This window comes from Cajanus cajan, chromosome 5 (genome assembly GCF_000230855.2).
Source record: "Cajanus cajan strain Asha chromosome 5, NIPB_CcT2T_4, whole genome shotgun sequence".
NCBI lineage: Eukaryota > Viridiplantae > Streptophyta > Magnoliopsida > Fabales > Fabaceae > Cajanus > Cajanus cajan.
Genome location: NC_138521.1, coordinates 8,081,127 through 8,153,215, shown reverse-complemented (window position 1 = coordinate 8,153,215; position 72,089 = coordinate 8,081,127). Strand labels below are relative to the sequence as shown.

General features: G+C 33.0%; 4 protein-coding genes and 1 non-coding gene across 7 annotated transcripts; 3 read left to right on the top strand and 2 right to left on the bottom strand.

Annotated features, from left to right (window-relative positions):
• Positions 1 to 18,477: 18,477 nt before the first annotated feature.
• LOC109809348 (putative RNA-binding protein ARP1) lies at positions 18,478 to 21,772 on the top strand. Of its 2 annotated transcripts, none has more exons than XM_020372627.3 (7): positions 18,478 to 18,847; positions 19,352 to 19,546; positions 19,679 to 19,811; positions 20,088 to 20,199; positions 20,321 to 20,360; positions 20,774 to 21,020; positions 21,109 to 21,772. In XM_020372627.3, the coding sequence occupies exons 1-7, from the start codon at positions 18,815 to 18,817 to the stop codon at positions 21,222 to 21,224; spliced, it is 876 nt and encodes a 291-aa protein (XP_020228216.1). In that variant the 5' UTR covers positions 18,478 to 18,814; the 3' UTR covers positions 21,225 to 21,772. The 2 variants fall into 2 exon arrangements, with proteins under 2 accessions (XP_020228216.1, XP_020228217.1); XM_020372628.3 differs by having other exon boundaries at positions 18,480 to 18,847; positions 19,361 to 19,546.
• Positions 21,773 to 21,939: 167 nt separating this feature from the next.
• Positions 21,940 to 26,678, bottom strand: LOC109808324 (granule-bound starch synthase 1, chloroplastic/amyloplastic). 2 transcript variants are annotated; one of them, XM_020371265.3, is made up of 14 exons: positions 26,523 to 26,678; positions 25,772 to 26,139; positions 25,609 to 25,689; positions 25,407 to 25,505; positions 25,241 to 25,330; positions 24,585 to 24,648; positions 24,399 to 24,499; positions 24,162 to 24,271; positions 23,826 to 24,075; positions 23,558 to 23,734; positions 23,262 to 23,453; positions 23,065 to 23,151; positions 22,828 to 22,956; positions 21,940 to 22,475 (listed from the first exon to the last, which is right to left on the bottom strand). In XM_020371265.3, the coding sequence occupies exons 2-14, from the start codon at positions 26,123 to 26,125 to the stop codon at positions 22,359 to 22,361; spliced, it is 1,851 nt and encodes a 616-aa protein (XP_020226854.2). In that variant the 5' UTR covers positions 26,126 to 26,139; positions 26,523 to 26,678; the 3' UTR covers positions 21,940 to 22,358. The 2 variants fall into 2 exon arrangements, with proteins under 2 accessions (XP_020226854.2, XP_020226855.2); XM_020371266.3 differs by having other exon boundaries at positions 25,772 to 26,134; positions 26,523 to 26,669.
• Positions 26,679 to 47,514: 20,836 nt separating this feature from the next.
• Positions 47,515 to 59,668, top strand: SETH5 (transducin family protein / WD-40 repeat family protein). The gene is made up of 19 exons (XM_020373198.3): positions 47,515 to 48,918; positions 50,437 to 50,748; positions 50,878 to 51,117; positions 51,228 to 51,345; positions 51,414 to 51,571; positions 51,704 to 52,337; positions 53,429 to 53,493; positions 53,632 to 53,733; positions 53,823 to 53,965; positions 54,469 to 54,524; positions 54,630 to 55,294; positions 55,406 to 55,596; positions 55,731 to 56,037; positions 56,387 to 56,674; positions 56,807 to 56,916; positions 57,678 to 58,008; positions 58,542 to 58,949; positions 59,030 to 59,270; positions 59,347 to 59,668. Exons 1-19 carry the CDS (start codon positions 47,566 to 47,568, stop codon positions 59,370 to 59,372), a joined length of 5,748 nt encoding a protein of 1,915 aa, XP_020228787.1. The 5' UTR covers positions 47,515 to 47,565; the 3' UTR covers positions 59,373 to 59,668.
• A 690-nt stretch (positions 59,669 to 60,358) lies between these two features.
• Positions 60,359 to 60,430, bottom strand: TRNAC-GCA (transfer RNA cysteine (anticodon GCA)). Its single transcript has one exon. It is a non-coding gene; the product is annotated as a tRNA-Cys (tRNA).
• A 4,832-nt stretch (positions 60,431 to 65,262) lies between these two features.
• LOC109809069 (pyruvate dehydrogenase E1 component subunit alpha-3, chloroplastic) lies at positions 65,263 to 68,600 on the top strand. Its single transcript, XM_020372293.3, has 3 exons — positions 65,263 to 65,688; positions 66,635 to 67,415; positions 67,957 to 68,600. Exons 1-3 carry the CDS (start codon positions 65,449 to 65,451, stop codon positions 68,232 to 68,234), a joined length of 1,299 nt encoding a protein of 432 aa, XP_020227882.1. The 5' UTR covers positions 65,263 to 65,448; the 3' UTR covers positions 68,235 to 68,600.
• The last annotated feature ends 3,489 nt before the right edge of the window (positions 68,601 to 72,089 follow it).

The following is a 72,089-nucleotide window of genomic DNA, read 5'->3' as shown; positions in this document are numbered from 1 at the left end:
TCATCTTAACTTGAAATAAAAATTGTCTATTTAATCAGTGCCGATCAAAATGGCTACTTACAAAAAATTAAATCAGCCTACACCCCCGACACCTAAGGCCGAGCTAACAAAAGGCGCTACCGGCCAAATTACAAGTAATCCCTAACCCTAGCAGGCCATACAAGCCGATCCTATTCAACCGCCGGCTCCACCGGGTTCCCGTCTCCGACAACATCAATTATTTGGTCATCCTCCCCAGTTGATTGCACTGGGGCCCGACTGGACATATTTTGGCGCGGTGCCTCGGCATCTGGCTCGGCCCCTTGGGGGAACTCGGCGTAGCTCATAAACTTGCCACCCAAGAAGTCCCGACTAACATCAAACTGAAAGTCAGCCGGGACGTCGCAAAAGTGGTAAGCCTGCCGAACAGCATGATTGAAGCCGGCGTCACGTTGGGAGAGAATTTGCTCGGTGGCCTCGGCCTCGAACTGCGCAGCCGACTCCTTAAGCCGGGTGATCTCGTTTGCAGCAGCGGCAGCGTCCGCCTTCATCTTTTGCACGGTCAGCTTCAAGTCATCGGCCTCTCTGCGATACGCATCGGCGGCCTTCTTCAATTCCTCAACCGATTCAGTGGCCTTGGCATTAGCACTCAAGGCATCTTTCACCGTCGCCTCAGCATCTTTCAAACGGCTTTGGAGCCTCTTGGCCGAGACCGCCGACCTCATCATCACATGCTTGGCCACGAGGGAAGTCCGAGCATCAAGCTCACAGAATAGCTTGTACTCGGCCTCCGTTGACATCCCCTCCAAGTATTGAAGTCCTCCCCCGGTAGTAACGTCGAGACTGACCAAGTTCTCGACCTGCACGTCCGAAGCCAGGAAGTTGGACCCCGCAACAACAGCAGGAATGGCGAAGGCCCCACACCATGTTTGATCCAGTGATAGCTGCTTCGGCCGCTTGGAGGAAGAGCTCGGTCGTTCCGACTCAAGGTTTTGTTCGGCCGCCCGAACCCTAGACGACCCCCCTTTCTTTTTGGGATCGGACATCGGAATTAGGACGTGAGGAGGCTTGTCTCGTTGTGCCTTGAGGGCCGATCTCGCCGGCGGCACCTTTCCGCTCTCCTTTGCTTCCTTCGCCCTCTTGGCGAGCATCGCGACCACGTCAAGTTTGCCTCCGGCCATCAATCCTACAACAAAGCAAATTTTAACATCAATTAAAAATGGTGCTACATTACCGAAGCCTAAGGTACATACCTAGCAAGACCATCTCGAAATGAGACGTCTCGAAAATATCCAGGAGGCTTCGGACGGGTAGTTCCTTCGGCAATTGGTCGAGGAGTTCTACAATCTCTATGTCCTCGGCAGGGAGTTTTGATTTTGATATAGCCTCGTAACGAGTCGGACGCCTCGTCCAGTAGAAGGGGAATAGGGGTGTGTTTTCGCGATCATAGAAACAATCTCTCATGTCCAACCCCCAACGAACCTTAAAAAACCCACTCTTAAACCCTTTGTAGGACGAGGTAAAGGCTTGAAGAAACCCACGCTTCGGCACCCGAGACAACGATACCCACTTCACCGGTTTACTCGGCTGACACGTATAAAAATATAGAAACGCCAACGGCCGAGGCGTGAGTCCTAAGCATAGACAGAGGTTTCGGAATGCCTGCATTGCCGCCCAGACATTCGGATGTAATTGGGTCGGCGCAACATTTAGCACTCGGAGCACACCCATCTGGAAATCATCAAACGGCAATTGGACCCCGAGATCTTCGAACCAGCACATGTAGGCGTAGAAGTAGTCGGCCTCGTCGTCACTTGGTTCCAGAAAGACGAAATCAGTGTTCGGCCCATCGTCCTCGCACGCCTCGGCAAACAAAGGAAATTCTCCGTCTCCGCTGCCAAAACACTTCTCCAAAGAAACAAAGGTGTCTAGCATGGCTTGGTCAGACCACTTGGAGAAATATATGCCGACCTCTCCGTCTACCCATTCATACCCCGACATCTCCAGAGAGCCATATTCAATCCTCGCTCTCGGCTTAGGTCTCGAAGTGACCTTACGTTTACCTCGACCGCCACCGATCACTTCCATTACACCCCCCTGAATCTCCACGTCGGCAGGCTCTACCCCGACCGAACTCACCCCCCTCTTGTCAACTTCGACAGCTTGCGCCAGAGCCACACCCAGATTCGGCGGTGGCGAGATCTCAACCACCTCATCCCCACTATCTTCTGGCTCGGGGCGGTCGGAAGGAAACACTACCTCGCACTGCAGAGGCGACAACCTAGATATCTCACTTGACCCCGACCCCTCTCTACTTGAATTAGTGTCCGAACTCTCCGAGGACGTCCAACTCCTTGCCGAGGAATATCCCCTATCCATTTATTGCTAAAAAATAACGAATACAAAATTTACCTTACTCGGTTAGCTCGGTCGAATCTGATTACGAGAGAGCTCGGAGAATTTACAGCAAGTAAATTCTCACCCCCCCTATTTATAGGTGAGGTAAACGGGGAAGGTGAAAAGCCTCAGCAAGACCGGGACCGTTCGATCTAGAACATCCAACGGTCCAGATTAAATAACCATTGGGCCTGTAACCGCCAAGGCCAACGTGGCAAGTCACACTCGTTTCAACCTCGGCACGACCTTCAACACACAATGAGGTCTCGGCACAACAATTAATTCCAACATTTGAGGCCCACTCATCTCGGCGGTCTCGGTATCGGCTCCCAACATCTAAAAAGGCCACGGCACGACCTCAAATTTGGGCATTTTCAGGCCACTTCTATCAGAAATCTCGGCATGATTTCCAGGCCACCTTGTCAACTCTAGGAACCCTCCATCGGAGTCCACGCGCCGATTTCACAACGCGTAATCCAAGGAGGGTTCGGCTCATCGACGCCGAGAGCTCGGTGCAGCGTTACTTCAGGAGATTAAACCCCCCCCCCCCGAATTCATGCCTCGCGAGAAATAAGGCCGAGACCGAACACCAGGCATTCAATGGCTAAGTTTTCTTTATCGTCTTCATCTTTTCTATCCTCGACGCTGAGGGGGTTGTATACCGTATGGTGCCGACTAGGCCGAGCAATCCGAACGCTTTGCGTACCCGAACACGCCGAGTACCCGACACCACCGACCCCACACGAATGTACGGAACTTATCGGTACGGTCGGCCAAGGTCAACGTCATTACCGGCTTAATTACGGATAAATTAATTAGCATAAACTTCGGATCAGTCCCCTAATTTCCCGGGGCCCAACCCATAATCACGGCCCAACACGAACACCTATAAATAGAACTCCTGAGAGGTACGTAACTACTTTTGACCTACCGCATTTATTACGCCGAGTACTTACTTGAGCGTTGGAGTGTCTTTGCAGGCACCCCCCCCTCTCGCTTCGGACCGCCCGGATTGAACGAGAAGACCGAGACCCAAGACCAGACCTACTACAACAAGGATAATTGGAGTGTGTATCCTAACACAGGAACACGATAAGAGTTTAAGATTTTTTTTTCATACATTTAAATTTAAGAAGAGTCAAAGACAAAAAAAAATAATGTATGGAAAAATAATAATAATAATTATCTGTAGTATTATGTTCTTCTAAATAACATTCACTCACATATTCATAGTTATACTAGTCCTCCAAATATTAGCATCTTTTCGCTTTTGCTCTTGGGTTTTAATAATAGGCTCAAAATTATGATTTTCATTAATCGATAATGTTGAAGATGAAGATTCATCCACCACTCCAATTGAAAATTCATCAAAATGTCATTCTTTACCAAAAAAGTTATGTAGTGTTGCACATGCTAAAAATTATTCTAAACAACATTTCAAATTTTTTTATAATTTTTGATTTAAAATATTTTATTTATAAATTTATAAATGATTAAAAAAAATAGTGGGACAGCTAACCTACTCTCTTATAACTAATTATGTCCCTGCATTTTATATTGGTATTTGAGTGAAAGTTTGCCTTTCATACACTTTTATTCATTTAAAATATCTTAGAAATTTACTAACATCAACCAAGAGAAGAAAAAAAATATGAAATTTGTTACATGTACAAAATAGTTTTTAAATTTTTTTAATTACTTGCCATTATTCATCCGTAAAGAAATATTTTTAGTATTAAATTCTAAGATACTGCAATGTCTTATTTTAATTTTCTTTTTTAAAATATAAAAAATCTTAATTTCAAAATATAAAAATTAAATAAATAAAATTCATAAAAGAAAGAAATAAAATAATTGTTGAGTCATAAAAAGGGAAGGATAATAGTAACAAATTCAAGGGAGGGAGAGAGATCGCGGTTTTTGTGGTAAGAGGGTTTTTCCCCCAACTAAGATTCATTTTTATCTCATTCTACTCACAAAAAACCCAACTCAAATTCATCTTTTATATATATATGTGTGTGTGTGTGTGTGTGTATGTGTGTGTATATATATTTTAATATATAAATCTAAATTGATTACAAAGTCTTGAAGATCTACAGTTAATTATAGAGATCATTTATCAATTTTAACTTTCACCTTTTTCTTTTCTTGACACATGATATAAAAAAAATTACTACTTAAAAGTTGAAATTTCAAGCATTTTTTGTGTTATATATCTGAGAAATAAACTCAACTAAATAGAGCAAAATAGAGCAAGTCAACTAAAGATAACAGAGAGAAAAATAGAGCAAGTTAATGACACTATTATTTACGTACAAGAGTTTTATCAAATAGGAGAATGGAATGAGAACACTAGTACAAGATTATATATGAGCAGTAGTACAGTATTATTAGCAGAGAAAAAAATGGAGAAAACATGAGCATAGAAAAAAAAAATGAAAAAATCACTTGGAAATTCTTGAAGCACTTAAAAAGTCACTTCAAACAATCCTCCAAAATCTGATGGGTTTGGATGGGATAAATTTGGTATTTATAGATACCACTAAAAAGTCCTTCAAAATCTCTCTAATACAACAATCCTTTAAAATCCCTATATGTTTGAATACCAATGAATTGTTTTTAAGTTGTAAAAAGTCTCAAATGAATAGTAATGAATTTTTATGGACTCTTTAAAAAATCTTGAAAATCTAGATTCAATACCATTAGATTGTTTTTAAGTGACATAAAATCTTGATTGAATACCAACAAATTTTTTTACTCAAAAAAAGTCTTTTAAAATCCTATGAAATCTTAAACCAATACACCTCCCTAAGTGTTATTATAGGATATAGTTAGACAAACACCTATATTAAACAAATGTTGTCTTAAGATTCATTTACACACAACTTGTTTTAAAAAAGATGTTGTTTGAAGAGATTCTATAATAACACTTATTTATTGTAAGTGTTGTCTAATTATATCTTATAACAATACTTTTTAGTATTTTAGGCAAGTGTTGTCTATGTAATTTTTTTTTATATATCTTTTTTTTAGATCCTTTTCCAACTTCTTATTTAATGTTTGAAACATTTCAATTAATTACACACAACATTTAATTTGAAGAGTGAATCAAATTAAATTATTCTTATTCAATAACGTTACATGGATCATATGCACATTACATACAATTTTACAACTAATCTAGAAATTATTTTTCTATATCAAAATTACAACTCAAAAAGTCTTTTTTTTTTTTACTTTTTACTCTTTTTTTTTTTTTTTTTTACATTTTTACCATATAGTTCAAAACAATGATCCATGAACATATAATCATCTTCATAGTCTCATGCAATTTAATTAAAAACATCACTCAACCATATGATTTTATGATCAATGAAATCTCTATTAAAATTGAGACAAAGTTTACCTTGTAATATGGACAATCTAAAATTTCAATGAATCTATAATATTAACATATATAATTGTAACTAATCAAATCAAACTTTCACACTCTCTATATATATATAATTCGTAATCAAATTCAAATCCCAAAATATTTAATTTTATTGATAATATATAATTAAATCATAAAGAACAATAAAAGCAATTTGTATTATTCATCAACATTTAAGTTAAAAAATTAAAAAAAAAACTAACTACATATTAGTCTTATAATAATTCCTAATACAAAACATACTAAACCATAATTTTGGAAATATAACGACACCAATCTTCCTTGATTTCAACTAATTGATCATGAGAGTAAGTAACACACTTGTAGTCAGTTAAATGCTTCAAAATAGAAAGCAATATAAAGATAAGTTAGAATTAAATAACATTGAATGATGCCAAAATTAAAAATTAATAAATATAAATTAAAACTAAAATTGCATATTGCATTTGGGATGATATTTGCATTTTGTGAAAGAATTTCTTTCATGAACCTTTATAACATAATAATTGCAATCAATTGTATTGGTTTGATAGGGATACTGTATAAGTCAAAATGAAAGATTAAATGAGTGATACATTATCTTTATTTTCGGTAATGAGTTTTGTTTGATCAAGATTTGTGCAAGAGATTTAAGTTAAAAAACTTATTACAAACCTTTATAGAAATCCAATTGGTATTGTTTGGTCTAGATTTTTGCAACCTAGTTCCATTACAAGTACGATAAATGTATAATGCTCTATAAAAACAAAATATATTAATTCAATTATTCAACATATATCTCATGTTCATTATAATGAAAATAAATACAATTTATCCTTTATATATCGTTCACAATTTAAATCACCATGCAAGACATCTAAATAACATTGTCTTTAATGTAACATTGATGGCGATCAACACCTAGTGATTCCTAAAAAAAGTTGTTAGTTAGCAAATTCTTTGTAGCTTACATTCATAAAAGTTCATAAAAACAAATGAAGTTTATTAATAAAGTTATTTACCTTGTATTGTAAGGTGTCAAGAATAACTTTTCTTGCTCATTATATTTAAGTAAAACATTAGCTATATACTTCATTGACACCTTTTTTGATGGAAATGTACTATGTGGATATAAGAATGTGAACTTCATTTTGTTTTGTCTAGTGAGAACTAATTGATAGTACAAATACCTTAAATGAAGATAAGAAAAGCAAGCTAGTTACTGTCGCGACCGTGATCGCAACGAGACGATAAAAATAAAGTAAAAAATATGAAGTCCCCACCAATGTTTATTTTTATGGAAAAAAATTATAAAAATCACAAAGTAGAAAATGATCTACAAAAATCAGATTTTTTGAGTTCGGGAGTCGATTACATGTAAGGAAGGTATTAACACGTCACAACGTTTGTCCTAAGACGATTACCTTTAATTAATTAAACAAATTATTTATAATTTATAAAATATTTATCTCACCCTAGATTAATCGAAATTAACTATAACAATTAAATGTATTTTATTTAACTAGTGCATTTATTTTATAAAAATCAAAATTATTATATAAAAAGATAATATTATTTTTTGGGCTTGACAAGATTTATTTCTCGCTCCTACGTATCTCCATATGCAACGGAGAATCAGAGTCACGTAATTCTTTGTAGAAAATATTTGTCTGTTGATATTTTTAAATTTATATTTTTTTTACTAAATTTAAGATTTTTAAACTGTCTCATCTCATTCATCCTAAAATATAAAATTAACTAAGGCATACACCAAAGTCAATTCAATAAAATATTTGATTTTGATTATTATTATTGATTTTATTATTATTATGGTATATGCTTAAAATGATTTTTTGGTTGGATATTTTTATTTTGGAGAAAAATTTAAAGATATCAAATTATCACAACTTGTATCTTAAATTCAAATGTTAAAAAGATGTCACATCTAATTAACCATTCCTCCAATAAAATCTTTGATATAATAACTTTGAATATTTATATCGAGTATCATGATAATATTTTTTGATATTTAATGATATAACAAATTGTCACAACTTGTACCCTTAAGCTCTAGAATCAAGAGAATGTTAAATTCAAATAATTCTTTTTTTTTAAATGATAGATATTATTAATGTAAATATTGATAAAGAAATCGCAGTTATTAATATTATTATTATAACTACTATTATTATTACTATTATTATTACTGCTATTATTATTAGTATAGGATCTTTGAACTATCACAATTCACGTGTCCTAGAGGATGGAACCAACTAAGGTGTACTTCTTAGCTAATTCTTTTTATAAAATGGTTTGATATGTTTTAATGTTCTAAAGAGAAGTTTTAGAACTATCAAACTATCACTATTTGCTTTCAAACCTTTAGGATTAAATAAATGTTTCATCTAATTAATCCACTCTCTTTAAAACAAAATGTTAGAAAAGTCCTTCCTTTTTATAGTGAATAAAATTATTAGGTTTTTATTGTATATAACACTATTGTTATTATAATGACTTAGTCTAGATAAACAATTATGAAATATTTCGTTTTTTAGAAGAGAACTTAGCAATGCAAAGTTATCACAACTCGTGCTCTAAGATTTCAAGATTAAGAAGATGTCATGTGCAATTAATCTATAAAAGTAAATTTGATCTATGATTAAATATACATGTCTAGTTAATTTGTTTAATAAAGTAAATTTAATCGATTATTAAACATACTATAAAAAAAGATATTTTAAAAAGATGATCAAATCAATATCAAGTAAGAATATACAGATTTCCTAAAACTTAATATTACTTACCTTTCTTTCTTTATTTAATTCTTTATATTGTCTTGTCATCTAGCATATTTTACCAATTCATTTTCAATGACTTGTGTGCAGGCTTTATATCTAAGTTTTAGAATAGAAAAGTTAGTTTGAACATGCAATAGTGAAATAAGAAATAATAAAATATTCGAAAAAAAACGTGATGAATACTTAAATCGTACCTTTGTGGTTGAGAATCCAAAGCTGTAATTTTACAACTATTACTCTCGGCTTTTGTTATTGCTCACGGCTTGGTCTCATCCGTGCTCTACTTGCATTTTATATCCCTTGATGATGAATGGAAGGAAACTACTTGTGGAGAAAAAAACCAATAGCAAAAGCCAGTGGAACCTTCCCCCTCTTGGCTACTACACTCTCTATTTTTCCCGTTCCTCTCCCAAAAAAAACCTCCTTTCCATCTCCTCTTCACCCCATTTATAAGCACTGGACTTTTTTTTAAGTTAACGTAAAGCCTCCAGCTACATGAATGCTCTCTACATTTCTTCTTGGGAGCTGTCATTTGCCTTTGTTGTGTTTCAAATGTGAAAGACTTTCTATATGTTTCCTTTGCGCAACCTTTTTCTCTTAGTTTTCAAAATTAGCTTTGTTTTGCCACATTCATCTAAATAGTCTTGCTTTGGTGTGGAAAAAGCAATCTGCAAGATGGCAGTATATAGGCCAACTTTTTATGAGCTCTCATTTTCACTATCTGTTCATTTGTTTTACTCTCCTCTCAATATCTCTATAGGTATGAGCATCATGAAGCATTGCTGTATTGTTGCTGACCATTGTCTTGGGGAAACAAACATTCACAAAAATATCTCAAAACCTCTGTTTGCACGTTGCTATAAGCCATTTTTTCTACCATTTTTGTATTTTTTATATTATTACCCTTTTTATGAATTTTTTTTTGGGTCACTCATGATATTTACAATTTCATTTTCATTTGCTATAGACTGTTGGTTCTATCATTTGACAATAGTGAATTTTTAGTACACAAGACAATATAAATTACAATAATAGTAATAATAATAATAATAACAATAATAATAATAATAATCATAGAAATAATAATAACTAAAATTGGATGTTCACAGTTACCAATAATATTAGTATTTAATTGAAAAGCAATAACAAAGTGGCTTTTACTTAAAATACTTGATATATATATATATATATATATATATATATATATATATATATATATATATATATATATATATATATATATACGTGCACGCATAAAATAGGACAATCTAACCATTTGTGATTAAAAAAATTTCATTAATAATGTTTTGACCAATTGTACTAAGAAAACCTTTGAATAAATGATGTTTGAAAACATCAAATGTCTTTATGCCTACTTGACCATTGTCCCCAAGGGGTGGGAAACTATATTATAAAATCAGTAGTAGAATGATCTAGTTTAGCTCTCATAGGAAAACTCCAAGTCCCCACTGTTAAAATAGTTTTTTATTATATGTTGTACAACTTTATAAAAAAAATATAATTTCTACCCTAACTAACTTAAGGGTTAAGGACCATAAGTTGTAGCCTTTTTCCTAATTTTGTACTTGTTCTGATCTTGTATGTATGTGTGTGTGTGTATTTCTCACTATTTTTTTCACAATTCAGATCCCAAGTTGGTAGCAGAGTTGATGGTTTGACCAAGTGATTGGTGACTAACTCAAACGAGTATTGAGTAATGGAATTGATTGTGGATGCAAAGATGGCTCAACTATTAAGAAATAGAATTAGTTATGGATGTCAAGAGTGAATTCGTGTAGGATCCAAGAGTGAGACCATCCTTGTATTGAAAAGTCTCCCAAAAGGTGTGGAGGACATGCCTCGTCGATGTGCAATAGCAGTACAAGTAAGCCATCATTAAATACTCGTGAATATGTATAAAAAATAAAAATAAAAAAATAAAAAAAAACCTTCTTCTCAAGGGGAGTGTTAAAGTTCAAGTACTAAGTGAGTCCTACATTTGGGCATGTTGAGTAGTATATAAATGAGAAAAATTCACCTACCTAATGTCTTAGGATTTTGGGTTATGTTGTGGTGTTAAGCTCACTTGTATAATTTACTCAATACCCATGGATGAGAGTGTTCCCCAATGTAAAATTCTCACATTGACCATTGGAATGCTATGATTCACATTCTCATATATGTTAAAAGGGCTTTAGGACAATGATTGTTATATGAGGACAAGGGAAATATTCAAGTCTTAGGGTATTGTGATGCAGATTATGTTGGTTGTCCTATAAACAGGAGATCCACCACCGGATATTGTGTTTTCATTGGAGGGAATATTATTTCTTGGAAGAGCAAGAAACAAAGTGTTGTTTCCTAGCCTAGTGTAGAAGTTGAATATAGATCTATGGCTTTGGTTACTTGTGAAATTGTGTGGATTAAACAACTCCTTCAAAAGTTAACATTTTGTGAAGTTAAGTAGATGAAGTTGTATTGTGATAATCAAGAAGCCCTTCATATTGCCTCCAATCTAGTGTTTCATGAGAGAATCAAACACATAGAGATTGATTGTCATTTCGTTGGGGAGAAACTATTGTCCGTAGAACTTATTACCAAGTTTATCAGCTCTAATGACCTGTAAACATTTTAACTAAGTCTTTAAGAGAACCTAGGATTTAGTTTATATGTTCCAAGCTTGACAAATATAATTTATATGTTCCAATTTGAGGAGAAGTGTTAAAATAATTACTTATTATATATTGTACAACTTTATAAAAGTTATTTTTTTGGCCTTATCTAACTTAAGGGTTAAGGACCATAGATTGTAGCCTTTTTTACGATGAGAAAGTTTCTCACTATTTTTTCCACAATTCAAATCTCAAGTCCCACCAACAACATCAAATTGGATTTTCTTTGAAAGTCGAGTATATAACAACTTGGTGGCTCAAGGCAAATCATATTGTATAACTATAGCAACTTGGTAACAACACGTTTCATACTTTACCTCTATAATTTACAACAAAACTTATTCATGCTAGTTCATGAACCAAAACAATATCACATTATACTAAGTTGAAGGCCAACATGCATGAAAAATGAAATTTCTTATGAATTTAAATTGTTATATTAAAATCAATTCACACAAAATTACATGAGAATCCAAATCAATAACATTGAACTGCCCAAAAAATTATTCAAAAAAGTTAAAGCAAAAGTGTATAAACCTAGGAATCAAAACAATGCTCGACATATGCTAATTTTTAAGACTAATTTGAGAGCTATTATCAACAGATCAACTCATAGTACTTATAACAATTATTATCATTAACAGGCCTTCATCAACAAAGGTTACAACTTTGTCACATGAGGAGAATATATATTAATAATAAGGAGGCAATGATATTAAATATTATTTTAAAAGGATTTAAACAAATTAAAGTAACCATACTTCACTCTTACCAAAATCAAAAGTGAAAAAATAAGGCATGACATGAATTGAACATCTTATGTGCATTTAAATTTATCTTCAAAGAAAAAATAACATGAATTCCTAGACAATCAAATTATAGAATTCTCAAGAATAATGTCATTTTTTATGAAAATTAATTTTGTACCACACTTAATTGTTAATCACCGTATGTAATGCATACAATAGTTGAACTATCAAATTTTGAATAATTATTTCCTAAAATTAGTTCTTGAAATAAATTTATTGGTGATTCTACCTAATAATTTTGGAACCTAATTCTCCATAGTCTATTGTCAGAGTAGAAAAAGGATTATTCTTTTTTATTAATTTTTGCTTTCTTCATTTTTTGTTTATTAGTTTTTTCTGATTTGCTCCAAACAACTACTATCTCTACATTTACCTGAGTATCTTAAAACTTTAAAAGCAATCACAACATAATAAAGGTAAAAGTAAAAAATAAAGCTAGCTAAATAAACGTTCACAATTATATTACACAACATTTAAATAAACATTTTATTGAACAAGAAAACATCAAATGAAAATTAAGGTTTTTATATGATTTAAAAAAATTGAAAGCAAAGCACCTATTTTGTTGATGAAAATTTCTATTACCTCAAGGAAACATAAAGGACAGGAAGTTACACCAAATAACGCTCCCTTGTATAGTTCATAATAATATTAACTCATTGAATAATAATTCTTTATCCACCATTAAAATTATATATATATATATATATATATATATATATATATATATATATATATATATATATATATATGAAGAGTGATCTATTTACTTCAAAAGTAATTCTAACTAGATTTACTTCATTCAATAATTTATGTTCTACATTAAATTTTAATAATTTAACCGTTGAATTTAAAATTTTTAATTCATATATCAAGTTTACAAATTTTTAAAAAATTTGAAAATAGTTTAATACTTCATTTCATTAATTCAATTCAACATATACAATATTTTTATAATTATCCATCAATTTAAATTAACGAAACAAAGTATCAAATAGTTTTCAAATTTTTTAAAAATTTGTAAACTTGATCTATGCATTAAGAACTTTAAATTTAACTACCAGATCGTTGAAATTTAATGTAAAACATAAGTTATTGAATAGAGTAAACGAATCTTAAAAATGAGAGTTTAAATCTAATTCAATGAAGCTCAATTATATGATAATAGTTATTTCTCACTTACATATTTTATTTTAGTCATATCAATAATTATTGTGAAATTTTTTATAATAAAAGCATAAAATAATTTTCAAAAAAAAAAATCAGGCCAAAAGAATAGCTATTCCTCTCTAGCATGTTGCAACAAAGCAAGTCATTCTCCCTCAGCAATCTACCAATTTTGCTTGCAAAGTGCAAATTAATTACACTGATTTCCTTCATTCTCCCCCTGAATTATACCTGATCTACCAATTGCTTTGCTGATCTATCAATTGCTTTGCTTCTGCAGATTAAAAAAAAAAAAAAAAAAAAACCCTTACTCATTCAATCAGCTTAAACAAATTGACATAAATTTGCTTCACACAACCCTAATCAACATGGCAGTTTAATTACAGGCATAAGCTAAATAGCATCAACAAAATTGTGTTCTGTACTAATTTAATTACAACATCATGTAATAATTTACATGATCAAGAAAAACTCCACGTGACATATAATAACGTTATTAATTTGTATTAAAAATTAAAAATTTGACAACATATTACTAAAAGATTAGTCAAAATCATAAGATTTCCTAATTAATTATTTCTCTTCTTTGAGCAGCTTCTATTCAATTCAGGGCTTTTTCCTTTTACTATTATAATGTTGAATCAAAATGAGGGTATCCCCTGATCCATCGGCAAATCCAAACTGGGTCACTTCTGCGTTCCATTGTGTGTTTTTGTTTTTGGCTATTGTGATCTGTTAGGCTCAGTTCATATCCCTTAGCAAAGTTGTTTCCTTTTAGTGTTGGGCCTAAAATCTTTCGGCCACACAGAATGCAAAGCTATTCCAAAACTAAACAAAATCAAATTCCAAGCATATATCATTTATTTAAAATCTTTGTTTATCACTGTCATTAATTGCATAATGTGTGTATTTTTTTTGGTAAAGTAGGAAAACTAAACAAAGCACACAGTTCAAGACATAGAGTCTCTCTCTAACGGAAACAAAACAAAATCTGGAGGACTCCTCCAAAATACATTGGAACCTAGGTTCCTTACACCCCAACTAGCAAGCGTATGAGCTACTGAGTTTATTTCTCTAGGGATATGACTTACGTAAACTACCCAATCCCTGGCTAGCCATCGCTGAACACGCCGAATAACATCATAGTGCTTGTGCAGATAATCCCTATCCGTTGGCCGATCTTGAAACAACTTAACAGCTCCCAGGCAGTCACATTCGCAGTTCACCTTCCGAAACCCACCTTTCCAACAAATCGAGAGACCCTCCTCCAGAGCCAACAACTCAGCACGTAACGCATCACCAGTTAAGGCGCTTCGCGAAAAGCCCCCCCGCCACATACCTGCCCAATCACGAATAGCTCCACCCATCCCCATAGCAGAAGTCTCACTCAACCAACTCCCGTCTGTGTTTAACTTGACCCATGGGTGCTCCGGAGGCCTCCAAAGGGCTTGCTCCACCCATAAACGCCTCTTAGCGTTATACACACTGTTCTCTACCATAGATAGTATCATCTTCCGACGGACCGCCGAGATTTGCCAAAGCTCATCATTAAACACCATGTTATTCCTAAAGCGCCAAATCCACCACAATATGATGGATATCGGAATAGCATCCTTGTGCAAGACAATCCCCTTTATCCACTGAAAACAATCCATTATAGAGAAGGACCACCCCACACTGCATCCGCCAGCCGTGAGCACCTCTCGCGAATATAGGCAATCCCGAAGAGCGTGTAGAATGGTCTCATGAGGGCACGAGCAACGCGAGCATGCACCTGACTCGGCCAACCTCCTATCTGCCCGAACCTGATTCGTTGGGAGGGCTGAGTGAAGGCATTGCCACAGAAAGAACTTAATCTTCTCAGGGATCCTTATCCTCCAAAGCTTCTTCCAAACTGCATCCCCCTCCGCTTCCAACCCTGGGGTTAGAAAACGATATCCAGATGCCGCTGTATAGCAACCTGAGATATCACTTCCCCACACAAAGTGATCTAACCCCAAAGGGGATTGGACAACACTCAACTGTTGGACCGAGTTTATCAGTTCGGTCGGAAGAACCGTATACAAGGCATTGAAACGCCACTCTCCACTACTCCAGCAGTCGGCAACCGTTTTGCATAATGTGTGTATAATAATAGTTATCACTATTTATTTATTTATTGTAGGCATATAGTCGGTTGTTAAAGAAATTACTATTACCTTAATTAAATTGGACATCTGTAATGGCAATGGGATGTTAAACAATTCATTCATTCGTTTTCCATTAGTGTAAGAGTTAACGTTAATCAATGTAACATTAACTAAATACATTTACCAGATTCTTTTAATAATATATACATATATTAATAACAAAAGAGATTATCTTATTTAGTGTTTTTTTTCGTCCTTGGAGTATCCAGGACTGGCTCCAAGGTTTAACGCGCTGCATACACAAAGCATGATTCGAACCCCTAACTTTACTTAAGCGTGGATAAACCCTTATCGTTGAACCACATGTTTGGAGTTAATAACAAAAGAAATTATCTTATTTAGTGTTTAGTTTTATCTTTTTATTTTACCCTTAATAACTATATATAATTTTTAATAATTATACAAATTATAAGATAATTTTATTATTATTTTTTTTTGTTTCTCACTCGAAATCTAATAAAAGGAAAAGGGGAGTTGCAGTACCCGATAAAGAAAAGGATGTGCGTTTAGAGGGAAAATAAAAGAGAAAGAAATCGTTGGAAAACGAAGGCTTTGTATATATTCCATAGTCGATGAGAATCTCTCTGTTTAGAACAATGATCCCATTCCATATATTGGCCATGCATGCCAAAATTATCGATCACACCTTTCTTTTTTAAGTTATAAGAACTTAATTAAGTTACACGTTTTATAAATAAAAAAAATTAATTAATTTAGTTAAGAGCATTAAATTTGTTAATAATTTAAATTATTTTTTAGAATTAATTTTCTCTTTTTTCACTTAATCATTTCTCTATTTAATTAGTGATTGAAAGAGAAATATTTATGTGTTTATTTGTCTTCAATTTTAATGAAAAGAAAATTTTTATTTAATTAATTTCAAATATTTATTGTCTTTTATCTAAGAAATTATCAATTAAATTAACATATTTTAAAAATATATAATTAATGCAACTAATAATTAAAATAAAATCTTAAAAAAAATGAAAAGAATATATATACTAACATATAAAAATGATAACTCTTCTAGTAATCACTTTTGATACATCATTACATTCTTTTATTATTAAAAAATTAATAACCTTTTAAAAATTATTATTCTCTTTTAATAATTATCCATCCTACTATTTTTATTATTTGATAATCTCAATTTTTTTTTTAAATAAAATATAAAAACACGTGACACTATATATAATGACGGAAGTAATATATAAAGAACTGCTGTGGCTGAAGGTTGGCAGCGTTTATTGTATTGAATTAATTGATTAAATTTAATTTCTATTCATTGAATTTTATGAAATGGATGATTCAATTATTATTTTATAAACAGTGATTTGACCAAAATCTTCCGAAATGCAATCTTGATTAGATTGTGTGACAGAGACAGTTGAGTTAATTAGTAATTATTAGATTTAAGGACAAATATTTATTTTTAGTATAGAGATTTAAAGATAAATAATAGGATGAAGCGAAAGAAATGTAACTAGCTATGTTTGGGTGTTTCTTTCTGTTCATCCAATTTTTGCGCCACATGCCTCGCTTCCCACTTCTTCTCTTTTCTTATTTTCTCTACCTTTCAACGCCAAACACTTGTTCATCCAAATCTTTATTCCATTTTTCTCTTTTCTAAACCTTTTTTTTAATTTATTATTATTCCCACTTGAGCAAAACAGATAGAGTTACAGTGTATTTCAAATGGTTTTGAAATACGGAAAAATTAATTGATTTTCTACTGTGAAGTTATAGTAATACCGTAAATGGTTGTTTTTATCTTTTTTATGATTTTGTGGGATAGAATTAATTATTAATTACTTGTATCCAAGAACACAGTGTTAAAATTATACAGGAAGTGAAAATGACATTCACTCTTTATCTAAACCAAAGAAAGAAAAAAAAATCATTGTTTACGAGATTTCCTTGTTTCACATGTTTGTGGTTAGCTAGAAGAATCCAAAGTTGAGGAAGTAGAGCGTTATGATCTAAGAAAGAGAACATTAGAAAAAAAGTCATATAGAAATGATGTATAACTTTTGACTGGTTAGTTTTAGGTTAAATAATAATTTTGATTTCTCTAATTTTTCAACATGTAATTTTGGTTTTTTCATTTTAAAATAAAAATATTTAATCTTTCTATTTTTAAAAATATAAAATTTGGTTCTACGGGAATTCAATGTTGATTGATTATTAAAATTTGACATTTTTGTATCATATGTCACTACCTTAGTATAGTTTGTATTCATTTTAATGAATGTTCGATATTTTATTTTATTAATATTTTTTTTTTCATTTTTTAGTTTTTATTTTCAAATATAATTTTACTAAATGTTATATTATTTAATGTGTTTAAATGTTAAAACTTAATTATTAATATATGTTAATTTAATGAAAAAAAAATTATATTCTTAAAATTTGAGAGAATAAATATCTTTATTTTAAAATAGAGATACCAAAATTATAAATTAATAAAAATAGAAGAATCAATAATGTAATTTAAATTTAGTTTTATTGAGTGTCTTCTTTTTTTCAATAAAGCATCAACTTTTGGTCATCAACTAAAGAAAAAATTTTCAGGATCTACTCATATTTATAATTCAATCCTAATGGTAAAATTCCAACTTATATACTAAGTGTGATTAATTAATGATCCGTTAAATTAAATACAACAACAAAAAAATACACATTAGAGAAGTTCATTGTTGTAAGTGAAGTAAAGAAAGAAAGAAGACACATGTTACAAAAAAAAATTCTACAAAATAAAGATGAAACAAATTATTATTCTATGAGGTCAATAAGAAAAGATTTAGCATTTGAGAAGTCGTATGTTCCAATTTCCATTAATCTCTTTGGGAAGAGGTAAATGTAAGTATCTCTGTGAGCCTTGAACTTACCCTTTAAATTTTGTCATAAAAATAAAAGGGTATGAAACAAGTTGTTTGTCTTTTATTAGTTAAATTTTGAATAGCAGAGGTTGTTTTCCTTTTAGTGCAAAACAAACTCTTATAGTTAAGCAATCTTGTTAAAGAAATATATGGTGAATAATGAGAAGTGGAGGAAGGGTGGTTTGGGGATATTTGAATAGTTTGATTGATGTATTAACAAATAAATAAATAAAGTGTCCAAGCTGGAATCTAAAACTTAATTTTAGCCTCCTTTATTATCCTTTTTTGGTTAATAGAATCGAATTGCAGCAGCTTCAGGAACGAGGAGGTTGAAGACACACACGAACAGAGGAAAATATTTACATTGAGAGAAAATCAGAAGCATTAATGAATGATATTATTCATTTATATATAAAAGATTAATGTGAAAGTATCGTATCATGTCCATAAGCCCCATAACCATCCTTAACAGAGCAAGTAGAAGTTCTATGCTCCTAAAATGATACATTATTATGTATGAAATAGCACAGAGAAAGGAAAAAAAGGTTGGTCTTGTTAATTATTATTGATGTTATATTCCTTCTGACATGTGTTGCAATGATTCTTCTGCATTTTGTTATTTGATTTTCTTTTTTCATTTTTCTTCATTCTGTTCCTTTCCACCCTTAAAAGTAATGATATATATGTATAGTTATATAGGAATATCAATGTTGTGGATTTATGTAGTTGTGTTTGTGGATGTGAAAATGGTAGTTAGGACCTTACAAATATCATTTCTACATGAAAGAAAGATGAACATGAACACCAACACAAACACAGACACAAGTGCATGAATGTTTTCAGCTTTTCGTTGATGATTATATCTGATCTTCACAAGAACATGCTTTGTCATCCAATTTTGCTTTTGCTTTTGCTTATTTGAAATTTTGATATTGTAAAATGTTCATGTATGAAACCTCTTATTAAAAAACCTAGTGGTTGTCCAGAACAATATCCTTTATTTATTTTTTATTCTTTTGGCATGCAATACACATAATATCTCCACAAAGCAATTTCAGATGGTGGGTGGTAACAACAATTCGAGGCAACACAATGACACAACTTCTACCAAAATCTTTGTTGGAGGGTTAGCTTGGGAGACTCAGAGAGACACAATGAGGAGGTATTTTGAGCAGTTTGGAGAGATCTTAGAGGCTGTTATTATCACAGACAAGAACACCGGCAAATCCAAGGGTTATGGTTTTGTAAGCCCGTTTTCTTTTTTCTTTTTCTTTTTTTTTATGATTCTCATGTCTCCCACATTGTCATATTTGCTTGTCCAATTCATTTGGCATGTGGTCTTAGACAATGAATCTTTGGTTTTGCTGTTATCCAAGGTCACATTCAAGGATCCAGAGGCAGCAAAAAAAGCATGTCAGAACCCCTCTCCAATAATTGATGGGAGGAGGGCAAACTGTAATATTGCATCTATTGGTGCAAACAAGAATCGTACACAGGCTCCACAACATGGTCTCAGTTCCTCCATTTTCCTTTATCCTATTACAATTTCCTCTTTACAATTTGTTTTTCTGTATTTATATTTCTCCTTAAACAGTTTGAGTTTGAGTTTTTTTTTCTTTTCTTTTCATTATAATCTATCTATTTATCTCATATGAAGCAGGAAATTACATGCCACCTTTACTATTTGGTTATCAATTGAATATTAAACAAATGTTTATCATACATGACATTATTTTTTTATTAAAGAAAGAAGAATTGAAAAGCAACTTCATAATGTGGATGCAGGACGGTTTAGAGCAGCACCTGGTGTTTTGGCCTCACCTGCTTATCATGGCCCCTCCTCAACACTTGTCCATCAAAACAGTGGGCAACACACACTTACTTATCCAACTTTTGGGTAACATGAAAATACCACGAGTGGTTTTGGTCATTTTTCTATTATGCATCTCAATTTTCTCCCTTATTCCTACATTCTGTGTTTTTTCTTTCTGTCTGATCCTGCTTCTTTGCATTTTTAGGGGATATACCGGATATTCACAAGATAATATGTACCCCATGGTAGGTGTTTGTGCAACAAATGCTTAAAAATAATTGCAAAGTAAATATTATATGTATCTAAGATATCACAAGTTGTTTAGATACAAATTAGAAGTTAGAAGTGTTTTTAAAAAAAAATCAATTAAAAAAGAACTCTCATTATTTTCAATAGAAAAGTTAAAAAAAAAAAAAAACTTTTAAATTTGTATCTAAACAAACTGATACTACACTATTATTCAATTACAAATGTTATTTATGAAAAGTTTTGAATTTACAATCCAATCACGAGCAATACCATCGGTTATTTCAGATTAATTGATGGTGTAATTTTTATTTTTATTTTTATTTGTTTGCAGAGAAGTTGAACTCATACTTATATGTGCATTGCATCTTCTTCACTAACTTTGCATACTTTTGTGTGAACAATTTTGCAGAACTGTTATGGGGTATATGGAGGTCAACCGTTCTCAACTTACTACCCCTCCAATGGGGCATCTGGGCCAGTGGGAATTGTCCATAACATTTACCCTTTTTCTGCTCAATATGGATACAATAGCCAAGCTCAAGGTTTTGGAGTCCAATATCCCCAAATGATGCAATTTCCAATCGTCCCTAGGCACTATGGCTCAGCTGGCACCCTTACATTTCCCTCTTCAATGGCAATGCCAACTATTAGTGCAGGTAAAAAGGTTATGTTATTTTATTGATATTGTCTCTTTAACTATCCAATTTAAACAAGAGTACATTGAGGGATAAAATAATGTAACAGTTACAACAACAGCAACTACAACAACAACAGAATTGATAGGAACAAGTGCAGATGCTTCACAAACCACTAGAACAACTTCTGAGCAAAATTCCTCAGCTGAATCACTACAGAAATAAATCAATGATGTCTTGTAAGGCTAAATATGCTGAAAGGTGATGAAAAGGGTTAAGAACCAAGAAGGGATGACATTGACTACAAGAAGCATGTTAAGTACTGATTCCTAAAAGAGGTTGAGATTACCAGCTACGTATCAAGAGAAGTAAACCAATAACTCAACACGGAACCGTTCATTTAAGGAATTGGTAAATGATGTGCATTACATAAAGCTTATGCTACTAATCCACCTAAACTAATTCTTAATACATGCTCTAAATATAGCAGCTTTGTACTCTGGTAGACTAATTTTACTAAACATTAATGTCTTAGGCGTACGTACCAAGTAGCATCCAATGACACCTTGTTCATATGAACAGTAAATGGGTTCTTAAGGTTTTAAAACCTTTGAACCCAGGATTGATTAGTCATTAGAAGGAAGATACTGAATTGGGAGTTTGGGACAGCTCAATCTGTCAATTTACCGCGTTAATTTTCAATGCATGACAATAATTCTCATGTGAAAAGCTAACTAATGAATAATACGATTATAAAATATAAGTTATGTTGATACTACGTTGCAAATAAATCCATATAATCGTATGCCGACAATTTTAGTTCTTGGCCATTCCGCTGTAGAAAACCATTGTAGGATCATATACTTTAACTAGATCGTACAGTAAAATGTTTGTGGGATCAATGCAAAAGTGACGTTCTTTTCATCTAGTTAAACGTGCCTTAAAAAACAAACAATACTGAACTTTTTTATAACTTCACATGGAATTTTATGTCGTAAAATTACGTTTAATAAAAATAAACGCAACTTTTGGAGCCAAACAGGCAGATGCAATAAGCAGTGCAAGTTACATATATAGCACAACTCCTTGTTTGCCCAACATAGCCTGTGTCATATCTAGACTACTAAGAAACGCTTATACTTCTGCTGATCTTGAATACATGCACTCAAATAGTGTTGAAATCACTCCGTAGAGTGAATTACCCTGATTGGAATCGTGTAATCTTCGTGCCCATGTAAATTTCTATAATATATTTTGGAGAAAACAAAAGGTAGGAGAAAAAAATAATAATAAGCACAGGGCTGGGGGAACTTTATGAGACTCAGACAAGGAGAGGCTTCCCTCACATCTTTGTTCTTATTATGGAGTTGCCACATTCTCCTTTGCCAGTGGAGCAATTTCCTCTCCATCAATTCCAGGTTGACTGCCAGGAACTCCCAAGTTTAGCAATACTTCCTCCCACTTCTTAGCAGGTCCCTATTTCCAAAACATATTGTCATATTCAGTTACTAAGATTAAAGACAGAAATATGGTATCGATTAGCAGCTTTATAATAGTTGTCGGAAAAAATATGACTATATGAGAAAATAGTCTATGTAATGACTGTGTAAATAGTTTTTGCAGTGTCATCCAATCATAAATCATCATGTATGAAAAGTTTATTGTCTTTTATAAATATTACCTTAAAAGTCTTACTTTATCATAATTTTTTATTGTTTAACAGGAGAAAAACCCTTTACACTAATAGTGCATAGAAATTAAACTCAAAAGTAAAATATAAATCTCGTCACAGCTTATGGTGTACCACTCAGGTTTTGCCCTCACTCACCTTCCATGAAAGATCTTGAGCCATGCAATTCTTGATCATTTCTGTAAAAGCTGGAGTTCCATAGACTGCAAGGGCCCTTTTGACAGTCTTTGCTATAGCATCCACATCCAAAGGATCCACAGCATCACACTAAAGCAAAATATTGAAAAATAAGATAATAATGGTTAGTGATTAGAACTTCAGTTACTGAGGACATGCTTGCAGACTGTGAACTGATAGAAAGTCTTAGTATATTACTTCAACATTGAAGGAACCCATCTGAAATCCAGTAAAACCTTCTTCGACAGTGTCAACTAATCCACCTGTTGAGGCAACAATAGGTACCTAGCACAGTGAAGAATAGAAGTTAAAGAAAAATGTTAAGGATAAGGATTAGAGGAAATCTAATAGCAGCAAATAATACTAGGAATGAAGGATTGTTGCAGGGATTATACCGATCCATAGCGCATAGCTTGTAACTGAATGAGACCACAAGGCTCAAATCTGCTAGGAACCAATATAAAATCAGCTCCAGCAATTATCATGTGGGCAAGGGGAACATTGAATTTTGCCACTCCTCTGGCCTTGTCAGGGTACAATGTTTCAAGTTGCTGAAGCTGTTTTTCCATTTGTTTTTTCCCTGTTCCCTAAGACAATAGCATAACATAGTTGAATGAGATCTGTTGTTCCTCATTTTAAGAAGGATTGAGAAATTGTGTTTACTTTTTCTCTTTTTTCATTTTATACTTACTAGGGCTACCAACTGAACATTCTCCTTGATAAATTGAGGAATAGCTGCGGCAAGAATATCAGAACCTTTTTGCTCTTCAAGCCTACCAATGAAACCAATGAGTGGAATATTTCTGTCAACTGGCAATCCAACTTCAGCTTGGAGGGCTTCTTTAAGAAGAGCCTTTGCTTCCAATACCTAATTAGGGGAATATGTTATTTAGGTATTTCTCTTATGAGCCATGACGCAATTTAGAGATACTTTTAACTCTTGAAAAAGATGTTCTTACTGCTGAAACATTGTATTTCACAGCTATGTATTTGTCAGTGGATGGATTCCACTCTTGAACATCCATGCCATTCACTATTCCAACAAAACGACTATCAACTTTGCGAAGGATGTTATCCAACTCCACTCCTTTGTCTGGACCTGACACTAGTTCTTTAGCATAGTTTGGACTAACAGTTATCACAAACCATGATTCTAAAATCCCAGCTTTCATCCAATTGATTTTCCTTCCAATCACTGGTTTAACATGTCTGCAAGATTAGAACAACTTCAAATAGTTATAATTTGTAATTGTATATGATGGTTGGTTACAATTCATAATTTACGAGCAACATACCCATCAATAAAGTCAAAGGAGCTTTTAAATTGGTCTGGGAGATTTAGAAGTGAAAAGTTCGAGAATGCGAATCTTCCTTGGTAAGCAATGTTGTGGATACAATAAACAACCTGGTAATGGTAGCAACCAGAAAGAAAATTTGAAGAGATTGTGAGTTGATCATGAATGTTAAATAAGGTAAATAACTAAATATATAATAGCACTACAGAATAACAAGCCAGTGTGACTTAGACCTACTCGGGCATTCTTATAGATGCCCACTGACTGGTACATAGATTTCAAGTAGCAGGGGAGAAGGGCAGTGTGCCAATCATTGGCGATGAAAATGACATCTTCACCTGCATAAAAAGAAAATAAACATCATACCTAAAAGATCTTCTGTTCTTAGCTTCAAAGAACTTCATTTATGACCTTAATCCATACCATATGGTCCAGAGAAATATTTATTGGAATTAAGATTCAGAACCCTTGGTGCCTCCAAAGCTGCCTGGAGATTAATTAAAAGAGAAAAAAATAAGGAAGGGGAAGAATAGACATTAGGTGGAGATAAATTATTATAAGAGCACGTATTACTTTATCCATCATATAAATCAAATGCAAGTAGCTTTAATGCACCCAGAACTTCCTATTACTACTAATAAATATGTTGCAAAGAGAATATCTTCAGTGGATTATCAAAGAGCACATATAACTTTTTCTATTATATTACCCCGTCAATTAGTTCAAAAGTTTTTAAATTGTCAACTAGTTAAAAATTATCTTTCGCACGACCTTTAAAGTAGCTATTATCAAAGTTAACAAACTTGCATACATGATAGTTTGTAATGGGATAAAAGTGTAGAAAAACCTATACACTATTAGTAGTTTAGTACACATACCATTATAATCGATTAAAATGTGCCATACCCCATGGAAATAATATAATATCTAATAATTTATGTAGCTAGTTGAAAAGTATATTTCAGGCAAAATATTAGTCTTCTATTCTTTTATGGTTGGAATTGGAAACCAAATGCATAATAAAAACAGCAATATTAGTGAACAGAACTCTTGCAACTAAAAGGATGCCGATATTGAACCTGGCAAAACAGGCTAAAACGTAGTTGGTTGTCATCGTAATCATCTCCTGTAGTTTGTCCATAAATTTTGGTTCCAGTTTTCCCCCAGACCTTGAAGTTCAGTCACTAATAAGTATCCGATGCAAAACAGTGAACGGATGGCAGGAAAACTAAGAAATATTCCAACCTTTGCAAGAAACAACGGGTGATCCACAAAGACACGGTCAACTCCCCTCTTATAGCAATGGAAGAAGCGAACCTTTTCTGTTTTATCTCCTACTTTCACCTGTAACAAGAATATAACAACGCATTTAACCATTACACAATTTGGCAGAAACCTCTTCTACCAAGATAAAAATGAAAACCTGACTTCTCAGGACAGGATATACCTCAATTACAACACTTGTATCCCATGCATCTTTGTATTGATCATAACGAGGCGCAATAGTCATAACTCGATGTCCATTAGCCTAAAGAAGGATCAATTAGAGAGAGCCTAGCTCTCACTAAACCCTAAATATGCCAATAAATAAACAATAACAGCAAGCTTACTGCCAATGCCGGTGGCAGACCTCCAAGAACATCTCCTAACCCACCGGTTTTGCTCCATGGACCCACCTCCGTTCCTACAAATATCAAATTCATGCCACATATGATTATACCTGTAGGCCTGACATTCTTGCTTTGAAGCCCCTTCTTCATAGCTTGTGCTGCATTAATCTTAATTGGGGTTCTGTTAAGCAGCTCATCCACCGGGTTCAAAATTCTCAGCCCATTATGAGTATTGGCTTGTTTTAGAGATCTAAGTCCCATAGCTACTGCTTTAGACTCATATGAAGCAGTTGGTCTGTGGTGGACATGAGAACTTCCAGAGACCAGGTTACTTGAAGCAGTCAATGATGCCATCTTTGGTACCTACTCTGAACAACAAAGATTCTTTCAGAATCACACCAACATTTCTTATCACGTGAATTTTAGATCTAACTCAACCCCATAAAACTGATTTGTAATGTGAAGATTATTTCGTAGTTATACCCTCTAGTTTGATCATATCATAGTAGTAGATGTAGAATCTCCGACAAAAAAATTTCTTAGTTACACAAGCGAAATTATTCTATAGTAATGCATTTGTACTTAGTGTTATGAGTTCAAAGTTGAAAGTTCTTAGCTAGCAAATATATTCAAGAATGGTAGCATAAGAAACCATGATCTCATGTTGACACTTGACAAAATGGCACATTAAATAAACATGACTAAAATAAAGAGAAAAAAGAGTTGAAGTTTGGAATGGGAAGTAGCTAACCAGACAATGAAGCAGAGAGAGAGGTAGTTGGAGTTTCTGGAAGTTGTAAGGTTAAGGAGAAGGGCAAAGCATTAAGGAGAATTATTGAATTGTTTCTAAACGATAAACAGAAGGGTGCAACATTTTGTAGAGTGGTTGGTACCTTCCACGTGGCAAGCAGAGAATGATTCTTGTATATTGCATCGCTTAGCCACCTCAAACGCTATTAGCGGCTTACATCGTTTTAAGATTTTAGATGTTTGTTTATTGGGACCACGTTGCTGCCTTTGATAATTGGAATATGCCCTCGTACTGAGTAATAATAATAATAGTCTTCAAAAAATATAAGCACTTTTTTCGGATTTGGGGGATTCTTTAATTATATGACTAATAATAGCATTTTAGAGGGAGACTTTTTGCGCAAAATAAAAAGAGGGAGACTTTTTTCTTTTATGAATGGTTTTATGGGTTAAATCACTAAAGAGTTTTTTTTTTTCTTTTTTAAAGTATGATTGAACACATTTATGAGAGTGTTTTTATTAAAAATAAAAAGAAAATTGAAAAAAAAATCTTTAAATTTGTATTCAAATATCTCTTTAGTGTTATTAGATATTTATTGTGTTGGTAAATAATGTTGTTACATAAATAGTATGAGAAAGCGAGTCTTGAAAGTAATAATAACATTCTATCAAGTGTAATCCTTAAAGATTGATTTTAAAAATAACCACTTAAATATGTAATCGTAATTAAAGGAGGAGATGAAGATATTTCAATTTGAATCATGAAAAGCAATTAAAGTTGGATCAGCTTTGAGTCCAAAAGTAGAGGGGGATCTTATTAAGGTACTAACAAAAAACATTAGAGTTTTTGCTTGCATCCAAGCTACATGCTTGGGATAAATCCTGATTTCATGTGTCATTGATTAACACCAGACCTTTGAGTAAAGTCAGTGACACAAAAGTGAAAGAAGTTTGGGAAAGAGAAGTGAAATGCAATTTAGGAAGAAGTTAACAAGCTCATTAAGGCAGGTCATATTCAAAAAATTCAGTATTCAACTAGATTAGCAAATGTTGTGATGGTAAAAAGTTAAACAATAGATGGAGGATGTGCACTAATTTTATTGATTTGAAAAAAACGTGGCATAAGAATTCTTATTCACTTCCCAACATAGATTATCCGGTAAATAGGACTTCAGATTACAATTATTAAATGTTATAGATTTGAATAATTACTAGGTTTTCTCAATAATAGTTCTACTAAGAATTCCTCGGTGACAACCCTTTTATTGGAGTAAATGTGAAAACCTTTTCTTTTAATTTCTAAAATCTTTTTCTTTTAATTTTTAAATTTCAAATAAGTAAATGAGAGAAAATCATTTTATGAATGAAAACAAAAATAGGCAAACTATGGCTACATCGAGTTTGGAGAACTTGCTAGGTGCCAACGCTCAAGTGGGCAATGTATACATCGGTTTTAGACGAAGACGACCAAGTGATTTAGCATCGATAGATATTTGATGTTGATGTTTTAAAAAATGCTATAAATAAATAAATAAATATTAAAATTGTTCTGACCAAGTGATTTAGCATCCAGTTCAAGTTTGCGTGTGTTTGATGATTTATTTAAATACGAAAGTGTATTTTTAAGACTTGTTTATAATAGGTTTCAAAAAAAACAAAAACACTTGTTTATAATAATGACGTCCGATTCGATACGTTTAGTTATCAAAAGTTTAGAAAGAGGCTTAAGAGGGGATATTCCTCATTCCAAAATCTTGCGAAAAAAATAAGGCAAGAAGAAAGACTAATTTTATTTTTATCTACTTTTATGTTGATGTTAGTATATATTTCAATTATATTTTACATATATCAAGTATATTTCGTGCTCAAACTTAAAAGTATTAACTAAGTCGTACTATTAATAACTCTGCACCAATTAATATGTTTGTTTAGTGGTAATCTCACTTTAAAACACGTCAAATATGTTTGTTTTATCTATAAACAATGTTTGACACAATTATAATTTATTCGTATTTTAGTTAATTTTATGTCTATATAAAAATTTACTCTATTAGATAAAACATGAACTATTATCTTGTGTGAAAGTATTTTTAATTTTTTTATGAGGTGAGAGACCCTCCTTTCTTTTCCTTTTCCTTCTTCCGCTCTCACCCACAACACACTCTACTTTCACTTCTCTTTTCTCTCATTTTTACTTGTGGTGTGCTTGGTGGCTGAAGGTGCAAGTGGTGTGAGCTGATCTTCTTCTCCATAGACAGATTTCTCAAGCTTCTTCTCGTTCCCGTTCAAGTTCATTTCTTCTCCTTTTTCTTTGTCTTTCCCGGAGCTCGGAGCCATTGAACCGAGGTAAGGGAAGCTAGTTTTCTTAGCCGATTCTGTTGGAGATGAGTTCTTAAACTCATTGTGTGGATGATTTCTTGAAGATTAATGGTTGTGTGTGATGAAAATTTGTTTTCGGAGTCTTTCGGGGTTTCGGGGTTTTGATGAAAAATTTGGAGTTTTTGATGATTGATGGTTGCATATTGAAAATGAGGTGTTTTTCGTGATGTTTGATGAAAATGTGGACTTTTGGATGAATTGCATGTTGGATTTCTGGCTGTTTTTGCAGGATTTGGTGAAATTTTTTGAAAATTGAGGGTTGCTGCTAAGCCTCGCGCTGGGCGCAGTTCTTCGCGTCGGGCGCGTGACCACCAGGAGACCCCTTTTGGGGAAGCCCGCTGGGCGCAATGATGTGTGCACCGGACGAGCTTGGGAATGGGAGTCTCTGGCTGGCCCTCGTCGGGCGTGACTTGGACCGCGCCGGGCGCGATATCAGCTGTGCTATGTTTTGGGTTCTTCTGGCTTCGCGCTGGGCGCGCCCCTTTGCCGCGCTAGGCGTGAGACTCCTTGGGAGTCTCTACCATGGGTGCGCTAGGTGCAATTCAGATTGCGCCGGGCACGAGACCTTGGGAGGTCTCTGCCTTCCCCACGCTGGGCGCGAGTTTGGGCACACCGAGCGCATGAGACTCCTTAGAGTCTCTACTTGGGCATGCGCTGGGCCCAATTTATATTGCGCCAGGCGCATGAGAACCTTAGGCTCTCTGGCTGGGTCACGCCGGGTGCGAGCACTCTTGCATCGGGCGCGCTGGCCCCTGGTACTCTGTGGTTGAGCCGCGCTGGGCGCGACCATGAGAGCGCTGGGCACGTAGGATGATGATGACTTATATACTGATAGTTGTTGATTTAAGCTGAAACTGTTGATAGATGTTTTCTTATGCCGAATTAAGCTGAGGTTGATGAATATGCTGTGCTGACTAGATGATAATGCTGAATAATGATGTTAAGCTGTAATAGATGTATATTGTCGTGTTGAACTGAGCTGCTATAGATGATTTTAATGTTGAATTATAATATTGTTGTACTATAGAATGTTGAGCTGAGTTGTAAGTAGTAAGATGTGTTGAATACTACTTAGCTATGTTGTATGCTGATTTGCTGTGCTGTGTTATGAGTTGTGTTAGCTGAGTTGTATGTTGATTATTAGCCACTATTGTGGTGCTATTATAGCCACTATTGTGGTGCTGTTATAGCCGCTAAGTCGGTGCTGTTATTGCCGCTATGCGGTGTTGTTATAGCCACTAGAGTGGTGTTGTTATTGCTGCTATGCAGTGCTGATATTGCCGCTTTGCGGTGCTGATATTGCCGAATGCTGTGGTGTAGTATAAGTTGGTTGATGTGCTGATAGTTGTAGTTGTTTACATTCATATTGTTATATATGTATGTTGATTTTCTTATCACTAGCTTACCCTTTGTTGTTTCCATGGTGTTTGGACTACAATGATTATACAATGTATGGGAGCAGAGCAGGGATAAGTTGGTGGCTAGAAGCAAGACTGTAGATGGCAGATATTGCTGATTTCTTTTGATGTTTTGTTGATTTAGCTACTTAGTGTAGTAGCATTTGATGTATTTTGTACACTTTAACTCTATCCAGACTTGGACCTTGTATATGTATATATTCTAGACCCTATATGTATACACTTGTTCCTTTCTGTGTGGTGTTTCTAGTGTGATGTGCGGTGTGTAGTGACCAGCTGGGTCGTTACAAGAGGAATTTTAGGGATTATTTTAACTTTATATCTGATTCAATTTTTATTTATCATAATTATTTAGGAATTAAATTTTAATATTTTTAAAATAAATTATTAATAAATAAAATAATTTATTATAAATATAAAATGTAATAATATTTAAAAATATCTACTTACTCAAATTTTAAATATAATTTATATATTTAAATATATTATTTACATAACTAGTATTTTAGTCTTTGTATTTCACATGTTAAATATTTATTATATATAACTAAAATTTATAATAAATTATATATAAATAAATATTATATTTAAATATGTATATATATATATATTTAAAATTTGTATAAAAAAATATTTTTAAACATATAAATTATATTTTTAAATTTAAAATAAATAAGTTATATTGTAGCACAACATTATTTTTATCTATTGATAATTTATTTTTAAAATATTAAATTTAATTTATAAATAAATATAAAATTGAATTGGATAAAAAATTAAAAAAAAATCTCTTAAAATAATTTCATGCAAAATAGTCATTTATATTTAATATATAAAAATTAATTAATTTAAATTGTAGTTATATTTGACCCATCAAAATTTTAATGACAAAACTAAAATTTAAACCTAAAATTTTGTAGGTTCTATTTTAACTTCCACTACTAAACTAATCTTAGTGATTAAATTTTAATTATATATAATAAATATATAATATGTATTACACAAAAGTAAAATACCAGTTAAAAAAGATGTAAATAGATCAAATCATATATATTATAAATATATTAATAATTTAACCCTAAACCAACCATCCGAAACTTCCTCCAAATTTAACCCCTTGAGAATGAGGACAAGCAATTTTCCTCCAAATTTAACCCTTGAGCATGAGGACAAGCAATTTGCAAATGGACAATCGTAAACATGTTGAACCAGAATGGTTGTGAATTGTGATGGTGACCCATGGGTGGGGCTAATGTACCAAAAGGAAACATAGCACGAGTTGCTAATTAGATGCTACCAAAAATACCCTTCTAGTGCACATTCAAAACTTTCTTTGCTCTCCATCATTTTATTTTATTTTTGGTGAAAAAATACAAGCCAGAGGAATAGAAGCCCATAGGGAAACAAACATGAGCTAAATCAGCTCTTAGAACATTATTAATACAATAAGGAGGAATCTCCAAAATCTGGAGAAAAAAAAATTGTAACAACTTGCTTGACCAACACATCTACTGATTAATTCGGTTCATGTAAAATATGATTTCAAGTGATGTTTCCTTGAAATGAATGAATTTTATTAATAAGATTGTAGTACGGGTGAAACATGCAGCAACCTCTTGAAATTAATTTAATAGCAACTTGTGAATCTGAATCCACCCTTATGACTTATCTTCCTGAAGTTTCTAAACCATCCCAATTTAAGGCCAATGAAAATATCTCTTAATTCAACCTCAATAACAGAACATCTCCCAAGGTTTACTCCAAAACCACAAACAAAAACTCTTGTATGGTCTCTTACAACACCTCCACATGTTGCCTTACTACCACTCTCAATAACTGCACTCCATCATGCTATCACATCCGTTATCTAATTATAATTAGTGTTTCATGACTTATTTTAGTTTCTAAGTATTATGTAACTTTTTTTATAATTAAGAAGAATAACTTTTTGTCATCGAATTATTTCATTTGAAGACTCCTAAATAGTACAAATGTTTTGGGTATTGTTAGATGTCAATTTATTTGAATTGGTTATTTAGAAGAAGACATTTAATTTGTTTTTCAAGCCTTTTTCTTAATTTAAATATTAAAAAAATAGTTAATTTTTTGTAAGTAATATAATTAGTAAGTTATTTTTTATATTTATAACTATTTAGCTAATTAATCTTAGTCATATTTGTTGTGCTAAGTGTAGCTTATATCAAGTGAAAAAACCAAGATTTGAGAGAAAAGTACAACAAGATCTTATTTTGAAGGAAAAATAGGAGGGAGAAATAAAATGATGAAAAATTGGTCGTCCAAGTTTTTGTGTCCTAGCCAAATTGAGACAATAAACTCTAAAATTCGACTCAAGCATAATTTGACTAGGTAAAATTATGTGATTCGGCAAAATTATTACTTCAGGATGAAAAAATCTTATATATTTGGCTAGATGATTTTTGACAAAAATAGGACATTTTTCCTTTTACAAAAGGAAAAAAAAATTAGATTAATTGAAAGGAAGTTACTCTCAAAGTCTCTCTACTCTTGGACTCTCTCTTTGGAATTGAAGTTTGACATTAGGAGGGAATTCACACCAATTGCTCTTGATCTTGAATAGCAAAAGCTAAAACAAGTGATGAAATAATTTATAATCTTGAGTTGTCACTTTTAGTACAAGTAACTAACTTTCTTTTTTGTTGGAATCAAAAGTAATCAATCAACTTCATGTATTTCTATTGATCAATACATCTATGATTATCTCTATTTACTTCTGTACTATCCGTACCGCAAAGCCGAGCTCCCAGCTCGGCATCACAGCACATGACGACCTTGGATACGTGCTATATGACGTCAGCTCGTCACTTAACCAGATCATAACTGATCTCAGGAGATCTCGGCCCAGATGAGATCCGCTATCTAATTAGATCACAACTGATCTCAAGCCCAAGGCCCAACGCAACCCTAATTCATACTAAGGTACGTGCATTACTTATACGAGACACACTCATACAAACCCTAACTTTAGCATCGGAGTCTCTTTTGCAGGTACCACCCCCATCTTGGAACACCAACGTACCAGCGAAGGAGGCTCAACGATCTTACTTGGCGGATCATCTCTACAACAGATCTCCGGTAAGAACATTTGGCGCCCACCGTGGGGCACGAATCCACGGCCACAAGGTTAAGCGAACCTTGAGGGAAGAACTTCTCAGTAGTCACCCCAGCGCTCCACAGCGAGTTCATGTCGGCCGAAGCACTCACATGGTCCAGTCGCACCTGGGTGAGGCCCTTCCCGAAGCGGTGAGCTATGTACTGGCTCCAAGAAGCCCCTTGCGATGAACCTGACAGCGCCGCTGAGGTTGCAGGCGTGGCTGTAGGGACCTCGAGACCCGGCCCCTTACCGCGAGCCTCAACAGAAGCGGAAACGGGCGTCTCCTGCTCGGCAACAGGGGGGTCCACGTCTGGCACCTCCAACCTCAGAGGCACCTGGACCTCAGTAGCGTCCCCTGCCTGCAAACACCAATGCCATGTCAAAAAAGAAAGAAAAAAGAACAACATACAAGATAGAGGAAAAAACAAAGAGCGAGGCACTCACCACGGCGGCCTAGGCGACCTGCTCAGCAACCGGGGCCTCCGCCTCGACAACTATCCCTGCCTGCGAAGAGCGATAGTGCCTCAATAAACAAAAACAAAACCAACATAGAAGAAAAGTCCAAGGAGAAAAGACACTTACCTCGGCAGAAGGAGCAACTTGCTTAGTAGCCGCCGCAGCGGCCATTTGGGGAGCCTCCCCAGGCGGAGGGCTCCCAGTGAGATCGACTGCATCAGCATCTGCAGCCTTGGAGGTCACCTCCTCCACTCCGCGAGGGGTGGAGGTCCCCCCGACCTCTTTCTCGCCCTTCTTTCTTTTTCGGTTGACCTTCAGGGGGGAAATATCCTCCTCTTGAGGCTCAGGGACCTCGAGCTCGGCAATGTTATAGCGGTGCTTCAGCTCACGCTACTTACTTTTGCCCATTATGCCTGCAAACACAAAAAGCAAACCACATCAGCAAAAGAAGGTTCCGCAAACCCTAGCAATCTAAAGAAAACGAAATACTCACTCTCCAGGCCCCGCTCCTTGTACGCCAAATTCGCAAGCGACAAGACGAGCTTGCAATCCAGCGGGCGAGGAAGCGCAACAAGGTCCTCAATGGCGGCCGTCTCCGCAGCCGTTAATTTCACTTGGCCTACCCCATGAAACCTAGACGGTTTGGGGCACCAGTAGAAAGGGAACCTCGGCAAATCGCCGAAATAAAACGCCTCATCCTCCAAGGGATCGACATCCACAAGGGCGACCCGGAAGAACTCTTGTTTGTAATTTTTGTATGACTGGGAGTAGAGAGTAAATAAACCCCCATCCCTACTCCCACTCAAGGACAACACGCCATACGGCGGAACGCCTATTTTCAGTTGATAGAAATGAAGAAAGACAGGAAGAGACACCCCTATTCCTAAGATCGAACACAGGACTTGGAAAGCCCTCAAGAAACCCCAACTGTTGGGGTGCAACTGGCAAGGAGTCGAGTTGACAAAATTCAAAAAGTCACACTCAAATTGTGTGAAGGGAAGGCAAACTCCCAAATCCCTAAAGAAGCATTGGTAAACGTAGAAATGGGGAGGGTCAGTAGACTTCCCCATATACACGCCCTCACCGGCCTGACAAGGTTCAAGCCAGATCATCCAAGAAATGGAAGGGTCACAAACCCTGTACGATCTCAAGATCGCATTAACTTCAAGAAAAGACCGGAAAACACTTTGGGCCTCCGCCATCTCGCGCCGAACCCATTCGTACCCAGGAATGCCTGGAACGAGGTCCGTTGGAGGCGCCACCTCCTTCTTTTTCCCGGCGGTGGCCGTTCCGGTAGCCGCCGCCTTGCCCCGCGCCTTGCCCTTACCCTTGGCAGGCGCGGAGGAACCAACACCACTCCCTCCAGCCATGGAAAAAACAAGAAAGACTCGAAGAAGATTGGGAAAGAAGGAAAAAGAAAATTGTAGAAAGGAAGTACCTGGTACTCTTCCTCAGAAAACAACCCTAACAATGACTGGGTTACCAGAAACGACGGCGAAAACAGAGAAAATGGAGACGGAGGACAAGCGAAAACGGGAGAAACAGCGTGCGCAAGAAGCTAAAAGAGCGAAAAAAGAGTAAAGTGAAAGGGGAATAGGCGCGACGGAGAGAAAAGGGGTTCTCCCAAATTCAAAACGGTCACGCCACGTGTCAGCCCAGGGACACGTCTGACGACACATTAATTGAAAACCATCACGACAAACGCGAATCATCATTACATAACCGTCACCCCCATTAACGCGTCACTTGCACGTTCTCGGGAAATGACCAGTCATGACACATGGCACCTCGGTAAACATGCGTACGCGAAGGGTCACAGCCACTTGACGAGCTCGGTCTTAACTCCTCGACCCACGGTCTTCGGAGCTCAGGGGGCTAGTGTATTATCCGTACCGCAAAGCCGAGCTCCCAGCTCGGCATCACAGCACATGACGACCTTGGATACGCGCTATATGACGTCAGCTCTTCACTTAACCAGATCATAACTGATCTTAGGAGATCTCGGCCCAGACGAGATCCGCTATCTAATTAGATCACAACTGATCTCAGGCCCAAGGCCCAACGCAACCCTAATTCACACTAAGGTACGTGCATTACTTATACGAGACACACTCATACAAACCCTAACTTTAGCATCAGAGTCTCTTTTGCAAGTACCACCCCCATCTTGGAACACCAACGTACCAGCGAAGGAGGCTCAACGATCTTACTTGACGGATCATCTCTACAGCAGATCTCCGATAAGAACAACTTCCATTAGTGATTTTCTTTTACTCTTAATGATTCTCTCATCTTGATTGTTTGTGACATGAATTATGATATTGGATTGATGGAAAAATAGTCCTTGGATCAAGAATTGAATTGAATCAGCAATGAATTAGATTGTTAGGAATAGGGTTCAACTCATTGGACTTATAAATTGTTGAACTTAATGCAAGTTTTCTTCATTAGTTATGCAAGGAATTAATGATCTATGAAGATGCTTAAAACTAAATATCGAGAAATTAGTGTTTAGATATTTAAGTCAATTCCATTGATGGAATATATATGAGCTAAGAGTGAATATTAGATTAAGGAGTATATTAAATCTTGATTGGTGAAGTTTGATCTCAACAGTCTAAATTAATTGAAGTAAATCCGACTTTAATACTTTTTGTATCTTATCTTTAGCTTTGAATTCCAAATTACATCTCAAAATTATTGCCTTATCTTAATAGAATTGTGGATAGTAATTTTTTACTTAATTAATTTAAGTGTGAGATTGAATTAATATTTGTTAAGACCTCGTGGAGATGACTCATACTCATTACTGATTATAAGTTGATATTGGTACACGTGTCAAAAGATCAACAGGTATGAACTATGCACAAAAATAGATATTTATTGTGATTGGTTAAAAATTAAATAAAAAGTAATATAAAACAATTTAGCAACGATCATAGTATTTACGCAATAAAATAAAATAAAAATAAAATAACAATCGTGTTTGTTATTATTATATATTTAGTTTCATCAAATCTATGCTTATTTATTGGTACTACAAAGAATTTTTCTAGTTCATTTAAAAATAAAATATTACTTTTAAATTTTAATCATGATTCAATGATTAAATTAGAATAGGATCCCACTCACCGCTATTTAATTAAAATTTAATAATTTTTTACCTTTTTTTTTAGAATTCTTAATTAGATTTTAAAATTAAAAAATTATAATTAGATACTTCATTATCTTATATTATTGCTATTTAGTTTATGTGATTATAGATTTATTTATAATCTGTTAACTTATATATAATAAATTTTATATCTCCATACTCGGATAACTATATTTAGGGATGACAAAACGGATCATCCTAACCCGTTTAGGCCCAATCCATCGTTGACCCGCCATAAAGGGATTAGGTCAAGCTAGCCCACCAAACAAAAATGAGTTAGTCACCTTAGTACACCGTGTCTAAGAATAGGTTGATGGATCGACAGACCAACCTGTCAAAAATAACAACGGAAAACAAGGAAAAAAATTGCATATTTATTTTGAGTTGCTTTTCCAACATATTTTTTTCCCAATATCTAAAGGAGCTACATAAATCAATGTACCTAAATAATAATAAAAAATATATCAAATTATATAACTTATTTGATTTGATTTTTTACAAAATAAATCTCAAATTTGTTGCATAACAAAATATATATGTAATTATCATAATATTCATAATTGATGTAACATATTTATTGCATAACAAATATCAAATTACACATAATAAAATAAATTAGATGTGCAATAGATTTGTTTCATAAGAAATCATAAATTATACACAAAATAAATTTGAAGTGACTTAATTAAACTTATGTTAAAAATAATAAATAAATATATATATATAAAGTTGGATTGGTCTGCCATTTGACCGGACGAAATGGCAAGCTAAGCAAGTACCTAGTCTAGCCTGCCAATTTTTTACAGAATACCAGGTCGTGACTCGTTTTATCACCCCCTAACTATATTAGATTACTATTCAATGTCATCATTCACGTTATTAAGTTTTAGTCTCTACCTATAAAATTTTCTACAATTCTAGAATTCTTATGATTAAGAAAATTATGAAAAATTTTATGGATAATATTAAAAGTTTCTAGACATGTTTAGGGTTCCTAAACCCTAAACCCTAAACATGTTCGATGATACATGAAATAATAATTCGATATGACTGTATAGGTATGATTTTATGAAGATGTAATAAATATGTCATATTTCACAAATTATGAACAAATCTCTAACCCTATAAACTAAAGTACAAAAAATTAAAAAGATGAAGGATCCAATTAAAAAAAACAAATTAGTCTATAAATTTAATTCAAAAATTTTAAAAGGTTCGTAGACAAAAGGTGTATTAAACCTTTAATTAAAAAAGACATTTTAATTGTATAAAAAAAATAACAATGTTAACAAATCTCAAAAAACTATTCTACATTTTTCATTAAGTTTACATTTATAATATACATAACTTTTAGGACTAAAAGTAGTAATATTCAAATTAGAAGGATCTAAATAAAATTCAAAAGAAAAAAAATAAAGATTAAAATTAAACTTTAAAATTTTCATAAGTACCACAAACACATTTTATTATTTTATAAATATAATACATAAAAAAATGATAAAAATAATGCAACGTTATAATCATATCACTTTATATTTAAATATATATATATATATATATATATATATATATATATATAAACCCTAAACCCTAAACCCTAAACCCTAAAGGGGAAAAGACTAATTTTTAAGCTTGATACTGCTAAGCCATTTTGCTTAATAGTACGGACAAATATGTTTACATGTTTGAAATGTTGATCAATGGATTGGGAAAAGATTAAGACATCATCAATATAGACAATGGCAAAACTTGTATAAGGATTAAAAATGTCATTCATAATTTTTTGAAATTCTGAAGGAGCATTTTTTAATCCGAATGGCATAACATTCCATTCATACTGTCCAAAGGGAACAGTGAAGGTGGTCTTGTACCTCTCCTTTTATTGTATCTGAATTTGCCAATATCCAGATTTTATGTCAAATTTTGAAAAGATTTTGGCTGAATGAAGACGGTTGAGAAGATCTTTTTTGTTTGGAATAGGATACCTAATCCATTGAAGAGCTTGGTTGAGAGGTTTGTAGTTTATGACTAGTCTAGGAGTTCCTCGTTCAATCTCAGCTTGTTTATTGACATAAAAAGCTGCACAGGACCAAGGGCTTTTACTTGGTCTGATGAGGTTTTTGTTTAAGAGATCCTTGATCTCCTGTTGACAATATTGGAGTAATTGCTCATTCATCTGAATAGGTCTGGCCTTGGTTGGGATTTGACTTTCCTTGAAATCTTTTTCATACGGGAGACTAACAACATGTTGTTTTCTATCCCAAAAAGCATGAGGAAGGTCAGAACAAACAGAGTTTTGGATTGTAAGCAAAAGATCTTTGATTTTGTTCTGGATATGGGTTTGCTCAAGCTGGTGCTCAATATTTTTAAAGGAAATTTCTTCCTTCAGATAGTTGATCTGGTTGGATTTTTGTTCTATTAGGTTGATAGTTTTACTGATGGGTTTTTTTAATAAATCTAAAGATAATAGATTTATTATCTTTGTGAGAAGTTATACCTTCATCAGTAATTTCTAAGGGAAATAATGCCCTAATGAAAGGAGTTCCCAGAATAACCTCGTTCCTAAGGTCATTGACCAATAAAAAAGAGGTTTCTATTTGTTGTCCTTGGTTTTCTATTGTGGCTTTGGAAAGCTTGTATCTAATTTGTAATTTAGATCCATTAGCAGTACTAAGCTTTTCAGATGTTTTTTCAAAATATTTGGTTGGAATGAGCCCTTTTAGGATACAATTGGAGTCTGCTCCAGTATCAAAAAGAGTTGTGGTTTCTAAGACAAAATCTTCAACAACAATCTTGATATTGATGAAGAATTTTTGAATGGTTAACCGGTTTATGAGACCTAAGAAATCACTCCAATCAACTTCATTATGTTCTAAATTCTATTCAGAAGGAGGTTTTTCTTGGTCAGAATCATCATGTAATTGGGAAAGAATATTTTGATGAAGAACCTGTTGTTCCTTAATACTCTTAATTTCCCTTTTAAGATTGTGAATCTCAGCTTGGAGATCTTGGATAGTAGCAGGTTTGGTAGAAGTTTTTTCTAACTTCTTGAGGATAGGATTTAAGTCATACTTATTAGTTACAACAGAATTTCTGGGTTTTGACTCTAAAGTTTGTTTGAGTTTATTCAGAAAAATTCTTTTTTCTTCTAGGTCAGGAATGGAACTGATTGCTTCAAACAAAAGATCTTGTTCTTTTGTCAGAACATTTATGGTTGGGGTTTCACTGCTATCAGATGATGAGATTTCATCATCCTGCTGAATATTATGGATATCCATCAGGGAAAAATTACTCCTATTAGTAGATCCATAGAATTTGCTGATAAATTCCCTGACAAAATTACTGATAGAACTCAACTCCAGAGATTCTTAGGGTGTTTGAATTATGTGGGAGATTTCATTCCCAATTTAAATAATATTATCAAACCTCTGCATGATCGTTTAAAGAAAAATCCTCCTTCTTGGAACAACGATCATACTACTTCAGTCAAACATGTCAAACAATTGGTCAAAAACCTTCCTTGTCTTTCTTTACCAATCCCTCAATCCTTTAAGATCGTTGAAACAGATGCATCTGACCTAGGTTATGGGGGAATCCTCAAACAAAAATTAGGAGAAAAAGAGCATATTGTTGCATATACTTCTAAACATTGGAACCCTGCACAGCAGAATTATTCAACTGTTAAAAAAGAAGTTTTAGCCATTGTGCTTTGTGTTTCAAAATTTCAATCCGATCTTTTAAATCAAAAGTTTTTAATTAGGGTTGATTGCAAATCAGCCAGAGAAATTTTGCAAAAGGATGTCAAAAACCTTGCATCAAAACAAATTTTTGCCAGATGGCAAGCAATTTTAAGTGTTTTTGACTTTGACATTGAGTATCTCAAAGGCACTTCTAACTCTCTACCTGACTATCTAACTCGTGAATATTTATAGAGTACAACAAATGCCTAAAAAGGCAATTTTAGCCTCAGCCAAAGGTCAAGGTAGAGGAAAACAGGCAACTTCTCCCAGGAAGGAACAACCTATGGAACCATCATCTCCGGTTCTCAAACTTTTAGAGTCACTGACTCAACAAAACCAAGTTGCCGAGTCATCTACTCAGCATACCAATCAACCAGTTCTCAAGCTTTTAGAGTCACTGACTCAGCCAAACCAAATTGCCGAGTCATCTACTCAGCAAACCAATCAACCACAAAAACAAACCAAGCTTGACTATGCCATATCAATTTCAATCTCAACCCTCATGGGTCTTCAAAACCAAAGTCTTACTTCAATCCCAAATAAGACTTGGGCTGACATCATGTCAGAGGAATAAGATGAAAAAGAATCAAAAGCTTTGGATCTCCTTATTGGAAAAACTCCAGAGAAACAGATCCAATCCACCTCCCAAAGTCAAATTGCAATCCAAACCAAATCTCAAAAAGCTCAATCTCATTACATTCCCAAGAATAAATTCTGGGTTATCACTCAAATGGAGTCTGAATTTTGGGATAAAAACCCAAACAAAATTTCACAAAAAATTTTTCCTGAGGGTTTTCATATTAAACCTCTAGCCCTCAACAAAAGAAGAAAGTTCTATGAGTTTATCCTGGTTGATACAGATTCTGTAGCGATCAAGCATTATAAGGTCGAGGCCTCCTTTTAAAGATTAAAAAATTACTGTTTCTACAGAACAAGTAACTTGACCTGAACTGTTCATAAGTGAGCTACAGTGTCGGTATGTTGACTGGAACTGTTGATCTCTTCAAATCGGGTAGATATCTACATACATTGCTGGGTTGGAATGATATTTGTAGATAGCCACGATGATATACGATGCGGGGTATTCATAATATGTAATGTGAATATGTCCACCATTAAATAAAATTATCATGATTAATTTTAAACGAATTGATAATTATCATATTTCTGCTAGGTTTATACCAAAGCAGTCATCTTAATTTTGATAAAATTCATCTAGAGAAGTTGTAGACTCTGATGAACTGGGTAAGGAGGATTTTGAAGTTTCACCTTCATTTTTTAGTAGAGCCAAGATTTCTTCAAGGTTCTTGGCAAAACTTTCTTTTGTTTTTGCAGACGCCAATGACGCTGTGATTCTTGCCTTTTGATTGAGAAACAATGATGTTTCTTGGTCAGCCACTTTTAAATACTTTGTATTAGAGACAAACCAATTTTTCACTTCTTGTGAGTTTGCCTTACTTGCATCAAATAGATTCCACCATTTGACATAAGAATTTCTTTGCAATGGAGGAGGTTGTAATGGATGTTGAGCTTTTCCGAATTTGTACTGCCATGAATGTATCCATGATAGTAAAAAGCTTGAAAAGAATTAAAGATCTGCTGGGATCCATGTACTTTGGTTATCATACATGGATTATATATATATATATATATATATATATATATTATATATAAAAGATGTAATAATTTTAATTTATTTTAAAAATAATTAAAAATTATAACATACTTATATAATGTAAAAAAAAAATTTGAACCTCTTAACCATGAACATGGGCGGTTGCACCTATAATAAGGCCCAGACCCGGCCCGGATTTCATGATTTAATTTTTCATCTTTAGGTTCAGTGTTTTAATTTGGAAACTTTTTATATGATTCATATACTCCACTTGAATCAAAAAGGTCGGGAAAAGGTTTATTGTCTTGCAGTGTTAAAAAATTATAACAGTCATAGGGAATAAATTATAAAATAAATTATTAAAGATCAAGTATGTGTCCAATAAAAAAAAAATACTAGTATCAAGTATGCGTTTGTTTTACGTTTTCACTCTTTCGAATGGAACTCAAATGGATTTGGACTTTTAAAAGATAAACAAACAATGCATAAATTGAAAAAATAAATTCTTCCCTGATGATGGGGAAGAACATTTTTGGCCAACTTTAAATGATACATATATGTTGTATTATAGTGTTAGTTTATTTTAAGATGTGGTATAACTTATTTTGATAAAATTAATTTTAAGAGATTTTTTTTTATAGAACTAATTTTATGGAAATTAATTTACATTTAGATATGATATGATATTTTGAAACATTGTTGATTTAATTTGAATAAGATAAAGCCAATCACTTTCAGAGATAAAATTATCAAATGAAACGAATATAAAAGGACAAAAGGAATGTTGTTGGACATCTGTTTATATGAAATGAAAAGATGGCCTCTTTTTCTTCAACGGAAAAAACGTGCACTGTGTTTGGCCACAACTTCTTTGTTTACAAATCGTGAAGAGTATTAATTGTTGAAAAATGTTATCATAATTTTTCTCCTATTAAACTCAAAATAGATAATATGCTAAAACTTAATATATTAACATCAAATATTTTGTGTAAAATTTTTTCTCAATGTGAGTAAGAAAAAATCATGTGGTCCTGTAGATCTTTTAAACTTCCACTATAATAATGATGTGGATACAAAATATAACAACAATGTATCTTTAATTTGTGTACAAATTAGTTCATTAATTTTTCTCTCTGAAAGAAATTCTCTAAGAAGTTCTATCTATTTTTCTCTCACTCTCTTTCTCTCTAAGCGAGGAAGTGTTTCTTTTTGATGTTTCATTGCTTCTCTTCTCTTCTATTTATAGGAGAGGTTGGCACTCTTGAGCAATAAATGGTGCAATTGGAGGATGAAGAAAATCAAACTTTTTACCACATTTTCACATTGGTATTACTGCAAAATGCATTTTTCATTGTTGCATTTAAGGCACCGAATGAAACTTGCAATATGTTTATGTTTTCACACTATCATTGGATGATAATTTTCGTACATGTTCATTTGCATTTGGTGGAACCCACTCATTTGATTGGACCCCACATTTCTCCCCTTCTAGCCAAAGGAAGGTATCCTTGGTTTAGTTTGAGGTTAGTGATAAACCCGCAATTTCTTTACAAATTTCTAAATTTTCTTTTATTAGAGTTTTTGTCATCATATGTACAATGTTGTCTTTTGTGTATATTTTCTCAACCTACAGTAGTTTACTTTATAACACATCACACATCACGTATATAGTGATATCTTATGTCGATGTGTTTCAACCTTGTATGAAAAGTCAAGTTTTTATTGAGATGAGTCACGCTTTGATTGTCGCAATAAAGAATATAACTTTCTTGATTCTAACACTAGCTATTGTAGGAACTTTTTCATCCACAAAATCTCCTTATAATCCTCAATAATTGTAATAAAATCAACTTATGTGGCGCTTAAAGCAATGCACTTTTGTAATTGTCACTTTTATGTCGTAGCTTTTCCTACAAAAGTAACCAAATATTCTGATGTGGACTTTCTCGAATTCACATTTCTTGCCAAATCTACATTTGAACCCTAGAAGTATTAAATTTCCTTTGCAAAACACAAGCAATTCTTGGAAATTCCTTGCCATATAAATGGTTTTTCATCAACAACTTTCAATATGATTATTTGTCAACAATTAGCTTGAACATATCTTCATCATCAATGACAACTCCTTCCATGTTAAGTTACACAGGTTCAATATCACAAAATGAAAAAAAATAATAACTAATATATAAAAATAAAGAAATATAAATTTAAACCAAAATAATAAAATAAAAAGTTATGTAATTATAATACATTATATAACTACTAATAAAAAATATTTATTATAAAACTTATTATTGTACATTTATTTTATTATTGTATACTTATACTTATAATATATTTATAAAATGTTACTTTCGTACCTTTGGGACATCTGATAAAATATTATAGGACAGATGAAAAATCATAACTTATATACTTTATATATCTATATTGTTATTATAGTATTATATAATTATAATTTAAAATACATCAATAAACTAAAATAAATCTCCTATAAATTATGAAAGTATCAACTAAATGGAAAGAAAGAAAAATGTGCAAATAATAATGAGAAGAAAAAAAATGATAGAGAATTAATTAAGAAATAAGTCATATTTAGACCAATGAAGATTTGATGGGACAAAAATGTGAACTAACAAAGCGACAAACAACACAAACCAATAACGAACAAATGAGACTTGAGCAAATAACGATTAACGAAAACTAATGAAGGTAAATCACTAACAAAAATGAATAATAAACATGTGGAGAGTGACAATGAAGACAAATGTAACAACTAATGACTTGTAGAAAGAAATGTGTTGTGACTTATTTATTAGTGTAATTGGTTAAAACCTAAAAAAGGAAAAATACAAAATTTATTTATTATGATTCTATTTTAATATTAAGAAGATCAATAAAATCAAGAAGGTAAATTGTGTCCATAAATATGTCTAGCCATTTAAGGTGTATTGGTATCATAGGCGAGTTGGACACCTCAACACTATTATTGCTAGCCATGTTGGTGCTTCATAGCTCAATGCTCACTCACTAGCTAGTTTGTATTCTTGGGTCATTCCCCTATCTCATGAAAAATCCAGAAGCAACACACTATCTCTCATTCTTCTTCCTTTTTATGGCTACTACCCCATGTGAACTTAAGTGGCTTAAGAGTTTACTGTTTGATCTTGGCATCATACATGAATGTCTCATGCAGTCTTAATTGTGACAATCAAGCAGTCTTACACGTTGCGAAAAATCAAATTTTAAGTAGATTGTCATTTTATTTTTAATGAGGTAGTTTAATGTAATCTTCAACCATCTTATGTCTCTATGCACGCACAATTGACAAATCTCTTTACCAAGGCATTTGGATAACATCAATTTCAAACTTTACTTGGCAAAATGGACATTCATAATCCTTACACACCACTTTAAGGGAGGGGGGAGGTAATGTTGTATATCCAATCACAATTAGTGAGTTTTAGTTTTAGGGATTACCCTATGCTAAAATAACTATTTTTGTATATATATTATTTTCTCTTTTATTGTATATATTAAGGATGTTAATTGCATATGTAGTTGAGATATCATAGATTTTATTTCAGGACACATGTAAAGATCATGTAATATGTATATATTTAGAAATTATAAATAACAAAGGGATGGTCATCATATTTTTGTCAATTAATTATTTTCATCAACTCAACTAACACACTCATGACTAATTTCTTAAATTTGACAATGAATGGGTTTTAATTTTTTCTTTCCTTAATTGTGTGTCAGGATGAAAAATTTAAATATGACAAAAAAATTTAAATGTAAGATAATTTGATTAATGACAAACAAATTTCAATCAATTGTAAAATAACTTGTTTAGATTATAAAATTTTGCAAATATTACCATTAGAATTTATAATAAACATGTATTTTGTTCTCATGCTTTTTTCTCTCTACCTTATGTTTCTCTTACTTATCTTAAGAAAATGTATTAGAATATAACTCAATCTCAGAAAACTTATTTGCAAGGTGAGAATTGTCCCGCTTATATACTCTAATATGACTATCTCACTAGTCATAATGTCACCAATAAACCTCTCTCATGTCGAAAATTAAACATCTTGAGCTTGAAGTTTACAAAACTGAACATTTATAATGATTTGATAACAAGTGACACAATAAATTCAACAATAATCACAATAATAAAATTTGATATCATCTTAAGAAAATGGATTGGAGTCTAATTCAACTTAATAAAATAAATTTGTAAGGTAGAAACTGTTCTTCATTTATGTCATATCACTAGTCGATGTGAAATCACCAATATTACCATGCATCACACCAAACAATCTCAATATTGCAACATTTTTCTTTTCCTTGAAAAACTTCAACAAATTACTAGTTATTTTTTTTCAAGTAGGCTTTTACACATTCCCTTCATATCATTGACCCAAATTTTGAGATGGTAAAATACCTTATGAAAAATCTCATGCATAAACATGAAGGTTATGGAGAAACTTATTTCATTTTTCTTTCTTGGAAAAGTAAGTTTTGTAAAAGAACAAAACTTTAAGTTAAAAATATTAATTTTCTATTGCAATAAAAATATTTGACTCATTAATAACATTTATAAATATTTTTAAAATATTTATGATTAATAAAAGAAATTTAATTATTCATATTACCATGATTTATGCTCCTTAATGCAAACTCTGGTAATATACATATTATCGAAGTAAAATTTAACTATAAAATTATAATTTAAATTTTATCCGTAAAAAATTTAATGACAATAAATTTGTTAATGAAAAAAAATTAAAAAAATATAAAATAAAAGAAAATCATAAAATTATTCTGATTTTTAATTTTTAAAATATAATGTTATTAGAAACAAAATTTAAAAAATTCAAAAAAAAAAAACAATAGAAGCAAGGTTTATTATTAGTATTTTTTAAAATAAAAACCATTTTCAAAATCATTATATTTACGGATTTTTTTTTTCACTAAAAATTTAATAATACTAATATTTTAGTCGTGTAATATATAAATTAAAAAAATTTATTATGTGTAACTAACATTTATAATAAATATTATATTAGAGTTATATGAGTTGATTAATTTGTAATAAAATAAGAGAACAAGAATCGCACAAACCACCGTTGAGCACAGGATGGAGCTCGACCTCCGTTCATTCCTCCCCTCCTCCGTTTCCGACGACGACGCCGACGAAGCTCCTCACCGCACCATCGACGAAATCCTCAACGACTGCGACACTTCTTCTTCCTCTTCCTCACCTCCCTCCTCTCCCTCTCACTCCCTCTCTTCACTCACCAATCCTCAAAACCCCACTCTCCAACAACAAAAACCACTGCAACCCGCGCCCGATTCACTCTCTCGTCCCAAACCCGCACAATTCCCCGACCGCACACGCCCCTTCTCCTCTCTGCTGCGCGGCGTTAGGTCCAATGCCAAGCCCGGGGCGGCGCTCGCTGCCGCCGCCGCCGCCTCGCGATCCGTCCCCACTCCGCACGCCGCGGCGATCATTTCCAGGAGGAAATTCGCGGCCGCGAACAGCGCCGAATCGAGTTCAATCGCTGCCACCGGCGACGACTGTTCCGATGTTTCTTCCAAAGGCGAATCGGGCGAGCCTGGCGAGAAACTCGATCCGGTGCTGCGGAAGGTCGAGACTCAATCTAGTGAAAGTGCTTCCGTTGCCGGCGAACGTTTTGAGAGTGATGCGGAAATCGCCACTGATTCGAAGGCTGGCAGTGCTGACATTCAGGTGCACAGTGATAATGATAATGATGACGATGATAAAGATAATTGTAATAGTAATAATAATGGTGATTTTATTGGTAATGGTAATGATTCTTCTGTTGTGAGTGAGGAGAAGAGGGATTTGGATGAGGTTGACCGTGATCATGTGAAGGATATGAATTCTCCACCGTTTGATGATGATGATGTTCGTGATTTTGGTGGAAATAATGGTGGTGATGAGAGAATCACTGCTACGGGTACAGCTGTGGGAACAGAAGTGGTGAATAATGGTAGTAGTTCTGTGGATGATGTTAAGAATGAGGTGAGTGTTGTTGGTGGTGATGACGGTAGTTCATCAGGTGATGTTGCTGAGCTAGTGGAAGAGAGACTTGAGGAATTGGAAAGCAGAAGAGCTGCTAAGCGAGCAGAGAAGAAACGAGAGTCTTCGATGAAGCCGCTTGAATTGGCTGAAGAACTGGAGAAGAAGCGTGCTTCCACTGGTTTGCATTTGGAAGAGGGTGCTGCTGCCCAGCCAATGAGGCTCGAGGGTGTTCGGAGAGGGTCCACGACGTTGGGATACTTTGATGTTGATGCTGATAATGTGGTCACAAGAGCCATTTCATCCCAAACGTTCAGGCGGGAACAAGGATCTGCCCGAGCCTTGGCAGTTCATACTAATTACATTGCAGTAGGAATGGCAAAAGGGCTCATTGTTGTATTTCCCAGTAAATATTCGATTCATCATTCTGACAACTCTGATGGAAAGGTTGGTTCTCAATTCAATCAAATTTTTTGAACTAGCTCAAGTTCAATGGCCAATGAATTATGGAAATTTACATCTTTGCCTGTAAATATATCTAGTGTGATATAGGAAGTAATCAAACTTGATGTATTTCTTAGAGTTTGGGATAGGACTTAACTCAACCTCATAAAACTGGTGAGATTAAATACACACCCTCACACCTAGTAAAATGAAGGTGTTGGAGGAGACAGGCCAAAGAGGCTGCAAACTTGCAATTAGGGCAGCTTTTCAACACACCCCTCATACCCATAGCTATGGGCCTAGAGCATGGACAATGCTAGTGAGTAGTGACCCAACAATGGATCTAAGATAGACTTTGATACCATCTTAAAACTTGGGCTTAGGCTTAATTCAACTCCAAAAAAGTGATTTATAAGGTGAGAATTGTCCATGCTTTATAGGCACTTTGGTTATATCACTAGGCAATATAGGACTAAACATACCCCTCACATTGAACACTATAAAGGTGCTAGAGGCTACAGTGATGGCAGACCAAAGGGTCCACAATCATGGTTTTAAATAATGTGCTCTAGCATAGCTATTGTGTCGTAGCAATGTAGAGTGCCCCTTGCCACTATAGCGATGTAAAGTGTAGCACCCATAACAGACCAAATAGCAGCTGTAGAAGCACTATGTGTTGATTCCAGAAAAACCTCTTAACAAAGACGTTAGGCCTTTTGGGGGAGGGGGGGGGCTACTTTTTGGGATTTTGATTTTCAAAAATGAAATCTATAGCTGTAATAGTAGTGAAGATGATAAAGAAGATTAGAATGTAGAAGATGGTGATTGATAATTGTTGATTCCTATCTAAGAAACTTGTATTTGACTTTGTTGGTATTTTTTTGTATGTTTTGTTGAAGACAGCCCTGACTTTTTATTGTTAATTATGAATATCATTAAGTTTGAGTAATTTTTATCATTTTTGAGATTTCATATGCATATAGTGTACTTGATATAAACTATATAAAAAGTTTCAAAATATATCATTTTTTGGGACTGGCCCACACGTGCCACTATCCGAGAATTAAAACACTAGCCACAATTAAGGCGAGCTACTAGTCGTTGCTATTTAGGTGGCTTTCCAACAGTAGTATTATGTTTGACATTATCTTTTGACTTTGTAAGTTTTTCTGTTAGACTTCACATTAAAGCAGATTCTATGAGATTGGTCTGAAATACCTTAGTTGCGTGACAAAATGAATGAGAAACAAAATATGGCATTGCACAAGGTATTTTGTTTTAATTTCTGATGATAATAGAAGTTAAAATGAATGAATAGACGTATATTAAAATAAATAAATAAGCCCCACCTTCCCAACAAACGCACACATTAAGTGGTTTAGCACTAAGATGCTCTTTGAATGATCATTTGTTAATGCACAAAATCAGTAATGCTGATGCTCATAATTTCAAGCTTTTATGTGATTTAGTTTTGGTATCAGCTGTAACTTCATTTATCGATATATGCTGTTTACTTGTTAGATGTTGATGCTTGCTATTCAAGGTGATCGGTCGCATGCTCCAGTGACATCCATGTCTTTCAATCAACAAGGAGACCTTCTTTTAGCTGGTTATGCTGATGGTCATGTTACCTTGTGGGATGTACAGAAAGGGGTAGTGGCAAAAGTTATTAGTGGTGAGCATACAGCACCGGTGGTACATACATTTTTTTTAGGACAGGATCCTCAGAATACTCGCCAATTTAAAGCAGTTACTGGTGATTGTAAGGGTCTGGTTCTCTTCCACATTATCTCAGTGGTTCCTTTGTTTAGTAGATTCTCCATCAAAACTCAGGTATATAACATTTTTCATTAGTATGCAATGGGTTGAAGATTGCATTGCGTTATACAGGGGACCTGAGTTAACTTAATATCCAGTTACCTCATATTTCTCTTATTTGTTGAACTTGTATTAATTTTGCAGTGTCTTCTTGATGGGCAAAGTACAGGTTTGGTGCTTTCAGCTTCACCACTCCTTTTTGATGACTTCAGTGGAAGTGCTTCGCCTTTTTCTCAGGGAAACACCACCACCTCAGCTAGCAGTATAAGCAGCATGATGGGAGGTGTTGTTGGTGGAGATTCAGGTTGGAAACTCTTCAATGAAGCCCCTTCTTTGGTTGAAGAAGGTGTGGTTGTATTTGTCACCCATCAAACTGCTTTGGTGGTATGAAAATCAGATGTTTGTGATGGCTCCATGTACCTTTTGTGCTGTAATTTTTCCTTATTTGTTGATACATCTGCTTTGTTTATCAAGATGCTAAATCTTTTTTATAGGTACGGCTGAGCCCTACATTGCAAGTCTATGCTCAACTCTCTAGACCAGATGGAATTCGGGAGGGTTCCATGCCATATACTGCATGGAAATACATGACACAAACATGTAGTTCTACCGGTAAGGATTCATTTTGTTATAACTCATGTTGACTTCTTTCTAAATATTTATTTATTGCTATCTTGTAGAAAATATGTCTGCAGAAGCTGTTGAAAGAGTTTCCTTGCTTGCAATTGCTTGGGAACGAAAGGTTATTGTTGCAAAGTTAGTCAAATCAGAATTGAAAGTATATGGAAGGTGGTCTCTTGATGGTGCGGCTATAGGTCTGGCATGGCTGGATGACCAGGTATTATATCATCTTCTGCCTACCTAGATTAGCTAGAAGTTTGGCCACATTTTTTTTAGTGTACTGTTTTGTTTCCTCTTTTTGCTTCTTAACTTTAAGGGTAGTTAAAATGATTTTTTTTTACTTGCTCAGATGCTGGTAGTTCTCACTTCAAGTGGACAACTATATTTATTTTCCAAGGATGGAACTGTGATTCACCAAACAAGTTTTGCTGTAAATGGTATTGGAGGAGATGATCTAGTCTCTTATCATACTCAATTTAACAATATATTTGGAAATCCTGAGAAAGCTTATCATAATTCTGTTGCTGTAAGAGGAGCTTCTATTTATGTACTTGGTCCAACACATCTTCTTGTTTCTCGTCTTCTCCCTTGGAAAGAGCGTATTTTGGTTTTGCGGAAAGCAGGTGACTGGATGGGTGCCTTGAACATGGCAATGACTCTTTACGATGGCCATGCTCATGGGGTTGTGGACCTTCCCAGAACCTTGGATGCTGTACATGAGGCCATAATGCCCTTCTTGGTGGAGTTGCTTACATCATATGTTGATGAAGTGTTCTCCTATATTTCGGTGGCATTCTGCAGTCAAGTTGGAAAACTGGATCAGTCCAACGATTCAAATAGTAGAAGCAATTCAGTGCATTCTGAGATAAAGGAGCAATATGCCCGTGTTGGTGGAGTTGCTGTTGAATTTTGTTGTCATATCAAACGGACAGACATTCTTTTTGATGAAATTTTCTCCAAGTTTGTGGATGTTCAACAAAGAGGTAACCCATTGTCTTAGCCTTGTGTTGTAGTATATTATAAAGAGGGCTTCTCTTTTCATTTCACTTCCTGTTTTGATCCTTGTCAGCACCAGATTCAATTATTTATTTAGGTAAACAACTTATTTTAGTCTAATAACAAAATGATTTTTGAAATAGACGTGGGATAGCTCCTAAGAGGGGGATCAGAGTAAAATATAATCCATTTTGTAATTTAATGTTGGTAGAAGTTCATTCTGTACTCACCAAAACAAAAGAGTAACCATAATACATCTCATAATATATTTGGTTGTTCTAAATTTTCTGTCTCCGTGATTGAAACAAATGCCGAGTTTGAAAACATATAAAAACCAAAAATCTTCATTCCACTGTATTGTTTTCCTCTGGCAATACTAAGAATACTGTAATCTATTTCGAGCTAATTAATCTTGTCTGAATAATATAATCATTGCTATTGGTTGGCAAAAATTAGTTTTTGTTGAAAATCAGTTCCTCAAAGTGGATATTTAGATCTAATTTCCTTTTATTGGTTTTACTTGAGAGCTTTTTTTCTTGGTTTTACTTAGTTTTTTCTTGGTTTTACTCTACTAGTAGGCTGTAACTCTTGGGCTATCCTCTATCTGATTAATGTTCTTAATGGGGCATCTATTCATCTTCTTCTTACTTGGCTGAACCATTTTAGATGTAATTCTACCAGCTATTCCTTAATCTGTGTTACTCCTGCTTTCTCTTTGGTACATTTATTTATTTATTTATCTAATACATTCTCTTCTTTGCAACATTGAGCTTGTGTTCCTATTGGCACTTCCCAGGTGCCAAAAATTCAGTAGCAAACAAAGACCTAAAAAGAATAATGGGAAGAAATCAATGAGATGATTACATTGTCATCAGCAGTTAAATTCGCTTACTTTTCATTGATTCATGGTTGCACTAGTTACATGGATGCTTTACTAAAGCTATTTTTCACAAACAATTTATTCAGTTGACTTGCACCAGCAAAGATTTATAGTTTGTGTAGACCCTCTCACATTATTAATCTAGCTTTTTCCAATTTCAAATGGATAAAAGTACAAATACTATATAACTTTTTTCAGAAACATTTTTGGAGCTTCTGGAGCCATACATTTTGAAGGACATGCTTGGATCTCTACCTCCTGAGGTATTGGACCTTGTCAGGCTTTTTTGCATAGTTGGATGCTACATTAACAATATTAATTTTTCACTTTTTAATTTATATTCTTGATTATTAGTTGATACAGTTTCTTTTTTCCTTATGTTTTGTCCCACCTTTCTTTAGATTATGCAAGAACTGGTAGAGTATTATAGCACCAAAGGGTGGTTACAGCGGATTGAGCAATGTGTACTTCACATGGATATATCATCCTTGGATTTTAATCAGGTTCTTGCTAGATCTTTTGAGATATTTTTCCTTGCCATTAATTTTTTATTGACACAATTGTCAAATGGTTACTTTGATACTTTCATTAGGTCGTCAGATTATGCCGGGAGCATGGGCTATATAGTGCCCTGGTGTATGTCTTTAATAAAGGATTAGATGATTTTAGGGCGCCTCTGGAGGAGCTGTATGCTGTCTTGCAAAATAGCCAAAAGGAAAGTGCTACTGCACTTGGGTATGTTATCTTTCTCCTTATTATTTCAATATTCTTATTTTGCTTTCTATATATCTATGTATTATTTGTGAATGCCAATATGCATATTTGTGAAATTTTTGGGTTTTGTTTGTATTCTAACTAGCAAAAAAATTTTATTTATTTTATATACTATTTCTTGTTCATTGGTAGCCATTGGCCATCAATTAAAAAAGAAAAATCATATTGAAAATATACTTGAATCAGAATGAAATTTCTAGCAATGTGCAACCTTTATGTCCATTGACCTAATTTGGCACCAGTTCTGATCATCCATGAAATATTCATAAAAAAAAAATCAATATTTATTTGAATAGACTATTGAATTGATTACAGTTACTCAGTGGCTCTCTCTCCAATGTGTTCAAGAAAACGGACAGCAGTTTATTCACTAAATTTCTTCAAAATGAAATTTGTTAGTTTTTCCTAAGCTCGTTAAAAGTGATTAAATATGTATTTTTCTCCTTTTGTCTCTTTTTTAACAGGTACAGAATGCTGGTTTATCTCAAGTATTGCTTTACAGGTCTTCCCTTTCCACCTGGTAATATTTCTCCCTGTTCTTTAATCTTTCTTTATTTGTTTTCTGCTTTAAAAATATTCCAATAATGCTACTTAATGATGATTCATTTGTTGCATATAATTGTAGGCCGTGGAACTATTCCTCCCACACGCTTACCATCTCTTAGAAGAGAACTTGTAGAGTTTTTGTTAAAGGACTCCTGTACTCCGAAATCACAGACAGTTTCACACTTTGTATCCAGACGACCCCACCTGAATCTTTATCTTCTCTTAAAGTTAGACACTGAAGCTACATTGGACGTCCTCAGATGTGCTTTCATGGAAGATGAAGTTTCAAATGCATGCTCATCTTCACCAGATTCAGCCAATAAACCTGAAGAGGAAGCAAAAAAAGAAAATGATAATGTTACTGAAACTCAAAATGCTTTGATTCAGAACACAGTTGATGCTCTGATTCAAATAATTGATATGAATATTGTTCCCACAGATACAACCTCTAGTAGTGGTGATAATGGGTTGATAAAGGAATGGCCTTCGAAGGACATAGGGTATCTGTTTGAGTTCATTGCATATTATGTTGCTCTTCAAAGAGCTAAGGTTTCAAAGGGTGTTCTGTGTCAAATATTGGAATATTTGACATCAGATAGTCACTTTTCAACTAATGTTTCTGTTCATGGTTCAACTCCAAAAAATAGAGAGAAGCAAGTGCTTGCACTTTTGGAAGTACTTCCTGAGTCAGACTGGGATGTGTCATTTGTGCTAGGCCTTTGTGAGAGAGCCAAATATTATCAGGTAGGTACATATTATCCATTTTGGTGATATTGTCTTCAGAAGCATAGTGGTACCAAATATTGACTTTTTATCTAACCGAGTAATTTTACCAGCTCTTTTGTTTGGTTTTAGGTTTGTGGATTGATTCATAGTGTCAGACATGAATATGTGGCTGCATTGGATAGTTATGTGAAAGATGTAGATGAGCCGGTTCACGCCTTCTCCTTTATTAACAAAGCATTCTCACAGTTAACTGACAATGACCATGCAGCTCTTCGATCAGCAGTCATGTTGCGAATTCCTGAGTTGGTTGAACTAAGCAGGTAATTCTCCGTATTAGCTTTACTAAAGTTGGATTCTTTTGGCAGGTTATACAGCATTATGGTTTCTATATTTCAATTTATGTAACTGTATCCAACAATCTTAATTTATGTATACTCTATTTGATTGCTTGTAGGGAGGGTGCATTCCACATGGTTATCAGTCATTTTAGTGATGAAAGTTCCCGTATCATAACTGAACTTCACACTCGTCCAAAAAGTCTTTTCCTTTATTTAAAGACTCTCATTGAGCTTCACTTATTTGGCACCCTAGACTTGTCTAATTTGAGAAAGGATGACACTGTGAATCCCCTTAATGGAAGGAAGGCCAAGGATCACACACAAGGGGTCAGAGATTACATAGAGAATATATCTAATTTCCCCAAGTACATGCGTGAAAATCCTATGCATGTGCCTGATGATCTTATTGAGCTTTACCTTGAGGTGAGTTTTGTGCCAATGCCTTTGCATGGGCAAGATTAATTTGATTTTTTTCTTTTTCCATCTAGAACTAAGTAACTAACTGTTAAGGCATACTGTTGCTATATGTTCTTTGTTCTTTTTGGGATGTCTCTTGAGCCAAATTGTGTGGTTAATGGTTACTGCTTGCTATCTATTTTAAAACTTCATATTTCTTGAGGGAGAGGGGGGGGGGAGATGTAGATACAGACATCATTTCTCATTTTCTTTATTTACTTATTTAGCCATCTTTATCATTTATTTGTTAAAATTGAGGGAGTTTGTTACTGTAGTTGTAATAGGAACTTGGTTTTTTCATGTTTCAATTTTGCAGTTATTATGCCAGTACGAAGGTGGTTCAGTTCTCAAGTTTCTGGAAATGTTTGATAGCTATCGAGTTGAACATTGTTTACGCCTGTGTCAAGAATATGGCATTATAGATGCAGCTGCATTCTTATTAGAAAGGGTTGGTGATGTTGGTAGTGCCCTTTTACTTACCCTTTCGGATCTAAATGATAAATTTGTTGAGCTTGATGCCGCTGTGGAAGCTGTAGTTTTAAACCATCGCAGAGTTGGTTCTTTGCATATGGAAGTATTCAACACTGTTTTAAGAACAAAGGAGGTTTGTTTATCTGTTACTGAAACTATAACATTTTAATGAAGCTTCAAAGATGCAAGTATGCTTTGATTGGTGTGCTTGTATGTTTGTATCTATTAGGTGACCTAATACTTTTAATGCTTACTAATCCAATAGGTAAATGACATCCACAATTTATTGCGTGCCTGTATTGGTCTGTGTCAGCGGAACACCCCTCGCCTAAATCCTGAGGAGTCAGAGGCACATTGGTTTAAATTACTTGACTCGTGAGTTTAATATCAATATACATTTCCCTATTTATTAATTTATTTGTGAGACTTAACTACATGAATTCCCTGTCCCAACCCAAAAAAAATAATCATGATAAATGTACTTATATGGTATGTAGTGCATAATATACATGATCAGATGCATAAGGAAAAAACTAGTTCATAATATACATTATGTGGCTGTTGCATGGCTTGTTTAACATACAGAAATGAAATGGTAGAAGGCTAGAAGCAACATTGAGGTGTTCCACTTCCAGATGATGGATAGATATTTGCATAATTTACAGGCATGATTTTCAATTGCTCTGGATAATCACTAATCACTTAAAGTAACTTGTAATCTGAATTATAGAGGGTATGATAACTGTCAACTTTATTATTTTCATGAGTAGGGTTTAACCAAGAAATGACATGCCTTTTTTTTAAGGGACCCCCTTTCTTGCAATTTAGACTATAGCCCTGATTCTACTCCTAAATGAGGATTGGTCCAGATACTCTCATGGTTTTACCCCAAAAAGGAAAAGAGTATACCAGTGATTTTATTTTTTTCACTTTTGTGAAAATATAGCTGTGTTTTTTTCATGCAAAATGGGTAAAACAAAACTTTTTGACCATAAGGTGACAGAATTCTATGACTCTCTAATGTAGTAATCAAATGAACAAAATGTCTGCAGAACAAGCTTCCCAAAAATTTTGTTCTGGACATTTGGGAGCTCTTGCTGTGGTAACAACCCTTTTTTCCTTTGATTGTCATTCAGGTTTTGTGACCCATTGATAGATTCATATGTTGAAGAAAGAGCGCATGAAAATAAGAGTTATTTTGGAATGCTAACTGGATCAGCAGATTCACAAGTGGACAAAGACACCTATAAAAGCAGTTGGAAAATTTCAAAGTCCCAGAATGGTCATATCCTGAGAAAGTTGCTATCCCAGTTCATTAAAGAGATTGTCGAGGGAATGATAGGTTTTGTTCACCTTCCAACTATCATGTCTAAACTGCTGTCTGATAATGGTAGTCAAGAATTTGGTGATTTTAAACTCACCATATTGGGGATGCTGGGAACATATGGCTTTGAAAGAAGAATTCTGGTAAGATTAACTTGTTCTTTTTTGTTTGTTTATATGTTTAATAAGATTCCCTGATCATGCCTTACAAAGTGTAATAATCTTCATGCTTTTCAATTATAATCGATCAATTGAAGTTTTAAGTAGTTTTTTAAAAACTGCTTTAAGAAACCTGACAAGATAGATGCATTCGAGCCAAGTTCATACTCTATGCTCGTTGTATTTGTTAGCATTCTTTGGGAGTTAAGATACTGTTCTAAAGTCGTTCCCGTACATGAGTTTTTATCTCATTCGCCATGCTAATTACTTTTACTTTGCTGTATTGTTGTTTCTCTAGATATGTATAAACTTGTGGCTTTTCTGAGAACAAAATGAACTTCCTTGACCTGACATGTAAATATAACTTCCTTTGGTATGGAATATAAAATTTTAATGGACAGATTAATGTCTCTTCTTTCTTTCAAGAAAGTAGCAGACAATTTGAATTTTCGTTTCATCCTCAAGGGGTTTTATGTTTTGTCCTGATTCTCTTCTCTTGTTGCTACTTCTGCACTTAGGATGCTGCCAAATCGTTAATAGAAGATGATTCGTTTTATACTATGAGTTTACTCAAGAAAGGGGCCTCCCATGGATATGCTCCCAGGAGTCTTTTGTGCTGTATTTGTAATTGTCTCCTAACGAAGAACTATGATAGCTCTGGAATTCGGATTTTCAACTGTGGCCATGCAGTGCACCTGCAATGTGAAGTTTCGGAAAGTGAGGCCTCAAGCAAAGGATCTTCATCTGGATGCCCTGTATGCATGCCTAACAAGAAATCCCAGAAGTCTAGAAACAAATCAATCGTTGCAACGAATGGCTTGGTCAATAAATTCTCATCAAGGCGCCAATACCCCCGTGGAAGTACCATTCATCCTCATGACAGTGATTTATCAGAGAATATGTACGGACAGCAACAGATGTCACGGGTAAATATAAACAAACCTCTATATCATCTCATCAATATAGTAGCCTTCAAGACATTTTATATTGAATCTTGCTTCTGCAGTTTGAGATCTTGAGCAGCTTGCAGAAGAATCAGAGATTTATGCAAATAGAAAACTTGCCTCCGCTGAAGCTTGCCCCACCTGCTGTGTACCATGAAAAGGTGAGTAGAGTAACAGACTTTCAGGCTGGGGAAAGTAGTAATAGTTCTGCTGTTACTGAGAAACGAAGTAAAAGCAAGCAAAATCGGGAGCTGAGAGTTAAGGGTTCATCAATTCGATTTCCTTTAAAATCAAGTATATTTGGTGAGTAATGTTATTCAGAAAATCATGATTCTCTTTATTAATGCTTAATTCTGACACAAAGGAAACTTGTCTGCAGGCAAGGAGAAGACAAATAAGCGGTGACTAACTGGTTTTTAAGAGAGAGATCAGCACCAACAACTGTACAGACCATTTTGTCAAAAAAAAAAAAAAAAAGGAAACTGTACAGACTAACAGCAACAAAAGATATCTTCCCCCTAAGTTTGTCAGTGGAGCTTCCAGATTTGGTGTAGCTCAACTCAACCCATTGTATTTTATTCTACTTTATGTACATGTTACTAACTGTTGTATGTTATAAACAAAATTCTGCACGTGTACAATAGGAGAGCCATTTTAGTGAGATAGTGATATTTATTCCAACCAACCATACATAGAGGAAACCTCCGTCTCATCTCTTTCCTTCCTTTTCCTTTTTTTTATTTTTTGTTTTTATTTTTATCCCTATCCCGCTCCTTTGATTTTCTTCTTTTAAATGTTCTTAATAATAGGTTGATGATTATTCGCCAAAGTTTTGCTTGCAAAAAATGTCATCAGAGATGTGAATATTTTCTTGTAAGCAGTACTCAGTCAGATATACATATACATACATATATATATATATATATATATATATATATATATATATATATATATATATATATATATTCTCACAATTACAGATGCTGGCTCAAATATTGTGTGTACATATTCTCAAGTGAAAGAAAAGGTACTGATAATGTAAAGACGTAATGTTTTGAGGAATCTCTTTGTTTATCATATAGTTATTGAATGCTAAAAAAACACGTTCTCAGATGCTAAAGTTGTGCCTAATATTTTATTGTAAGCGCCGAAAAATATTTTTTCCGCTCACCAAAATCGTAGGATATTATGAGATAATTAATAAATTGAAGAGGTGGCTACCTAGCTCGTATTTTATCTGTATATATTCTCAAACGCATTGAGCCGTTAGATTTAAGGGGGAAAATAAATAGTAACTAGACGTAATATTTTAAGGAATCTATACCGTTTACATATTATAGTTAATTAGTTATTGAATGCAAAACATGACAAGAGTTTTTTTTTTAAATAAAAGGGCCCAACCGGGTTCGAACCGGTGACCTCTTGATCTGCAGTCAAATGCTCTACCACTGAGCTATGGACCCATTTGAGGACAAGGGTAAACATTTTTATAAAACAAAATTTCATATCCAATTTATAATTATCAAATTAATTCACAATTTTTACATCTCCATTTCTCTCCCTCTTTAATTATGTAATATGTATTATTCAATTACCGTATATGATTCACAATTATATAATTTGATCATCATCTTATATAACTTTAATAATTAATAAAAATTTTATGATAAAATATTTGCTTGTAAAATAATAGTTCATGTTTTTTCTATAGTATAATAGCAATATTTTAATGAATTAATAGTGTATATATATATATGGTTTGTTTGTTTAATTTTTTTTACTTTTAAAAGCGTTTTTTTTTAAATAAAATAAGAATTTTTGTGTATTTGTCTTATTTTTTTTTAAATAAGTAGTTTTTCATTTTCTTAAATAATTATTTTTTAAAATACTTATTTTTTAGTTTAAACAAACGAACCTATAATTTAAAAATTATAACATTATGTTTAAAATATAAGTAAATTTATCAAATATTTACTTATGATATAGTAATTAAACATTTTTTGTAAGTATAACATGTATGATAACTCTTTTTTGTTTACATAAAATACTTTTACACTAAATTATTGGTTTTTTTTTTGTAACATTGAAAGTAGTAGAATGTTGTTGTTAATTTCATTAATTATATGTGATTGTGTTGAATTGTTGTTTTGTGTTGAGGAACTTTAGAATCTGAGGATTTCTTATGATTTTATATAGTTTTAGAGTTTCTCTGAGTAGACGTCAAGTTAGATATGTGGAAGAAAGGTATTTGAAGTTTTTATTTGAAATTGAGCTTCATAAGTTCAATTCCTTAGAAAACCTAGAGAGAGTAGTGAGAGAAACTCTAGAGATTCTAACTTCTTCTTTTCTTCCTAGCTTCTCAAGAGTGAGGAAAGATCTTGATTACGTGGTTGAGGAGATTCCAAACTATAGGAATATGGATTTAGAATTTATAGTTGGGTGGAAAGCTTGTTTCCTTCCTCTTCTCTTTCGAGATTCTCAAGTTCTAAAGCTAAGAGAAGTTGGAAATTCTTAACATTGTGAAGTTGTTAATGTGTTGTGGTTAATTTCCCTCTAAATTGCTATTGAGTTGCATGATTTTAAGTGGAACGACCCAAGTTGAGGTTTTAGAGTTTTGAAGCATGTTGACACGAAAAACGTGATTTGATTTCTAATTTTTGCATGTTGATTGAGTATATGTTGATTATAATGTATATAGTTAATGTGTAGTGTTGCATACTTGGAAGTTGCTGAATTTTAGGTGGAGGGATGCAATTTCATGTTCTACAATGGTAGAAATCTGATGTTGCACTGGGCATGGCTTTAATCTGAGGGCTTGTGTCTCACTCACGTCAGACGCATGATTTGTGATACCAGACTTAAGGAGAGATAATCATCTTGAGTTGACACCAAATAAGTGATGTATAGTCTTTCCTAACGTAGCTCTAATTCTTTAAAACAAATTCTTAACAAAATTTTGTTATGAAATTGACAGTTTGCTCATAAAGCAACAGCTATTCTGTTCTAAGCTTTCTTAACCAATTCTAAAATTGATAATAAGCTTATCCCTATAAAATAACAAGTACACCGTTGTAATTTTTCATAATTAACCTTCACTGCAATGACCAAATCGAAATGTTAATAAAACTATAAAAGTTACTAAATAAATAACATTTGTGTACGAGTATTTGCTCCATAGTAAAATAGATAAATAACAAATTACAATATTTAAACTTTATTTTAATATTAATAAACATTATCTTATATCATAAATAAAATTAATTTAACAATCACAGTATAAACAAAGAGAAAAAATTTAAAACAAATAGTTTGACACATTTTTTTTAATTATATAAATCGAATCTGCTTGAGTACAAAATTACAATAAATAACAAATACCCCTTTACACATATAAACAGAGTTGGTAAAAGAGAGGTATAAAAAAAATAGGAGAAAGAAAAAGAGAAAGATAATAATATATAAAGATAAGTTGAGGATTAGAAGAAGTGAAGATGGGACATTGCAGTGGTGAGGATGAAAGGGACTTGGAATTGATCCATTATCCATATGAAGTGTGCCAGGTCGACAGCGAATGAGGTTCACATGAAAAGTGTTCACTTCACATTTCATAGTATTCAACAATGATATCATTCACAACAGACTCTGAATTGTTACTGCAAAAAATCCGAAATCAGAATGCTTTTTTTTTGTTTTTTTTGACAAGAATAAGAATGCTTGTCAGTAGTTGCAAACTACAAACATGTCTTAAATTTATATTAAATGCCACACAATATGCTCCAAATTGTTTGGAGGTTTGATGTAATAACTAGAATTTTCTTTGCTATTTGAGAAAAATAACAACGGGTTCTGTTCAATTGAATGGTGTAAATTCTTTAAAAAGTTATCCTGAATCTCACGTCTTCTAAGTTCTAAACCTAACCTATCTAAACTTTTAAATACAAAAATAAACAAATACGGTTAAGTAAAGAGTTCCAGCTAAAAGTGATGGCCCGGAATTTTTTTTTAGTTACCACAAAATAGATTGATACTCCAGCTTTTAGCAAAACTATTTAATTTACAATAAAATAAAAATTGTAATTTTAATAATAATAATAATAATAATAATAATTTTTTTAAGAAGTATTTTTAATAATAATTAATTGTCAATAAAATGATAAATACTATGCACCTGGTAACAAAAGGTAATGATTAAGAAATTATAATTTTTTTATATTATAAAAATTATAATTTTTGTTTTTTTATCAATGCATTCTATCGTATTTTTTTTAATAGAAAATGATTAATTAATAATTCTTTAAATTAACATTTTTTTTAAAGAAATATGATAATGACTTTTTAATTAGTACTTTAAAACCAAATTGATAATTTTTATGATGAAGTAGAAGTTAATGTGATCACTTCTTCAAATACATCTAATATAAAATACTTAAATTTTTATAATTTTTTTTAATTATTCTAATTAATCTAATTCAATCTAATCTATTCGTGATTGGGTTAGGTTGAATTTTAAAAACAAATGTACAAATTCAATCTAAGCCAACTCACTAAATTTTAATTAAGTCCAACAATAGATTCATCCAAACTAAACTCAATTCAACTTGATTAAACCCCTAGATAGAGGAACTTATTTACATTAGTTGTGATTTGAGCTCAACTCTTTTTTTCCCCTTATTGGTAGGAATTTCTTTGATCTAAAATCTTCGGTAACAATTTTTTTTAATAATAAGTATTATTCAATATATAGGAAAAGAAGTTGACAACTAAAGAAATAGTTTATGTTTATTTATTCTTAATAAAATTTGTGTAAAAATTATGTTTAAATATATTTTTGATCCTCATAAAATAAGTAAATTTTGATTTTAATTTGTAAAATAAATTCTTTATTTTTATCCACATAAATTTAGAACTATTATTTTTAGTCATTGTTATTATATAATCATTTTTAACTACTCATTTATTTATTAAAATGTTAGTTGAATATCTAAGGAATTACCTATAATAATTAATAATATTATGTTAATATGTGAAACTTCTAATTTTTTTTATAGATCCTTAAAATAAATGTTTTATTTTACAACAATTTTAAAATAAATGTTGTTTATTTGTATTAAAATAACACTACGGAAAAAAATAATTTTAGATTTTAGAGGAATGAAAATATAAAAAAAACATATTTTACAGAAATTAAAATCAAAATTGACTCATTTTACAAGAATTTAAAATATTTTAAGAGAGCCAAAAATATTATTTACAAGTTCTAGAAGGGTAAAAATAAAGAAAAAAAAATACAAAGAGCAAGCTCATTTTATAAAAATAAAAAAATATCTAAACAAAACATTTACATTATAAATACATTTAAAGAATTTATTTTCATATGTTATTAATGTAAAACAAAAATATACTATCAATTAGTAAAAATAATATAACAAATTTTTTTAAGTGACTATTATAAAAAGTTTAAAAGCTAACTCCCTCTACGGTAAAATATGTAAAATATTGTGTGTGGAACTAAAATATAAGCAAACGTTAATTAATTGTATTTTACTTGATAATATTATTTTTAAAAATATTTTTCATTTAATTGATATTTTATTTTTAATAATTTTTATTTTATATCAAATTTTTATTAAAAATATTTTTAAAAAGTTGTACTTTAAATGAGATTAATAAGTTTAAATGATATTAACTTAATTTTCTTAATATAATTTACTTGTGAGAGTATACATTATGGAATATAAGTTATGTAAGTGTAGAAAAAAAATGGTTGAATATTGGTGTTAGTTTTCCTCTTGTCATTACTATTTTTTTTTATTTTTATAATTGGTAGGTATTATAATTGCATAAACTAATTAGGATTGGACCTATCAAAATGAGTTAATTCCTTAGAAATTTAACCTAGTGAATCAAGATTCAAATATTTTTTTAAATATATATTTATATTTACTAAACCTAATTCAAAATAGTATCGTTAAAAAACGTATATTGAAAAAAAAAGGTAATTACATTTTTTTTTCCTTTAATTCTATGAAAATTTAATTTTTAGTTATTATAATTAAAAGTGTTTTATTTTTATTTTCCTATATATTATTATAATTCTTAAAAATTTTATAATTACATAAATTTTATCTCTTAGTATCGTAGAAATAATTGACAAAGATTAAAAATAATAGTATTGAAACTGAAATGAAACATTTATAATCATAGAAATTTAAAAAAAAAATGATACATGAACAAAATTGTAATTAAATAAAAATATTAAAAAAAAAAAAGAGTCACATAGTTAGGCATGACAGTGAGTTAGGCAAAAGCCCCCTAACAAAGAAGACGGTTATCTCCATGCTTCGTTCCCTCGTTTCCTCCGCCCCTTTACTTAACCCTCTTTCTGCAACTTATTTATATAACACTCACTTTTCTGCTTCCTTTTCCCTTCAATTCATAACACAACACTGAGCAAACGTTGTACCTTTGTTGCAGCCAGACCATGATGTCTTTCACTGCAACAAAGTTTGCACCCTCTCCTCTCCCTCTCAATTCCACCATTCCCAGATCCAATGACAAGCCTCTCTCTTTCTCCTTCGATCACTTCAAACCCCATCCTTCCTCTTCCTTCCTTGGATCCACTCGCACCCTTCTTCGCTTCGGTGCTCTCGCTAGGCCTCATGCTCGCACTCGCTCTTCTTCCCCTGTTTCCGCTGTTCTTCTCCAGCAAACCTCCAATCTGGTGACCCTTTCTCCTTCTTTCTTTGTTTTTGCTGCAAAAATCTCTGCTTTAGGTGGTTGGGTGTTGATTCTCTGAAATGGGTTTGGTTAGAAAAAATTTGAATTTTTCACTTAATTCAGCTCGTTTGAATTGGACCCAATTGGGTTTGTGAGCTGGATGATTCAAATGTTGATGTTTTTTTTTATTGAATTGTTATTTGGATTGCTGTATATTCTATTTCAGATGTGTGATGTATATGCTGTTACTTCACAATAATTATAAGTTACTTCACAATATGGTTGCGTTTTGGTAGTATTTTGGATAAACTACTTCAGGAGAAAAAGAAATAGGAAGGAAAATTGAAATATACTTTTCTATAAGCTAAAGCTAGCTTATGCATAAGATAAAAATAAGATTTTGGAGTAGTTAGTAAGAGAGGTTCTACCAATTATTTTATGTATAAGTTAATTTTAGTTCATTGGAGAAGCTTATTTCATTTTTCCATCCTAATTTTCTTTCCTAGAAATGTTTATAAAAAAAGTTATCCAAAACGGATCCTAGAAGTTTTGTTTTGGCCTGTTTAGATCAACTTTCCTTTGAGCACTTACAGCTGAAGAAAATAGGAAAGGAAAATGAATTAAACTTCTTGAATAAGCTAAAAATAAAATCATTTTTTGCATTTATTCTTATATAAGCCTTTTGCATTTAACTTATCTAGAAGCTGCGGTGCACAAATTAATTTAACGGAGAAATTCAATGTATTTTATCTTCTTTTTTATTTTCTTACAAGTGCTTATAGAAAAGTTTATTCACCCATGACCAAATTGTGTGTTATTTGTCCAATTGGCTTCTGAAGTTCAGATTATTGAAAATAGTCGGTGTTGCGCTACTAGTAATATGTTAGTTTGGAATTTTTTGTTTGGGAGTGTTTTGAGATTATTGTTTTTGTCTGGATTTGTGAGTGCAGCTTGTTACAAAGGAGGAAGGGTTGGAGCTCTATGAAGACATGATATTAGGGAGGTTCTTTGAAGACAAGTGTGCTGAGATGTATTACAGGGGCAAAATGTTTGGTTTCGTTCACTTGTACAATGGCCAAGAGGCTGTGTCAACTGGATTCATCAAGCTTCTGAAGAAGGAAGATAGTGTAGTGAGCACCTACAGAGATCATGTTCATGCATTGAGTAAGGGGGTCCCGTCTCGGCAAGTGATGAGTGAACTGTTTGGGAAGGCGACGGGATGTTGCCGAGGTCAGGGCGGTTCAATGCACATGTTCTCAAAAGAGCACAACTTGCTTGGTGGGTTTGCCTTCATTGGTGAAGGAATTCCAGTGGCCACTGGGGCTGCATTTACAAACAAGTACAAAAGAGAGGTGTTGAATCAGGCAGATGCTGATCATGTGACATTGGCATTTTTTGGAGATGGAACTTGTAATAATGGGCAGTTCTTTGAATGCCTGAACATGGCAGCTCTGTGGAAATTGCCAATTGTGTTTGTGGTGGAGAATAATTTGTGGGCTATTGGGATGTCTCATCTCAGGGCAACTTCAGATCCTCAGATATATAAGAAAGGGCCTGCATTTGGAATGCCAGGGGTTCATGTGGACGGAATGGATGTTTTGAAGGTCAGAGAGGTGGCAAAGGAGGCAATTCAGAGGGCTAGAAGGGGAGAGGGACCAACTCTAGTTGAATGTGAGACCTATAGATTCAGAGGACATTCTTTGGCTGATCCCGATGAGCTTCGTGACCCTGGTCAGCATTTATTTAGATACTATATTCTCTCCCTATGTTCTTAATTTTCAACTACATATGTTGACATTCCTTTGCGTTTCTGGTGGTATACTTACTATGCATAATCCTTGAACAATTTCGTTGGCATATCTTTAGCAATTTTAATTGATGGAGTTGAACTCCCTCCCGGTCATGCACTTTAAACTTTCTAACTGTGTAAAGAGGTATTATGCTTAATTAGTGAAGAGTTTGATGGTCTAAACATAAACAACCCATTTCTTAAACTTTAGCTATCATCCTCAAACATGGTATACTTTTTAAAGATTGTTTATGCTTGACTATGATACATTTTGATTCCTTTGGTACATATCTTGGTTAGAAAAAAAAACTAATAGTTTGAAAAGCCAGTAGTAGTAGGTAGAGTTGAGAGGAAGACTACTGTAGTTATTAAACTGGCTGAGAGTATACACAAAATTATAATTTGGTATATTTTTCAAGTCTTGTGTGTGTGTATGTGGTGTTCATAATTATTATTAACCATAATTTCTTTCTGCTTTGGCAGCTGAGAAGGAACACTATGCTGGTAGGGACCCCATCGCTGCATTGAAGAAATACCTTTTTGAGAACAACTTGGCCAATGAACAAGAATTGAAGGCCATAGAGAAGAAAATCGACGAGGTCCTCGAGGACGCGGTTGAGTTTGCAGATAATAGCCCTCTTCCACCCCGCAGTCAGCTTCTGGAGAATGTGTTTGCTGATCCAAAAGGCTTTGGAATTGGACCAGATGGCAGTTATAGATGTGAGGATCCTAAATTCACTCAAGGCACGGCTCATGTCTAATCTTTTCTTGCTTTGGTCTCAGTTTTGTATGATTGTTCTTTTCTTATGCTTTGTTAGTGATAAAATGCTACACAATGCAATTACCTTGTCTAATATAAACAGGATTTGTTCTTTAGGTTGGAAATTTGGTTTTATGTGTCTTATATATTTATCATTGTTTGTGGAATTAGTGTCAAGAATGACAATCTCCAGAGTTAGATTATAGTCTCTACCAACGGTGTACAATAAAATTTTAGTTGTACCACTTTGTCTTGCTTTGTATCAATACTTCTAGTGAACTCATCTGGTGACTTGTGTTGCACTCGCACAATGCAACACTTGATGTTTAATACTATTAGTTTACTACTTTATTATTTGTTATTAAAATGTTGTTGTGTGTCTATTTGAAAAATATGAACTTTTTTCTTAAAAATTAACGAAACACAAACGAGTATTTAACATTTAGGTTAGAAAAACCTAACAAACTAGCCGAGAAGTAATCTGTTATTGAGTATTGACCTGTTCATTTACTAGTGTTAATTTATACATGCTTCATGTCAACAAAAAAATATAATCGTTATTAATAATGAACGTTGAAAACTTGGTGCCAATATCACTACAAGTGATGAAAGGCTAAATGTAGTTTTGTACACTTTGCAAGAGATATTTTACGAAAATATTATTTTTAAATGATTGAATCTACGTCGACGATAGTATCTAACTGGACTCCTTTAGATTGGATTGTCCTGCAGAAAAAATGCTGATTTGTTCTAGTTATTTTTCAGGACAAGTTAAAAATTTGATGAATAAAAAAAATGTAAAAACCTAATCAAATAAGTAAAAGCTAGTGACAAAATGTTTGAGTATTTTTTATATTTGATTTTTTTAATTAGTTATTCAAGAATACTTTTACGCAGAGTATTATTATAATATTATCTATGATCTTAAAAGTTATATTTATGTTAATTTAAAATTTTACTTTTCTCTTTTTATAGTTTTATTTTAATTTATTATTTCATATATTATACAATTTTTAAAAATACCTAGTTGTCACTAATTTAATTAAGAATGTAATTAAATTATTCCATATCAACATTTAAACCTTTTCATTCAACAATATTAATACTAAAAAAATTACGTTTATTAATGTAAATAATTTTTCAATTTTAAATTTCCTTATAATTTTACTTTACATTTTAGTTTCTATAATTTAAAATATGTCATTTTTAATCCATATACTTTTATTTTTCAATCATTTTTAGTCACTATAGTTTAAGATAAAAATTTTTAATCTCTATATTTATAGTTTTTTTTTTAACTTTTTTTTTTAGTTTTTATTGTTAATTTTGTTTGTAATATTTTATATTTATGTGGTAAAGGTTTTCAATTTTGTAAAAAAAAAATATCTCAATAATAGAAGTCGCAAATAAAAATACAATAAAGACACGTTGATAGACTTAATTTAAAATAAACCTCACAAAATGAATTTGCATTTGACATAATTAAATTAATATCCCTATTACACATCAACACAATAAAGATAACATTACAAAAAGAAAGTTAAAGATGGAGACTAAAATAATTTAAAAAATTGTAAGTATAATAAGATTTAAAAAAATTATTTTAAGTTATGAAAATTATAAAGATTGAAAAGAATAATTATAAGGTTTATAAGATTTATTTTAAATTATAAGCAGGAAAAAGATGTAAATAAAATTATATAGATAAAAACCATATTTTCACCTATAAAAAAATACATTAAAACAAGTCTTGCAATAGCACTGAGATCTTGAATTTCTTACGGCTAGCATAATTGGTTAGATACTCATGCTCTGAGAGAAAAATAAAATGGAAAATGCAAGGCAACAATTACACTCATGACTCATTTTCACGCATTTGTGGTAGTGACACAGTCTTCCTTTGTTCTCACTCTAAGAATGAAACTGTACAAATCCCAACTGAAATGATTCATTTCGTTTGGTCTAACGATCCGTCTGATCACTACACTTATTACGATTGAACAACAACTAAGTGGAAGCATTAGCGTCAAACATTAGCCTAGGATATCATGCAACAAGTAGTTAAATCTCATGCAAGTAGTCATATATGTAAGAAATAAAACAATTATTCTTGAATGTATATACATACTTAATACAGAAGAAGTAACTACTATATACAAGATAATCCTTGTCATCGATCAAGCATCTATACAAGACCTAGCTACCTCAGAGTAGCAACATCAAAAGAAAGTCACCTCCAATGTGACTCACCACCGAATAGCACCACTCGACTTGTTAATCCTATCTTACTCTCATACCAAGTATGATCATATCAATCCCAAACTACAAGGGAAAACATACGGTAAGCTAGTGATACAAGATCATCGTCATACAACAACATGCAACATAAATAAAATAAGATAAACATCATTTATTACATCATATCAGGTCTCATCATACAATTTAAGATCATTAGACAACATCATACTCACAACTTTCATTAAATAATATCTTTTACATCTTTACACCTTCAATTTAACCATTTCTGGTATGCACGTATACACATTATTAGACAACATGTACAATTACATCATCAATACATCATAAACATTATAAAATAACACAAACATACATTCGACTATCATCCACCTCAACGCCTTCAATAGAACAACATGATCTACAAACATAAATACAATTGATACGCTGTCACACATATCAACTACGAAGATCTCCTACAATTGAGGTGAACAATTTAAGTGACTTGTCCCTACCGAATCATAGCGTTAGATCTATCTCAATCAAGTCAAGTATAGTATAACGTTAGGCTTCATAAGAGAGCTAGGTATAGACAACTTAGTTTGATTTCTCAAGCTTTTCCACTTAAACAATGAAGTATGGTACTATGTTAGGATAGAACAATTTGGATATGGACCTACCATAACATTAGTCTACAACAATAGGTCTCTTATGAGATTAACCCACCGACTACCCTCCAAATACCACAACCCTCTAATAATAGGTTAGAGACTAAGTCTCCAACCCGGTACATTACTTGGTTGATCGCTTTATACATGTGTGCCTCGATCTTGCCTACACACAAAATACCATATAGAACATAGAGGAGACAACTAAAAACAATATACCCATTGAGAAGCCAACTTACTTACTAAAGGATTCAACATAACTTATATCCTCACAATGGGATATTAAAATTTGAAAACATCTTTAACTCTCTTATAGTTTCTATGTATCGTAGCTAAGAAATGTATTTATCCCACATATTTATAATTTATCAACTTAACAACTTATTCATCTTTCATCATTCAAGGTAACAACTTTAACAACATGCAACTTTCAACTTTTAACTTCACATCATGTCAACTTAAACAACATAAACAACATACATCTTTATAATTACAAAATTCACATCCTGAGAAAAATAACATTATGAATCAACTTAAATAAGTAGAACAACTTACAACTTTAACAATTGTCAGCATCCATCTTACAACTATAAGACAAATTAAAACATTAACGCAATATAACAGCTTAATATCAAAGTAGCTTTACAACTTTAAGCATACATCAACAAAAATAATATCTTAACAATCAATTGAAAACAATCAAAAAATCTAACAACTGAATAACTTAAAACACAACTTACAACATAATTAGAGTTCCACTAACCCAATCAAACTAGTATTTATCTCATATGAAAGACAATTTTTTTTTTACAACTTTCATGAAGAACTTAGGTTTTAATTCCATTATCTACCATGTTAAAAATTGTAAAAACTACAACTGTTTGTCTAAATGTTGACAGCTTGACCTTTTTTCACTAAAAAGGTCATAACTAGAGTTTTAGACCTCCTTTTTA

Coding starts and splice junctions, on each gene's coding strand:
- LOC109809348 (XM_020372627.3), top strand. CDS start 18,815: ATGTATGAAATAGCACAGAGAAAGGAAAAAAAG. Junction 19,812..20,087: donor TACACAGGCTCCACAACATG/GTCTCAGTTCCT, acceptor ATGTGGATGCAG/GACGGTTTAGAGCAGCACCT. Junction 20,200..20,320: donor CTTACTTATCCAACTTTTGG/GTAACATGAAAA, acceptor TTGCATTTTTAG/GGGATATACCGGATATTCAC.
- LOC109808324 (XM_020371265.3), bottom strand. CDS start 26,125: ATGGCATCATTGACTGCTTCAAGTAACCTGGTCTCTGGAAGTTCTCAT. Junction 25,690..25,771: donor GTCTGCCACCGGCATTGGCA/GTAAGCTTGCTG, acceptor ATCCTTCTTTAG/GCTAATGGACATCGAGTTAT. Junction 22,957..23,064: donor TGGGTTCCTTCAATGTTGAA/GTAATATACTAA, acceptor ATTTTGCTTTAG/TGTGATGCTGTGGATCCTTT.
- SETH5 (XM_020373198.3), top strand. CDS start 47,566: ATGGAGCTCGACCTCCGTTCATTCCTCCCCTCCTCCGTTTCCGACGAC. Junction 53,966..54,468: donor GAAAGTGCTACTGCACTTGG/GTATGTTATCTT, acceptor CTTTTTTAACAG/GTACAGAATGCTGGTTTATC. Junction 58,950..59,029: donor GACAGCAACAGATGTCACGG/GTAAATATAAAC, acceptor TTGCTTCTGCAG/TTTGAGATCTTGAGCAGCTT.
- LOC109809069 (XM_020372293.3), top strand. CDS start 65,449: ATGATGTCTTTCACTGCAACAAAGTTTGCACCCTCTCCTCTCCCTCTC. Junction 65,689..66,634: donor TCCAGCAAACCTCCAATCTG/GTGACCCTTTCT, acceptor TTGTGAGTGCAG/CTTGTTACAAAGGAGGAAGG. Junction 67,416..67,956: donor CGATGAGCTTCGTGACCCTG/GTCAGCATTTAT, acceptor CTGCTTTGGCAG/CTGAGAAGGAACACTATGCT.